The following is a 72,089-nucleotide window of genomic DNA, read 5'->3' on the forward strand; positions in this document are numbered from 1 at the left end:
CTCCAGCTGCAGTGAGGGGGGATCTGACACTTTGCGATGGTGTGCTGGGCATCAGAGATGGTGAAGTACACTATTGTGTGGTCACTCAAGGTGAGTTCTATGGTGTGGCTGAATTAGATTTTTTCACTGGAGGTAAAAATTGGTTCGAGTGTGTGTCCAGCTTTTTGCATGGGTTCGGCGACCAGTTCGGTGAGGTCAAAGTTGTTCCAGTTCTCCAGGTGGGTGATGAAGTTGGCATTGTTGATGTGGAAGTTGAGGTCGCCGAGTAGGATTTAGGGGTGAGAGCCAATTGGTAGGGGGGTGATGAGGTTGGAGTTGGAGTTACAGAATGTTGGTATGAAATTATTCCAAAACGTAAGCATGTTGTTTGTTAAATTGTGGGTCAATCTTTATGTTGCCATGACACAACGTAGGGAGATGCCAATTCTGGGCGGGGAGATTCATGCACATGTATTCATTTTTATGTCAATGTTTATGCATCTCGAATTAATGACAGGGCACTACACCATTGATGTATTACCTTCACATGCTTTTATTTCTTGTTTTTAATATGTGGCCTCTATGTGACATTGTGATGGACTAGGCATTATTTCTCTAAGTGACTATACATCCTTATGTTTTCAGTATATATTTTCTCTATTAAAAATATCAGCAGCTATGAAGGACACACATTACTTCTATTATGGTCACTATTTGAGTGAATTTGAAACAAATTTTGTTTGGCATAATAAAATTATAAAGTATTTTCCCACAACCAAGGCATCACTTCACTCAGCCAGTATCATGTTATAAAACTTGCATGTCAGTTGAACAGCTTTCCCTGTTAAAAGTGCACAAATATATCACACCACAGATGTTCCCAATTGAATCCCTGTTATAGCAGTTGTACATGTACATTACACAGCTTATCCATGTCAAAGGCTGGGACTTGTTGCCCTCTACAACATTCTTCTGTTCTTGTTACTTACCCAATTTAAGTTGTGGGTTTAGGTGATTTTAAAATAATTGGCTGTACAATATGTATAATTCCTCATTTATGGTACAGGATTATATTAATTTCAACAAATAGAGTTAATATTTTCCAAAAATGCTTAAAAAAAGCACCAAAAAATATACACACATACATAGGTATAATTGCATTTTAAAACATGTATTAGTCCCCCCAGCCGAGTTACAATACCACTGCTGTATAGGTGGTTAGAAATATGCCTTTTGCCATAGAGGCTTGTGCTGTGGCCCATAAAATTGATGCTTAATAACCGTAAACAATGATCCTTAGAATGACAATTTAGAGGAAAAAATAAGATATATACCTAAATGAGAACTATATATGTCCTATGTCCAGCCGAACAAGGAATTTTAATAAGAAAAAGTATTTAGAGGTGGCAAGTAATATACAGAAGAACAAAATAACGGGACAAAATCCTGCACCCGATACAAAGGACAGGGAGCAAACAAAACAAACAATGAAGGGTTAAACAAAACAAGTTACAGGCAAAAAAACTGGAGCTGTGGAAGCTTGTAATAATCATATAATACAACAAGCTAAACCAAATAGTAACCACAATAATTATACACTTTGGACCATCTGGTACTATTTTGCATTGTCGACGACGTTTCGATCCCAAGCTTATTAGTTAAAGGGATCATCATCAGGACTAATTAATTAAGATTGTCTGGTATATACTGAAATGCCGGTCTAATAAGCCAGAATGCGGCGTGGAGTTGGGAATAACCTCTCCGTGGGGCAGTTGAATCTAGAAACTGTAGGTACGCACGGTCTGATTAGGCCGAGTGCGGCGTGGAGTTGGAAGGGATTAACCTCTCTGTGGGGCAGTTGATTCTAGAAACTGATGGTGCGCACTTTCTATTTGTAATTCAGAGCGGAGTAAGGGTTAAAAAAGAGCGGATCTCCTACTCGTTAACATCCAGCTTGGGAAGTTTGGCCTTGATGTTACAGAGGGTGTTGATGGTAGGCGTGTGCTTTAAATGAATTCGGCAACGGTGTGCGCTGTCGAACTCACAGCACACCGTTGCGGGCTTCATTTTTTAAGTTTTATTTTTGTAGTAGAAATGTTATTTGCCTATCATTTTCTGTGCAGAGTCTCACCTCGAGTGCAGAGTTTTTACAATTGTAAAATGAATAAAAGTAAAATTAACCTCTTAGTTTGTGAATATAAAAATACTTGTAAACTTGGACAAACTGTAAGTTTACCATTGGGAATCAAGCCCCAAGTAGTTACGTTGAAGGAAGTGACCCAATTAGGGCCACCCGGGTCACTCGCTACCACCTCTCAGCCTTCCATACAAATAAAGAGTTGGTCAGACAGTAGAGAACACAAACCAATTATATGTTTATTCAGATACACTCAAGTGGAGCCCCATCTGCCCCGTTGCTTAGGGGTGCTCTAGAGAGAACTGACTTCAGCAAACATAGCGATACATTATGTACATTTCAGAACCAAGGAAGACCCGCTCATACTGGAATTTTCCAAGCAGTTGCAGCTAACACAAAGAAGTACAGTAGGATGGGTTTCGATTCTGAGGCCGGGCACACAGTATCTTCCACCCAAGGGCACTCTGTCCGTGCCTCCCGCTAGACTGGTGGCAGAAGACCTCTATCTAATGGGAAAGTTATGCGCTAACAATAACAGTATATTCATTAGCAGATCAAGGCCTAACCTTGGAGAAATGAAACTTTCCACAACCTACTTCGTGAGGAGACAATAAACACATAATGGCATGATTCAAAGTGGCAGCAAAACAGAGAATGTTGCCGCAAATGCTAACTTATATAAAAAAATTGCACAAACAGAATAGCAAAAACATGTTCATTTCATTATAGTACTGAGCAGAAAAGCTTAACCCAAGGAAATATGTTAAATATGTATGGCGTACCAAAACAGTAATAACTTCTAAATCATTGACAATAAAAAATATACCCAATTATATAAAAATAGCTTAAATACTAATGAACACAATGAAACCAAATTTAACAAAATCCGATAATTTTATTGGAGATATGAATAGTTAAAGTTATAAATAAATATTGCACTAAAAAGGGGTATGTGACAGTTAGACTAGGACCTAGGTCCAATTTGAGACTGGCCACAACAGAGCCTGAGTCAGATAGTTGAAGCGCATTGGCTCTGGTAAAGCTCTGATATTTTTGAGGGTTTTGATGAAAAGGAATTTTCAGTTTTTTTCTGTGGTCCACGGAACTTTGAGCAGGACAATCTGATATTCAATCCAATGCTGTAGAACTGCAGGTCGCATAGTTTTGGAGGAGGTCCCCATGAAGCTTTTGAGGATTTAAATTGTGAAATCTCTTCAGAGTCTACATTGGGACTAATATTTTTTTGATATGTTTGACTTTTAGACTTTCACCAGCCCCCATCCACTTGTTTTATTTGGCCAGGTCTGTATTGCGGTTGGCTTCAGGTATCGCCTTCATTCCGGTATATGTATTCTACTGACAGCCATTGGTGCTATGGACATTTTGGCACTTTTCTACTTACATTTAATATATATATATATATATATATATATATATATATATATATATATATATATATATATATATATATATATATATATATATATATATATATATATATATATATATATATATATATATATATATATATATATATATCAGGTTCCCCTTATTGGATTTTTAAAATGTTGGTGTAATTTTGCCTATTATGTATTTCTTTATATTCAAAATTGTACTAGGGTTTTTACTGTAGTGTGTTTTTGACTTTTTTTACTGTTTTGTTACTTTTAAATGCTTTACGCATTCCTTTTAGTTAAGCCTGCCTGTTCGATGCCATAGTTACCAGAGACGAAGCTCTGGTTTAAACTATAGAAAACAAGACTTCACCTTCAGGTTAATTACTTTATTAATTCTGGTGGATTACCATCCACCACAAATACTAGTTCACTTTCATACAGTGAATATTTACAGTATGTATTTAGAAGTGTTAAACCTCGGGTTTGAAAGTTGGTTGTCTTAACATGTTCAAATAAGTGGAGAATTTTAAGTAAGAGAATAGGGGTTCCAGATTGGAGCGAGCATGAATGGGTTAGTGTTAGAGAAGAATTATTTGTGCATACTAGTCTCCACTCTGCCAGGAATTAGCATAATGTTTTCAGTGTAGGGACAACAACATCTTCTGATTCCTGAACATGCCCTCCCCTATAGATCATTTCAGCACTTGTGGATATGAGTGGCATGTGTTGGAGACAGCATTCACCATATTATCTATTCTGTGCTACATTTACATTCCCCAATTCTTGGTTGTTGTCTGGACCAAGCCTCAAAACATCTCTGGCTTTAACACATTTTCCTTAAAATCTAGGTTCTCTTTTGCTAACAGAATGTTGATAGCAAACACATAAATGTTACCAAGAGTGTAAATAGTTTGTGTGGTTAGTGTGGTAGCTTTTGTAGTGTCAGGTGCAGGTGTGATTGATAAGTTTATATACAGCAGCTGTATGCATTGATGGATGACCCCCATCAATATCACCAGGGTTTTCATTCGTCTAACAATACCTCCAACATTGTTGTCCCATATCATGATGTCCCCATCCCACTGTGATTAGGGACAACTATAAATATGGTTGAGGGATGCATGACATATCATCTTTGATGGAGTTGTTTCTGTGGACACTGGGCTGGAAACACAACAACGGACTACTGAGGATCAACTGAAAGACCTTATTCTGTCATGATGGATGGTGGTGCTGTAGCACACATTATAAGATACAGTAGACAATATTCTGTCCACCTAATGTACAAATCAGTTCCTCTTTGAAGGATCAGTGATGATTGGTCACATGATCTCCCTTCATTCTCTGTGACTGAAGGCAGTTTTTGGCAGGACGGCCAACATGGTGGTGTTAAAAGACCGTGCTGCTATGATTGGAGCAGGGAAGTAGTGCGATGTTCCACATAGGGTCTATGGTGTACAGTGTTATGGGGTAGTTGATTCCCCTCCTGCGGCTCTCCGCGGCCAGCCTGGATGATGTTGCAGTACCGGCATGCCAGATTTGACGGACACCGCTGCCGCAGCTTGCACAGGAGGCGTCGCACATGGATTTGCAACTTCGTGGATGGCCGCCGGCTTCCTCATGGACACAACGGTGCTCTGCTGACGGACACGTGAGGGGCTTGTCCACACCCAAGCAGTTCCAGAAAGCAGTCTGTTACACTGTGAGCTACAGTTAACAGGAGCAGCAAGCGCACCTTGGATCAAGAACACACTCCTATCAGGTCAGACAAGCAGTTTGCTGGCATAATACCCACACTCCTATTAAATGTGTTACTTGCATTCATTTTGACACTCAGAACTTTGAAATCAGCAGATATTTGCTTTTCGAGTACCTGATGTAGTGCTGGGCATGTTAACATTCACATCTACTTTGAGCCACTGTTACTGGCAGTTATCTGTGTTAAGTGCAGTTGGAGATAGAGCCGTGGCGGGCAGGCAATGTGCCTCCTTGTTCAGCCCAGGACAAAGGGGTAGGCGTGGAAGAAGCCTGTCTAGGTATAGTGTGGCTTGCACCCCCTAGCACGGTATTCACATAGTTCCATTCAGTGCCATCGTGAAGAGGATTTCTAGGGATATCTCTGCTAAAAGCTGACCAGCAACTAACTCTACCCATAGTGTAAAGCATCACAACAAGGAAGCTGAGCTTAATCTATTAAGTGGCGAACCCAGACGTTGCTCTCCGGTTGAGGTGCCTGGGTAATTGGGCCACTGGAACTCTTTTCAATCAAGGATAAGATGGATGTACAACATGTGAACAAAGCACAAATATCTGGCTGGGGCTTTTTGTCACATATGGAAGTCAGTAACATCATAGAACTGCCCTCCCCCCCTATGATGCTGCAAGCCCTTCTTCTTCACAAATCAAGGATATGAGTATATCAGTAATAAGTGAAGCACCACCAGTGGGGGATCCTTCTGGAGACAAGCAGCTGTCACCATATCCCTTATTTGCAGGCTTGAGGAAACCTTACGTTCTGAGAGGCAGGGAGAACTTGATCTCAGAGAGATGGCCACAGTTGCAGCAGTGGATCCCTCTTTATTTATTACTGCTCTGGATGTCACAATTGAGGTCTCTACAAAGGTTGAAGAACCAGGCAGGGTGTCTTTACTACCACAGATCGTATCTCAAATTAAAAATGTGGGGAAGGATGACTGTACAAATTCACTGTTACAACAGATCTTGATGGAGTTACAAAATATGAAAATATTGGAAGAAGATGCGCACAAGAAAATGGAGTCACAGCTGTGTTTGATCCAATCTTATATTCAAGGGCTTACATCACGTATCATCGACACAGAACAGCAGATTTCATATCTCGAAGACAGCTTGACATGTCAAGCAGTTCAGGTGACTAAACTACAAACAGAGCTGGCTTAGCTCCAAATTATGGTAGATGATGCGGAAAATCGGTCACAAAGATATAATTTTCGCATTACAGCAGTGCCTGAAGGGCGTGAAAATGGCTAATCAGTAGCTGTTGTAGTATCAGAACTTATCTTCAAATATCTATGTCATGGAGCAGCAGCCCAGAAGATCGATCTCACAATTACACAGGCTCATCGTGTCCAAGCAGTTTAGCTTCCCAACGCCAAGTACCCTCAATCTATCATTGTAAACTTTGGTGACTTTAGAGTTAATGAATGTATTTTGGCATGTGCTATTCGAGACAAGATATATCACACTCCTGACAATTTTTATTTTATTATTTTTCAGTTATTTTCAGATCTGCCTTCATTTTCACTGCAACACCACAAGGAATTCAGAGGCATGATTAATTGTTTTCAGCACCCTGGTGCCCCAATGGGTATTATCCAACAATCAAAGCTAAAACTTTTATATAAAGGGAGGGCACACATTTTCCAGTCAATTGAATTGGCCAGGGAGTTCCTTCAGTCTCAACAGCAAGGGGGAAAGCAGTGTCAAATAAGACTCCATGTTCCCTGTGTTGTTCTCTTTTTCTTCTCCCTTTTGCGCCATGAGTAATGCTGATCAGGTAAAGGATGTCTTGCTAGTAAGGTCAATTAGCCCTATGGCTGTCAGCTGCCCTTTAACTGCCTTGGGTACCAAGTCACAGCACCCCTATCCAGAGTTGGGGGATAGGGTTGGAATGGGACTTGAGTGGGAGGGGGAGTGCTCTAGGATGTAGGGATGAGTACCTTCCCTGGAACCCCAGGTGGGGAGGGTTTTCTTGTTAAAGAAGGGTGAAGGAGGGGTTACGGGGTGTGGATAAGGGGAGGAGGTACGTATTGGTTGGGGGGGATCTAAAATTGGGGCCATCTAGTGTCAAGCAGGATGGGTAAGATCTTGGGAATTGATGGATTTCTTACCTAGTATATGTCAGGGAGTGACATGCAAATTAGGGCTTATATCAAAGCATTTTGCAATGGAATAAATTTGCATAGTTTCATGTAATACTAATGGCATTAATATTCAGAACAATTTTGATCAATTGTAGCATAGCTGAAAGAATCGAGGGCACAGGTAATCCTACTTGATAGCTTCTGTCAAACTTCAGCGGATGTCACAAGATATACCTCATGCTTTTTTTCCATTAGCTAGTGCCGCAGTTCAGGGGGTTGCAATTTTATTTACTAATGAATTTGAGGGGGAAGTTATACAGGTCAAGAGGGATCCTGAAGCTAGATGGATCAGGGTTAGCTTGTAGCTTTATGACGAGGTTATTCATTTTATCAGCTTGTATGGGCCGAATGAAAATGATGCAACATATAACATGCTGGTACCCCTTACGGGATTTATTCTTATTGAAGGAGAAGCCAAAATTAGCTCATGTTTTGACTAATAATAATGTACAATATCTTGCACTAATTGATCCCTGTAGAGCGGACTACCCTACCAGATGGAAATACACCTGTTTCTACAAATGTTTTAACTCTGCTTCAAGTATTGACAATATTTGTATATCATCTAATTGGCAAAAGGTAGGTCTGGTATTTTGTCAAAACCCTTTTCGGATTACTTTTTCCCATACATTAATCTTAAAATATGTGACTCCTCCATGATAATGCCACTCTGGTCTTTCAACAAATCTCTACTGACTCAAGAGGGCTGAATTGCGACAATGCGCACTGGATTGGTGGAGTTTTGGCAGCGGAATGTTATCACCGCAGCTATTTAGTCTATTTTGGGAGCTTGCAAATCAGTTATTGGGGAAGGTCATAACTTACACTGCTCAGAGAAATAGAGCTAGGGGAGAGAAAAATCTGGCTCTGCAATTTGAGATTAAACAGGCAAGGTGGTTGGAGGACAGGCTATATACAAAGGCATCTAAGTATAAATTAGCCTAGGCCAGCCAGTGGCTTCGTGAATATGTCCTCTCTCTGGATATAGTGAACCAGTGCACCTGTTTTAAAAAAGCACTACGCAGAGAATGAGCATTCTGGCCGCCTCCTGGCATTGTCGTTAAAAAAGAATCGGAATTTGAGAACCATTAAATCAATCTGGAATGGAACTTTGAATTGTATAGTTTCTGATTCCGACCAGATAGGAAAGGTGTATGTGGAGCATTATGACAAGCTTTCTACCTCAGATTGCAACCATTCTCCTCATGCAATTGAGACCGTTCTTCAATCCATTGCAATCCATTATCCTGAAAATGATATACAGGTAATGATTTAAGCCCCCATTCCATGGGAGGAAATTTATAAGCAATAAAGCTGATTCAAAGTGCTAAACATGGCGACAGCAATGGTATACCATCCGAGTTTTATAAAATCTTTGCTCAACAGAACGTACATTTTTTTGTAGCGCTAGTTAATAATTTTTTAAATGGGGGTAAGATCTCTGTGAAATTTACGAAGGCGGTGATTGTTAGCTTTCTCAAGAAAGGTAGGCATTCAGAACAACCTGGGTCTTATCATCCAATAAGTCTTTTGAATTCTGATTACAACTTGTTTACCAAGACCAAAACTTTTTTTTGCCAGGTAAAACTTTATCAACCAATACAAACCTTTGAATACAAGCAATATTATTCGATGTTGAAGCAGCCATAATTATGTTAGACATTTGACTGTGTGCATTGGGATATCCTATTCACAATCCTCTGGCATGTTGGTATTCCCTCCAAAGTAGTCAAACTTTTGAGGACTCTCTCTTCGAAGGCTAAAGCAAAGATAATGGTAAATTCACAGCCGGTAGGAGTTATATCCATCTCTCAGGACACAAGGAAAGGGTGCCCAATGTCACCCATACTGTTTGCTCTTGTCCAAACTTTAGAGGTGGCCTTTGGCCAGGATCTGGAGATTCAGCCACCACTGCCAGATGCCCCCAAGCTGAAGTTGTATGCCAATTACATCATTCTGTATTTGGCTGGAAATAGCTATAACATAGACAATTCCATTCATTGAATCCAATTGTTTTCAGAGATCGCGGGGTATAAGAAGATCAGAAGTCACACAATTAATGGACGGAATGCAGAACAAATCAAAACATTCACCCCCAGTCAAGAGATCTGGATTAAATACATCACTCTTTTGTTCACCGTGCCACCCCAGTTTAGACCTGGCAAAATGCAAATCAGTCTTGACCCTGTGCCTCATGGGAACAGTCCAGCCCGAACTGCCAAGCCAGGTCCTCCCTGTCAGGATAGCTTGATTCCAGTGGCACAGTGAGAAGAAAAATTAGGCCAAGTCAGAGGTTCTTCTTTTTCAGTGCCCTCCTATTATTCTCCTATAGAAGTGAAGCAAAATGTCTCTGCGTCCGGCCCTGTAAGATATCCAGGTATCCTTGTGTCTAACGATATTGCTGATTTATGTACATTGGATTATTCTACGACTCTTGAATAAGTGGTAGAATTTGCTGATGTCTATTATGAAGCAAATGGCCATTATTAAAATGTCTATTCTCCCTCTATTTATTTTTCTCTTTTCGTATGTTATTTTGGTTAAAGTTGCATTTTTTCTTGAGATAGATCAGATGTTGCACAGGTTTTTATAGCAGGGAAAAAAACTCAGACGAAATTGCAGACACTAGATGTCTGTTGTCAATGGAGGGCTAGCACTTCCTTGTATTCAGAACTATTATAAAGTGGCTTTTTGAGTAGCTTAATGATGCAGCAGGTGGCTCCCTCGTGAGTTGCTTTACCTGCAGTGTATGCTGAGTTAACAATGAAGAAAAATACTTATTTTTCTAAAAATCCCCAAGCACTCACTGTATAAACTTTTACATATAGTGCCAAGGAGATTTTCACAATTGCAGGCTGAATATAGTTTCCCTTTAACCCATATTTCTATACCTTTATCCAAAATAGGAATAGTAGGCCTATCCCTTCAGGATAGGATTATTAGGAAATCTGATAAGGACGGGTATCAGGTTCTTGGTCATTTTTTATTGGGAGGGCAAATCAAAACATGGGCACAGATAGTAGAGCATAAGGAAAATGTCACAACTGATTTTAGATTTTCCTTCCTTCAAATCCATGAACACATTCGGACCTACATTCAGACATCTAATACCGTCAAAGATCATATTAGTAGAGCGCATTTTGGAATCAATCTAGTGGGGGTAGGCATTTGGTACCAAATATTATATTTGTATGTTCACAAGTCTACTGCTGTGTCAATTCTCTCCTCAATTTCACAACTTTTTGAAGGGAGGATGGACCATGTAAGTTGGCAGCAGTACAACCTAATGGCTCATAAAGCCATACATGGAGCCAATTTCAAACACAAGATTTTTTTTGGGACTTATATTATACCCCAAATCACATTACCTTCATGTATTCATCCGTGTTAGCTGATTTGCAAAAGGGGACTATATGGGATCCCTCCCATTGATTGTTTTTTAACACTACATCAACAACATCTTTTTTTACAGCTGGTCACTAATTGCCAAATCATTGATTCTGCAGAGATGGAAATCAGTGGACCCACCATAGTTTGATCTCTGGGTAGACAAATTGAATTGGGCAAAAATTCATGAGGAACCTCATGCTCAAAGGGTTGACAGAATTAAAAAAAACTGAAGGAATTTGGACTCATTTCTAAGGGAGAGGAAGTAAGGGAGGGCAACAATTGATGTGGGGCAGCGCATATATTTCAGTTTTTTTCCGAGTTTGTACACCTTTGGCTAATCATGTATCAGAATTGAAGAACTTTTTTTTAAATTCTACTTGCAAGACTGTATTGTTGGTATCCTGATTATCAAAATAATTTTTTTTAAAGTAAAACTGAGAAATAAAAAAAAAGGTGGAGCAGAGACAAATTCTATATCTGGTTCTATGTTTTCTATATAATTTTGAGTGTTGAAGCACCTCACAAAGAGAGTTGCCCTTCAGTTTCTCCATGCACTAGTCAGGTTGCCATGTCTATCAACTTTTATTCAGCAGCTTTCAAAGCTAGCTTCAAAAAGACACTAGGCAAATAAGCCATGGAAATATGTTTCCACATATAGAAGAACTTTGGAATGTAAGCAGAAAGTTTGTGTTGCTATATTTTAGGAACTTGCCTAAGGCATGAAAAAGGCAAGACCACCTGTGCCTGTACCTGCGATGACAGGGCACAATCAATGCCTTGCTGCCACACTTATTGTTGAACTGTCCGATAGGGAACCAACTTCTTGCACCATGTACTGAAGCTCGCTGCTCCTACATTAGAAGTTTCCCATTAACACTCATTGATGTTCATGTTTATTATCTTTGGCCATTCATAATAAGACATACAAGACATGCCACACTCACACCAGTGTCCCTCTACCCTCTAATGATATTGTCTTTAGCAGCCTAATGAAGATCTGCTCTTTATCTGATAAGTAACACAAAATCTATGATCACCTTTCTGATAATAGCTGTGCCTTCTTCCTAAGAAGTGGGCCCTGGCTCACTGACCAGTCCTCTCCAAATATGATCTTGGCAATCACTTATCGCTTTGAATTGCATTCTAAAGAAAGAACTGGTCGACATGGGGGTTAGCTTTTGTCTGCAAAGCACACTTTAAGTCATTATTTTAGATCCACCTACTTTCAGGAAAGTAGAAGTTCTTCGCCCAATGTCCAAATGTTAAAATGACACATTACTTTTTGCCGCATGTACCGCCCTCCTGGTTCTGGTACTAGCTGTGATAACAACATTATCAAAGTTATATTTACTTAACTACTGGAAGCTTTCAGTTTCAATATTAAAGCTAGTATTCCTGGCAATCCTGCCACCATCAACTTTATTGAATCTTGCGCCCCTACATGTTTAACTCAATTGATAGATGATCCAAAGTATCATGCAGGCTACACAATCCATCCAACCTTCACCTAAAAACAAGCCTTTAATTCTATTAGCACAGTGTCACACAATTGGACAGGTGTGGCCTTGGTCAGATTCAATTCTAATAGCCTGACCCAGGTAGGTAAAGACACAATTGTTTCACTCTTTCTCTTAGTGAATCTCCAAGACACATTTCAGGTTCAGTTGTCAATTGCAGCAACCCCTTAATAGTGAAAAATGCAATGTCTGCTTTCATTCTCCTAAACTCCGTTGTTCTATTAACCAAAATCTGTGCAATCAATTCTAGGTCCCCTCTAAACCCCTCACCTCACTAAGATTTTTCAAATATTCTAAGATAACTGTGTACCCACTGATTCATTTACTTTTCTGACAATGTTTCTAATCCCCTATTTCTCAAAGCTTACAGGTTCAACAGTTAATGATCATACTTCCTAAAACATGATAGGCATCAAGCTGAAGCACAAGCAGCTTCAGACCTAATATTGGAGTCATATCTGTTGTCCTTGGTGCATTTGATGACCTTCACAGTCTGCTTAACAGAGGAAAGTAAATTGTTCTCCTCACCTTCTCTGCAGCTTTCAATACAGATTTCACCCGTAGCTCCTGAATGCCCCCATGAAGGTGTGAGAGACATATCTCTGAAATGACTTTCTTCCTTTCCTCAAGAGCATGTACAAGCCTTTCATAATATCAATCGCCTTCAGTTGGACTCAGCCTTTAGCCTTACCATGAGATCAACTTAGCCTCACTTGCACATTAAAAGTCATTTACTGACATACTGAAAACACACGCATTTCTTTTGGTATTGTTCCCAATATGTAACTTTCAACTGACCTCTTTAACACCCATTCTTGGATGGGCACCTATCAACTTAATACTAGTATAACAGAAGTTGCAAGTACCTAATATTGAGACATCCTGGTCTTCCTTTATGAATGGTGTCACTATTCCAGTTTCTAATATTCATAATGTAGGAATAATCTGTGATCAGCATATTTTCTTCCTCCACCATCAAAATGTTATCTAGGTATGGGAAACAACCTTTACAAAGCAACTTTTACAACGCACTACCATTACAACAAAACTTTTACAATGCAACATCCATTACAACGCATGCCAATACAACGCGACCATTACAAAGCATACCATTACAACACATACCATCACAACGCATAGTAACCTTACACTATCCAACACTTACCCTACTGTTGCCCCCCCTGGAGTTAGAATAGTAATTTTTACCCCTACACTATACAACACTTAACCTACTGTTGCACTCCCTGGAGTTAGAACAGTAATTTTTACCCCTACACTATCCAATACTTACCATACATGCAATGTTATGGTATGCGTTGTAATGGTATGCATTGTAAAGGTAGTATGCGTTGTAATGGAATGCGTTGTTAAGGTAGTTTTTAAAAATTTGTTGTAATGGCATGCATTGTAATGGAATGTGTTGTAATGGATGTTGCGTCATAAAAAATGTGTTGTAAAGGTATGCGTTGTAAAAGTATGCGTTGTAACGTCAAACATTCCTAGGTATATCCTTAAAGAGCCCATTGTTAGTAAATTCCTATTCAATTCAATTCAATGATCTTTATTTCGTTGCAATTGCATCATAAAAGATATACAAAAAAAACACAATATATTTAAAAATGCATATAAAAATACATAATACACATAATATACATGGCCACAGTATCATCAACAAATATACAGGATATATAATTCAGAAAGTGCTAGTGCATGACCAAATGCTATCCCTAACCTTCTTAGTTAAATCACGGGGATGAGCTTAGAACAGTCAACTATAAATATAATTAAAAAGGAGTTTAAAATATTTACATGGTTAAAAAAAACATTAAATTGATTTATAACAGCCAGACACTTAAAATGCCAGTGATGATTTTTGCCTAATGAATTTTACTGCCAAAAGGAATCTACTGATACCAAACACTATTACTTGACTAGTGTCCGTAAGTAATATTCTTCCTGCTTCCTTATACGAAGTTGTTCCAATATTACGGCACAATGGCACTATCCATTTTTTTCTAGTTTCTGCGTAGCTTGGACAGAAAAACAAAATATGGAAAATGTCTTCTCTTGCATTATTTGTACATAAGGTACATTTGTCATTACTGGTTTTCCCCCATTTTGACTCGGTTTCCCGAGTTCTTAGTATACCGTACCTATACTTTATATACAAGGTTTTCGCTAAAGGGGGTTGAATCTCATCAAGAAACATTTCAAACTGGGCTACATTTTTCACCAATAAAAATCTTTCGGTTAAGGGGCCATGTGCCCCAACATATACAGCATCATGGCTCGCTAAAGCCCAAAAAGAAAGTTTGACTATTTTCTTTGAGGACACAGTCAGTAATTCCGGTTGACTCCAAAAATGGGATAAGCCCAATTTTGTTAACCAGCTTTTAACATGTTTGAACCAAAGAATCTTATTACACGTGTCCAATTCCCGAACTTCAACCAACCCTTTTTTATATTCAGACAGCTCTGGGGTAATCCACAACCTGACTCATAACAATAATGGTCTTAATATTGCATGTAGGTCAGTACGTCGTATGTTCATATCAAGGAGTACGGGTAATAGTGGAGTACTACTAGGAACCTTTAATAGTCCCCTTAAAAACCTGTTCTCCATGATTTCAAAAGTCTTTCTACACACGGGTCCCCAGAGTTCAGCCCCATAAAGAACCGCTGACTGAACCTTGCATTTGAACAATTCTAACGCTGGGGTAACTGCTTTGTTAGCACAATTATTATGCCTTTTCAGTATTGGTAGACAATTTTGTTTGAAGACAATTTTAGATTTTTCTAATTGGGGTCTCCAACTTAAGGATGAATCTAATAGTACCCCCAAATAAGTAAAACTTAGTTCGTAATCAAGTTTTTCTCCATTCAATGTTAAATTTTTCCTGAAACTTTTGTGGGGATTAAGTGCCATATATTTAGTCTTTTTTACATTAACTTCTAACCCTTTTGTAATACAATACTGCTGGAACCTATCTAATAAAGTCTGTAGGCCCCGAGGAGTTTGAGAAATGAGAATCGTGTCATCCGCGAAGAGGAGGGCCGAAACTCGATCCCCCCCCAGGCGAGGTGAGTCATTGTCACAATTCTCCATATGAACTGCAATATCGTTAACATAAAGGGAAAAAAGTGTAGGTGCCAGCACGCACCCTTGGCGTACTCCCCTCTTAATAGGGATTTCACCTGTTAGTTCACCATTAGGACCCCATCTTACCCTGGCATAGTTATTCTGGTGTAACCTAATCACTAGTTTCAAAAGATCATTTGGGAACCCCTGCTTTTTCAATGATTTCCACAATAGGTCACGGGGGATAAGGTCAAAAGCTGCTCGTAAATCTACAAAGGTAACATATAAATTGCCTCTGCGAATAATAACATATTTCCAGTACAAGCAGCATAGTCTTAATACCTGGTCGATAGTCCCAGTCTTTTCCCTAAACCCTGCCTGATACTTGGATAAAATTAGGTTTTCCTCTAGCCACGTGTTTACGCGGTTTAGAATATGTCTGGCGTAAATTTTCTGCGTTATGTCTAAAAGACTAATGGGGCGATAGTTCGCTGGGTCCCCTCTATCCCCCTTTTTAAAAATGGTGATGATTTCAGCCCCATCCCATGTGTCAGGGATTTGGTCACCTGCTGCGATGACATTAAATAAATGATTTAGATAAGGTGCCCAGATCTCCACATTATGTTTATAAAGATCACCAGGGATCTTATCCAGGCCCGGAGCCTTCCCTTGCTTCACAGAAGCAATTGCTGTTTCGGTCTCTTGTAAGTCAAAAATTACCAATGAGTTTTCAACATCCTCTCTCTGGGTTACTATTTCATTTGAATTTACCATAAGCTTTTCCTCTGTGATTTGGGCTGCATATAATGATGTAAAGTGATCAACCCATGTAGCTTCATTTAGGAATACCTCCCTTGAGCCTTTATCTGGCTTATTCCCTTTGGCTACTAACTCCCAGAACTGCCTGTGATCTTTAACTTTTGCAGCTGATAACATGCTGGACCATAGGTCCTCGTCCCAGGATGATTTTGCGGTAGCTATTGTTTTGTTATAAATTTTCCTTTTTACTTTAAGTTCTTCGGGGTTTTTTGTTTTTACCGCATTGATCAGGTCGGTCTTGGCTACTCGGCATTCCCTGTTAAACCATGGTTTGCCTACTAATTTAGTATTTGCCAACCCATTCCCGTTCCTTGGTTTTTTGGTAATGAGATCAATCAATTTTTTACAAAAGGATTTATGTAGACCAATAAATTCACCAGGTTTACAATCGTCCATGTTATAGAACTCAAATGAGTTCACAAATGCGGAATAAATATTAGCCAACAGGTCCTTTCTTTCTAGAATATATGCCCATTTAATAGCCCTTCAATTATTACTTAGTACAACATTATCACAGATTAGTGGTAATTCTGGGCTATGAATACCCTCAGTAACACCAGGTTCTTTCATGATACTTGACAAGAAACTCATTTCTAACGGGAAGTGATCACTCTCAAAGCGCTCTCTAACATTTAAATCATATGTATATGGCCACAAATTAAAAGAAACAGAAACATAATCTATCTTGCTACTACAGTTCCCCCTGCTAAAGGTAAATGCTCTCGGAGAGTCTGATGGCATGCGCCCATTACAAGCTCTTAGACCATAACTTGTGAACAACCTTGAGATCTGGAGGGCTAGTGTAGTTCCACGAACGGTTCCATTGTTAAGAACTGGTATCCCATGAGCGACATCCTCATCCTCATACAATTTAGTCATCCCCACAATCGGCTCAAAATTGCAATTTAGATCACCACATAAAATGATACTTTCATCATGGTCTATAGTGTCCATGAGCATTTCCAATTTCTCTATACATGGAGATTCCCTGTTAGCGGGACATGGTCTATTGTACACATTTATGAGATTTATTATCCTCTTGTCGCTTGTAGTCAGTTTCAATCCAAGTATATCTAAGGAATCGGTGTTTAACATTTTTATCCCCACATCGATAGTTGTACTGATCCATATTACCAACCCTCCCGAGGCTCTCCCTCTTACTGAGGGGACAGCCGCCACTTGGTAGGTCCTATATCCTATTATATGGATCTGGTCCGTGGCCCATGTTTCTTGTAGCACACAGATATCAAATGAGTTAATATAACTATTCCAATCAGGATCACACATTTTTACACCTACACCTGCAATATTCCAAGAAACTAAGTTTAACAATGAGGATCTCTCTTTTGCACAATGTGTACTAGATTTAACAGTGGGAAGTAAATTATTATCAGTATTGGTACAGGTGTTTAAGTGCCTATCCACCGATGACCCACTGTTATCACTATCTCCTACCATTATATCACGGGGTCTTGTACATACTTCATGGTCATACTCTATCAAATTATTACTGTTGCAAAATTTTTCACAGCCTATCTCCTGATGATTAGATGGTGTATTCACTACCCCATTTCCCCTAGGAGATATAACATTAAGTATGGGGATCACATTATTTAATGGAGAGGGTTCTTCTAATATAGTAGTCATTGATGATGCCTGTAGTCAATCAACTGACTCTAGGCAATCAAATTGGTTATAGGAGAGGAAGTTGTGGGGATGATGGATTTGTCCTAGCCAGCTTGCTCCTTGATGTCTATTTCCGCGGTGTCTTACCGTGGTCCACCCCTCCGTTCTGGAATGAAAGTGACTGGGTGGGTAAAAATGTGTTAACTTAAATGGATGTATGGTAGTGGCTGGATCTGGATTAGGATACTTCCAATTGCAGATATAGTTCACTATTCTTGGGTTGTCAAAATTGATAACTATGCTGTCCCCCTGTATATCTTTCTTCATGCGCCCCACCCATGATACTCGCCTAATACTCAAGATGTTACCCCTCAGGCCAGGGGGTAATGGCCTATTGGTATTTAACCATTGGGTCACACTTTTCCAGAGGTAGGATGTACTTTCCAATTCTTGTTCACCTAGCTCTGGGACTCCTGTCAAGATAACCACAAATGGACAAACCTCTGGAGGAAGATTAAGTGCATCCTTTACGTGATCTTTACTTGATTTGTTTACCTCTATTACCTCCTTACTACCTTTTAGGTTTGGAGTACTTGGCTTTTGAGACTGGCCGTTGGGTACATCACTAGGTGTCATAGGTCCACCCTCATTTGATTTGGGTACTACTTTTTCCTTTTGCGCGTCTCTAGCATCTAGGGTTTTTACAGGAATAGCTGTTATCAATGTTGGTTGCGAGTCAGTACAGGACTTTCTCAATTGAATATCTATTTTCTCCTTTATGTCCCTCTCTATACGTTTCAAAAATACCTCTATTTTAGTTAATCTCTCCTCTAATGGGTGGAGCATGTAACGTAATGCTTCAAGTATAACAGTGGAGGCAGAGTCCACCCCCTCTGCGCCAATCCCTGTTAGATCCTTGTTTGTACCACCAGCCCCTTCCAGGCTAGTGTTAGGTGAGACAGGATGCTTAGTGCCCTTCCTTCTCTTGCCACTAATATTGTTCGCAGGCCCTTGTTTATTCTTTGGTATGGCCCCTGCGTTCACCCCCTTTTGCTGTCTGGTATTGTGAACTTTGGCTTGTTCAACAACTACCGGTGCAGCACGAACAGTAGGTAGATTATTAGGAGATTGTAAAATAGAGTCGGAGACAGTTAGAGAACTACTCTCTGTGACATTTAGTATATCATTAGCAATAGTTATATCCACATTAATGCCATTACTTTGAGGACCATTAGAACTCCCAACTATTTCTGTTCTGTCTTTAGTAATAGGTGTTTGTACATGTGCCAATGGCCCAAGAGAGGATCTTCTCGCAATGTCCAATTCCTGCGAGACCCTCCTTTCCATAATGTTTATGCTTTCATCCACCACACAGTTCATTCTTTTAAGAAATTGGTCCATTGCTCCCGTAAAGGCAACAGTATCACTCTTCCCTTTGCTTTCCTTTGGCGGCATTATACCAATGTCAGTGGGGTTCGTGTAAGCAAGTAACAGGTTAAAAACTAATTAAATTCAAACAGTACTCACGAAATAAAGTATGGAAGAAGCAAGGGGGGTGGCCCGCCCGACCACTGCTGTCCACTGATGGCCCCGCCCTTGTCCCGGGCTTCTCCCGCGCGCGACTCGCGGGGCGAGAGGGGGTGTCAGCCTTTTAACAGGCGCCTCCGGGCGCTCTCAGGCCGTCAGCGTCGTCGTGCCCCGCCCCAGGGGCTGCTGGGGATTGTAGTGCGCGTGATCGCGGTCGCGCTATCTCCCGGTGGTCCGTGGCGCTGCTCCGCCGTTCCCCTCACGGCTCCTGGACAGACAGGTAAGTTCTGGCGCTTTTGGTGTTCCCCCACTGGGCTCCCGGGGGGTCAGCCTTTTAACAGGCGCCTCCGGGCGCTCTCAGGCCGTCAGCGTCGTCGTGCCCCGCCCCAGGGGCTGCTGGGGATTGTAGTGCGCGTGATCGCGGTCGCGCTATCTCCCGGTGGTCCGTGGCGCTGCTCCGCCGTTCCCCTCACGGCTCCTGGACAGACAGGTAAGTTCTGGCGCTTTTGGTGTTCCCCCACTGGGCTCCCGGGGGGTCAGCCTTTTAACAGGCGCCTCCGGGCGCTCTCAGGCCGTCAGCGTCGTCGTGCCCCGCCCCAGGGGCTGCTGGGGATTGTAGTGCGCGTGATCGCGGTCGCGCTATCTCCCGGTGGTCCGTGGCGCTGCTCCGCCGTTCCCCTCACGGCTCCTGGACAGACAGGTAAGTTCTGGCGCTTTTGGTGTTCCCCCCCTATTCAGTTCTACCATACTCTTGAATCCTGAAATCAATGATGCTGAGTTATAAGGCTCTTTGCTGACTCCTCTCAGAGACTCTTGGAGACTAGGGGATTCTCTTGAGCCCTACTTGGAGTTTCTGTCTTTAGCCTGGCAGTCCTCTCTCCAAAAGGCCCTCTTTGCACGAACCCTCACTTTCACTTAATCCTCGGGCCCCAGCCTAGTGTTGCATGTGGATGATGAGACATTCGCCAATACATGAAATGTGGGTAATATTAATGGTCCAACATAACAGCCTATAAGCAGAGCAAGAAGAGTAAGCACATCCAATCCAAACCCTTCGCTGCCAAACCTTCTGTAATATGTTCTTCAATAATCCTGCTGAGTAAAAAAAAAGTTCTTCAATAATTCTAAGTGTCAAGCTAACTCAAGCCCTATTATGCTACGGGTGACTCAGTTCTAACGTTGAATATATTGATGACTTACTCTACTACACTCCATGATGGGCATCAACTGAAATTCCCCATAGTATTTATCTTACTTTAAATAATTATTCTTTCTTAGCTCTTTCAGCCCATTTTGGATCCCAGAGAACATTGTCACCTGAAGTCAAGTGTATGATTTTTCATTGAAATGATGGACCAACTTGCCAGACATTGTGCTAGTAAACTCTTAGAAAAATGTTCCATAGTTACACTCAAGGATAAAAGCCTTAGACCCACCGTAAGCAAAGGCACATGCCACCCCAGGAGTAGAATCAAGTAGTCTGTGTTGTCTTCTGCTTGGACTGTGATCATAGAAAGACATTGATTATACCTAAAAAGTTGCCAGGATCATTTTCTTTGTATAACTATGCACCCTAGTCATGCTTTAGGGCATGTTCAAACAAGTTGCTGCTTCTGCAGAGACAGTAAATGTCCCCACTCTCAGAGGTTGGCATGGAGAGCTGAAATACTGCTAGGAGATGCCAATTCTATCCTACCTGACAAGCTAATAAAATTCATCCTCATGTGCTTTCATTCCAAAATAGCTGATATGAATGATGCCTTACACTACAGTTCACTTGGAGAGTATCTTTTTGGTGAGCCCTTTCTGGAGGATAGCTCCATATTTGTCACTATATTTTCTTCATTAAGTTAAGCACAGTCTATCATAGAAAGAGCCTTCTCCAAGAGACATGCTTTTTATTTGTTGGTTGACAGATGGAGGCACCTCACTGGCCATTGAAGCCAACCCTCACCTCTTCTTCCCACGCAGATGTACCTGCCAAAACCCTCAGTTCTATGGTGGAAGAGTCCAAAGCAGAAGGGAGGATATTGCAGTAGAGACTGTGAATGAAATGCCCTCAAAGCCACCTAAGTTCTGATCACCTCTACGTCAGTTTAACACATATTCTTCTTTCCCCTTTTCACCACTCCTTTTACTGCTGGTGGTAAGGCACATTGGCTACTACCCAAAGGGAAAACCAATACAATATATTCTTGGTTCGACAGATCATCCATTGCTTCCTTATTGATGTTTTAGAGCCTTAGTTCAATCTGTATTACCCTTCTCCTTATTCATTCATACTTGAAAATGGTTCCTTGGTGGATCCAGAACTGCAAGAGTTCCATTACAAAAGCTTGGTGAAGTTGTATTACCTCCTTCATTCTTATTCTCAAAAAGCTCAAAGAGAAGAACTCTGAAGTATACAAACAAGTGACAATGGCGACGGCAGAATCGAAAACGCCGAGCGAGAGAGAGGAGTCACCTTGCCCTGCTTAAGGCTTCCACAAAATTCGTTGACACAAAGGATCGTAAAGAAAACACTGTTATGTGCAAGTCACTGACTTTATTATGAAGCTCTGACAGTTGCCCAGTAAAATCGTATTTTTCAGACTACATGAGAAGACAAGTATTTTGAGAAAACAAGGACTAACTTCCCTGAGGTCCTGAGGAGAATCCCCATATTGAAGGGGCTTCGAAACGCGTCGACCTTCTTTCTTTTCTTTTTTTGCTTTCAAGGCCAATCTTTGTAATAAATGTTATTGTAAATTAGTTGGTTTTTACATATAGGTTAGATGGCCTGCTAAACAATGAGTTTAAATGTCATGTGAGAATAACATCAAGTACCCCACCATTTTGAATAACTCGTTCACATGAACTTTGGTGAGGTTACTTATTCTTTGTAAAAATGTTCTAGCATTGCTCAAAAAATCGTTTTCTCATTTTTATTAAATTCTTTCACCACCCACCATTTCTGACCCCCCTTTTTCTGTTTATCCTTTCTTGTGCGGTAGAATTGTTGTATGAGAGTCTGCATAGAGCAAATGATGGATGTCTAATGAAAGTGTATGAGTGTTACCTCCCCAACCTTCCAATTGTCCTTCACTTGTTTTTCTAGTTCACACTTCTTTGAAAAAAAATTAATAGCCAATTCACTCCCCTCCCATATTCAAAAATAGTTAAAACTTCAAAAAATTCTGTGAAATAGTTTTCGATATTGTAAAAGAAATAAAAGGACTAATCAAAACACACTATACATGGTGGTCATGCTACAATTGTTTAACGTCATTGTGCATTGAAAGTTGATTTACTTATTTCTGCAGTACTGGCATTTCGTTATGTTTATATTGATATGTAGCGCAGCCTTACTGCGTTTTGAGCCAACCCCTTTTGGTGTTTCTTATTGAATTATTCTCAGCCAGTGGTATTCAGGGTCACATCCAGTCTATTATTATTTTGTACACCATGCCACATCAGTTTGGACCCGCCATATGCAAATCAGTCCTGACCCTGCTCCAAAGGGAACAGTTTATCCCGAAAGGGAGAATGCCTTCACTCTCTAGCACCAGCTCAACATCTCCTTCAGGACATCATTTTATTTGGTGACTGCCTGACTCATCAGTATCCAAAAGATGCTTAGTCCTTCATTTCAATCAACCCCTTCCACTGTCAATTTCTCAAGTTTCAATGGAACTGACACCATTCAGTCCATCCTAATGTTCTTTGGTGTTTCGCCAAGTTTGTCCGGACAGTTGTCTACTTCCTCAAGACAGAGGGTATTGCCTCTTATATTCTAAGGCAACATCATGGTGATGTCCCAATGCCCAGAGATTCACCGTCTTCACCTTATCTCACCAATAATTTTCCTACACCCTCTACAATTCACAGTAAACCTCAAGAATGATTAGTGCTCCCAATCCCTAAAAACTGATTTTATTTGCTTTGTAGTGGACATGTTCCTGCCTGCTAAAAGTCCCCAGGGACCAGTTTCATCCTTTACAGAGGGTGCATATTCAAACCTGGTCATGGCCCTCTTTGTTCTCGATGCAGCTCTCCAGACTTATAAGCCTCCTCTTCTACATCATACAAGTGACATTTTTGGGGATCCTACATTGCAGGTCCTCCAGAGGTGTCCATAAATATCTCCCCTATTTCACTCAGACTACAGAAAGGAAACTTTTTTTAATGGCTCGTGAACATGGAAAGTGGAATCTTAGAAAGGAAATACCATATTCAGCTGTGCTCCAGATCTTGTTATTAACACCGATGGGTACAAACTTGGTTGAAGTGCCAACTCCAGAATCAGTCTACTGAGGGCTGATGGTTCCCTGAGGAGATCTTCCTCCACATCAACTCTAAGGAACATCTTTTCAAGAACCTTCACATTTAAGAGCTTTCACTTGCACATGTCCAACTGCTGTTTCCTTCTCCAAATGGATCCTGTTACATTAGTTTGTAATGTAAACGAGCTAGGAAGGACCAGAGTAACAATACTATATTCCTTATACGTGGATCTAAGGCATTTTTGCCTCAAGAAGATTCTTTTGATCAAGTTGTAATTTTATCTGGACAATTCCAATTCAGTAGTTGATTGGTTACATTACCACCTTCAAGACTCTAGTAACTGGACACTGGATTACCAAGGTAAGTTTATTTGAGTTTATTCTCTATCCTGAGTCAAAGCCCCGAGTTCTATAATGGAAGAGTTTCAAGCTGTTGTTTATTGCACCTCTCAGTTCAACAGAGAGCTACAGAATTTGATAGTTGGAGTCTGGACCTGGATTCCTGGCTACTATATGCTTTTCTCCAGTATTAGAGCTACTTCATGGGCCTTCTAATAGATGTCTGGTATTCTCTTAAAACTACACCACTATTGGACCCATTTTGGGCTCATGACATTATTCTTACCATCTTAGGCCAGGTTTTGGTGTGCAACATGGACTTTTCTTGCCTCCTTTTATTCATTCAAAACCTTCCAGCATACCCAAAATGAAACTGAATAATCTGAACAGTCATCTTTTCCTTCTGGCTTAGCTCATTTTAAGAATTTGAAGCCACTTTTCGTGTGTGGCTTTGTGCCTTTTGGCAAACTCATAGGTCCCTTAAAACGGGAAGGCCAATTGCTCAATCTGAGCTGCCTTGGCTTGTTAGTGCATGGAAGGAAACATGAATCTACTTCATGTCCCAATTAAATTAATTCCCTTTTTTTTAAAGGGGCATTTCTTATACAATCATTATAGTTTTCCATTAAACAGCTTCTGGTTGATATCCTCATTTTATTCCTTCCCATTGGACTAGAGCTCCTTTTTAATAGTCTTATGATAGATATTTGTCTTTCCTTTCTCCCTTTTCGTTGTTACTCCTCGAAGTGGATAAGAACAGAGTCCTTTTGGGACTCTCTCTCTGCTTTTAACCCAGACTTGCTTTTCAAGTATCGTTCAGCTAAGCTAACCATTCTGATCTGATTGAACTCCATCAAATTATGGGGCCGATTATGATCGCGGACGGACTTGCGTCCGTCTGCGATCACTGAGGAGGAGGGAACATACGCATGGGCTGTGGCGTTCCCTCCTGTGCGATTAGTATGTGACCGCCACCCTGGCGGTCACATCCTCTATTTTTAACATTGTGGCGGGTGCGGCTTCAAGCAGCACCCGCAGCAATGTTAAAAATGCAGCCATTGCATTTGTATGCAGAAAGAGGCAGGCACTGTGCGGTGCCTGCCACTTTCTGCATACAAATGCAGGGGGGTACCATAGGTACCCCCCATGTGCACCCCCCACCCCCCCTTCACCTAGGGGGCCCGCAACAGGCCCCCACAGTGAAGATCTGTATGCTTTTCCACGGCGGAAAACCTGCAGTGGAAAAGCATTTCTTTTGGGGCATCCTAATATGTCTGGCGGTGTCTGAGAGGCACCGCCACCATATTAGGGCTTTTCCGCCGCAGTTGTAAGCCAACCACGGAGGAAAAGCTGCGGACGGAAACCAGGACCCACCAGCCATCCTAATGTGGCGGTGGATCTTTGGTGGGTCCACTGCGGTTTTTCCGCATCCTCTGGGCCGGCGGTGGCTTCCGCCGGCAAGGAGGATGCAGAAAAACCACAATCGTAATAGGCCCCAAGGTCTGAGGTCAAGGCTCTTATTAGTATTAGAGCTATACAACCTCCCTTGGACTTTGCATTAGTGCTCAGCTTCTCATCTCATTTAGAGAACCCGACTACACAGTGAGCACCCCCATTATCACCAGATAGGTTTGCTGGCTGTTACCCAAAATGGCAATTATTTTTTCAGTTTTGATGCTCATTTTGCCCTTGGAGCCATGACCTCTAAAGCTGCTTTCTGTTCTTGTTGCATTTTAGATGATATCCAGAAAGCAGCAAATTGGTCCAATGCATCCAGCTTTTTCAGATCAACTGAACATGCAGTGAATTCTGTGCTAAATTGGCTTTGAACATATCATATGAGGTTGTTTCCTTGTCCTTGACATAAAATATGGATGTTCCTAGCTTGTTAGATGAAAATCTAAATTGTTATTACTTGCATGCACATTAGTATCCAAGATGGCGGCGCGGTTACCAGAGGGACCCCCGGAGATGCAGCCGACAAGGTAAGTGCTGTTTATTCCTTTTAAAAACATTATTTAAGTATTTAGGGAGGGCGGAAGGGAGGGCCGGTAGTATTTAGTGAGCACGGGAGGGAGGCGGGTGGCGCGTAGTGGGGCTACACGAAGTGCGCGGGTGGACGTAGTTTCTGTCCCACTTCTCGCAGCTTCGCGTAGCCCCACTACGCCTACTACGCCCAGGCTTAATCAACACCCTTTGTCTTAAAATTGCAATTGTATATCATTTAATTTGTAGATTTTTTTTCATATTCTGTCATGTTGTGTATATACTTCAGTCTTTTTTTGTAGAATGGGATATTGTTTGGTTCGCCAGTGTCTTAGAATGCCCAACTTTGCTATTGCAAAAGATATACTTTTTACACTGTGATAGTGCAACTAGACTAGTTTCGCAATTAGCAATTGGTATACATTGATTTCCTATATCTAAGTCCAACATGTGGCCAGCAGTATATGAATATATGTATGATCCATTTTCTACCAGCTTTTGTATAAATGTGTATTTGTAAAAAAGGGGGTTACGTCCCATATTTATGGTCAGAAAGGACGTTGTAAATATTTGTAAAAATATAGAGAATCCGACCACCTTATTTGTTTGCTGCTTTTTGTTTTAGCAGAATGAGGACCAATATAGACCTATTTTCATTGGTCCTGGCTATTATTCGCCAAACCTTTATCTATCACTGAATTATTTATCTTATTTCATACTGTTTGTCTGGAAAGTGATACACACAAATCAAATTACATGAAAACAGTCATAAAAACAATGCAACTTGTGGCAATTACTAGAAAAAGAAATAACAAGTGCAAAAAATTAGCGACTGCTAATAATGTTACACCAACGGTTCGTCAAACCAAAAATTATTTGGAACTCTATCCAACAACTATTTTCCATCCTTTCGTAGAGTTCCTATAGCTATAGGGTTGAGCTCAAAGCCTTATGGGATTTACGGTTCAACTGTTTTCCCTGTGATGCTATTTTGGCTGTATTCATCACCCTCAGGGAATATTTTTAGAAAGTGCCAATGCATCTGTAATCGCAGTAGAAATCTAGGGATTGTCTTCAGGGCAGGTGGGGTGGTGTAATCTAAAAGAAAAGAAAAGAAAACACTTTTTTTGTAAGCCCTTCAAAAATAGTTCAAGTGAAGTTGTTAGAGAGAATTAATTAATGTTTTCTGGTACCTGAACTATTGTGTATTTATTAGAGCTCATTATTTTCTCAAAAATGATTTTATATGCTGAAAAAGAGACAGATTTATTATAGAATTTGCCAGACTGATATGTAAAAAAGTGTGATCAGTTTTGTAAGAAAAGAGTGCTTACTCTGGTCTTGCGTTTCCATAAAAGCATCCTTGAGTTAGAGAAACAACATTTTACACCCTACTAAAAGTTGCTCTTCTTTTGTAAAGAAAGTAAATGAGAAAACGCGGGGGAAAGAAAAATCAAATCCAACAATCAAATCATATTTATCAATCCTTGAAGTGTGACCTGGACTTTGTCTCGGTGCATTATGTGTTTTACTTGTCATTTTCTCTCTAAGTGGCCTCTTTTGCATTACACATTACAGTGTATATTTTTTGTCATGTTCCTCGGGATTAGTATTGGCTTATATATTCTGCAACATTTTTAAAGTTTACATGTTTATTTCCATAGATAACATTATGCAACTACTTTATTTATACTTACTTGTATGTTCACACTGTTTTGCAGCTTTTCCGCTGGGGATGTTGTAATGTGGGGCACATGCATTCTAGAAAAAGGTGTCTGTTTTATCTGAAATGTTTACTTGTAGAAGTGGAGGTCTTTAGGTTTATTTTTACTCATTTTTGGGTAGAGTTTATATGTTTTAATAATTTATGTATACTTTGTTATATCCTTTTTCTGGTTTGTGGTTGTGTTTTTTCTAGCAGGTTATCACTTTTCTAAGTCGTAGTATTTTCTTTTAGGATGTATATGTAAAGAGAGTGTTTTGTTAATTATTTGCTATTTTCAAGTTTAATTTACTTACTTTATTAGGTGTTTGTCGAGATGTATACATTTTTTAGGGGTCTAGACAGAGAATATTTCCTCATTTTTTAAGTATTTAGTTGATAAAATTAATCTGCCTTTTATATTTTCAATGTCTTTGCTTAAGGTTGTTTATAGTTTGATTTTATTAGTTAGTTTGGTTTAGTTTGATTTTTTTATCAGTTATGTCCTTCTATGGTAAATGCTAATTTAGGAATTATTTATAACATTTGATGATATATAGTTAGACAAATTTTGAATATAATATTAGAGATGCGAATAGTTTACACATAACTGTTGCATGTTATTCAATGGCCATTGTGCCTAGTTATTCCCTGCTATGAGTCACAAGAACAGATGTAGTTAGGAAGAACACACCTGCCAGATTTAGCAATTTGGGATGATAAAATATGGTGATGACCTGAATTTAGTAATAGCTTATAACGGTCTTTAGAAAATACAAAGTGTCATACGTGACCAGGGGCGCTAAATAAGGAGGTGGAATATCACTTTTCTATTCAAGGAAAATTGTGTAATGAATAGGGCAAATTACCTTAAGTTGTAACAATAAGAATCTCTGCATTGGTACACTTTTATTTTGAGTCCCAACACAAGTAGTAGTGAGCACTGAAATAATGTTTTCATTTTCTGCTAGTGGAATAGCAAGAAGGATTTGCCCAAGAGTAAGAGGTGAACAAGTTGAGAGCTTTTGCTAGTGTTAATATCTTGGGGCCTTAATATTTATTCAAAGCATGAACCAGTATTTTTTATAATCATTTGGTGAACAGCACTGTCCAGAAGAAGAAAGCAGATATTTGTTTTAATTAGCCAAAACAGGTGATAACACAGTGGCATAGCAAGCATTCTTATGGACTGGGTGCAAAACAGGGCAAATGGACCCAATTACGTCTGGATGCTTAGAAGAATACAACAATTAACAGGGCTGAACAGGCTGCTCAAAATCTATGGGCCCCTTCGCACTGCATCTGTTACCTCATTGGTAGCTACCCCCCTATGTCAACGACTTGCCTCTGAATTTAGGAAGATGGATACATCCTACCAGTGGTGATACTATCTACTAAATACCCATCAGAAAGCGTAATTCTCACAGGTGACTACAATCAGCTGAGGGACCCGTTTATTGACAGAAATTCTAAAACTCCTTTTCATTCGAATGCATCACATAAAGCCTTCATTCAAACTATTCAACAAAAGAATCTATTGCACTCATGGCGACTATATAACCCATCCGCGAGAGAATATGAATTTTTTTCACCTCCACATCACACACAATCTCGAATAGACCATATTTTTATTTCACAAACATTTCCCAATCTCTTCATTCTGCTGATATAGGCCCCATTCTTATTTCAGATCAGCCACCTGTTTTGATTCATTTGGACATTTTGAACCTCTCCACATCACCAAAAAAATAGCTTTTCAACAACTCCTTACTTCTCGATCCTAGTTTTAACTGGTCCATTGGATCTTTTTCTTAGTAGTTTTTTCCCATTAGTCTCACACATTATGTATCTTTTCACACAGTATGGGACGCTTTTAAGGCGACTGCCCGAGATTTCATCCCAAGATTTGTGTCTAATAAATGTAAAGCTTTTCGTTTATCACACAACACTATTCTAGCTAAAGTTAAACAACTTGAACACTCTTTTCACACATCCAATTCGAAAGAATCCCTCAAGGATCCTATTAATGCAAAACTTGCCTTTAATGAATACACTACTGAACAAGCCTCCCTATATCTGCTTAAATCCTCAGCGAAATACAATGGTGGCCAAAACAAATCAGGCAAACTTTTAGCCAACTACCTAAAGATTAAACAACATAAACTCCATGCTGATTCCATTGTAGATGACAACCAAACACCGCAGCTCAAAGACTTTGAAATATTTCAAGAATTTGTACACTTCTACAAATCATTTTACACACTAGAAAACACACCCTCAGATATAGACCTCTCCAATTATTTTTCCACAATTCAGCAGCACATCAATCCCCAGCTAGATTTATCTCCTTTAGAGGTTGATATTTCGCAAACAGAACTGTTGAATGCTTTAAAGATACTCAAAAAAGAATAGGCTCCTGGACCTGACCGATTTACAGAAGAATTTTATTTACATTTCGCTCACCTTCTAATACCACACTTACATAATCTTATTTCTTCCTTCATCACTTCTAATTCCACTGGCTCTTTTTCCAAAGCCTTGATTTGAATAATTCCAAAGGCAGGAAAGGACCCACGATTCTGTAAGAACTATAGGCCTATATCCTTAGTAAAGGTAGATTATAAAAAAATTCAAAAGCCTTATCCCTAAGATTAGAACCACACCCCCCCCCCTGCTGCTTGACAAAGAGCAATCCGGTTTCGTTAAAGGTTGAAACATCACTGATAACATACGCCACTTCTCCAACATTTTATCCAAATCATCACACTATCCAGACTCTTTAGCAGCTATGGCATTAGATGCGGAAAAAGCCTTTAACAGAGTGTATTGGGCATTTATTTTCCATGCTCTCAAATGGTTTGGCTTTGGGCCAAGAATAACTTCTTTAATTGCCCTACTTGACTCGGAACACAAAGCTGCAATATCCGCCAACGGTCTTATTTCCCCTTATTTCAGGCTCAATCGAGGAGTTCTTTAGAGTTGCCCCATATCCCCTTTTCTTTTTATTCTAGCCTTGGAACCCTTTCTGTCAAGAATTCGTCAGAACCACTTAATCACAGGCTTTATCTCAGACCCTCACCAAATTAAATTAGCAGCACATGCTGACAACATTTTAGTTCTTCTCTCCCAGCCACAAACCTCACTCACAGCTTTCCTGGATGAAGTGGAGGCCTATGGACTGGTATCTGGATACAAACTGAATACAGGAAAATGGGAGATACTTATCCTAACCAAATAAACCTTCATGGATGATTTTAGGATTTCTAATTTCAATTGGAATTCTAAACATATAAAATTCTTGGCATTTGCTTCTCTCCCTCTATAAACCCTTTTTATAGCCCTAAATATGGATAAATGTTCTTCCAAACTTAAACGGCTAGCTGCAAGCTGACATCCACTTCATCTCTCCTGGTGGGGCCGCCTTGACACAATTAGAATGATGTTAACTCATAATTTTGTATATCCTTTCTAATATACCAATATCATTCCATCTAACTTCTTTCAAAAAATAAACACCATTTTAATTTCCTTTTTATGGAATGCTAAAAAATCACAATTGGCGTTACAAAAGTTAGCAAGACCAAAATCTGAAGGTGGTGTCAATTTCTTCAATTATCGAATTAGACCACACACCAGAGCGAGGATAAACCTCTTTGGGTAGATCTCGAAATCTCTTTTTTAAGTCCCTTCTCATGTCAGGAATATCTCTCTTTTACTCATAAACCCCAAACAAACTCTACTCCCATTATTAAAACCTCCTGTAAATTATTTTCCACAACACCCCATCTCGTTACACACAATTTAGACACTTTTCTCAATTCCACAATCTGGCATAATAAAAAAATCCTTATTATTAACAGGAAACCGATATAGTGGAAGACTTGGAGAAAAAAAGGCCTGTTCTGGGTTCATAAATTTTTCTAGCAGGATTCGCCCATCCAATTTACACAATTTAGACAATTACAAACTCTTTATCATTTGCCTTCTTCCTTTAAACCTACATTTTTAGTTTTGGAAAGCTCAATACTTTATGTATACACTAAACACAAAACCTCACCTTTCAAACCTTCCCAACCCCTTTTCCTATGCAAACTCTTTTGTCCATAAACCCCAGGGCTTCTCCCATATATAATCGTCTACTGACACCTTAAGCGGACCATGACAAAACTAAAATAGAACTCTCATGGGAATTGGAACTAGGGACAGATGGCCTATTTCTTTTTGCAACACAATTTGGACAACACTTTGGAAATCTTCCAGAGCGGCCAGCACAACACATACACTTTTTTTTTTATTTACAATCAATTGTTTTTCAACTCCACCCGCCTACATAGGATTCAAAACACAAATCTCAACACTTGCTGGACATGCTCCCAGATTGATGCTAATTTTAAACATATGCTTTTTACTTGTACACATGTTTTCTCAATTTTGGAAACTGGTTTGGTGCCAAATCACCAATATTTTTCATACTACAGCTCCCCTTTCTTTTACAAATATTTTCTTAGGAAGCTTATCACCGGACTGGAACAAAAAACAGTCCCAGCTATCACTCATTGATTTGTTACTAGCGGTAGATTTTCAACAGATCTAAAAAAAATTAAAGATTTCTCTAAACTGTCTTATTTAGCATGGTGGTATGTGTGTGTCATAATCATCGCCTTAATACAGCACTCATCCGCTCTATCTATCTTGCTATGAACGACTCCACCTTTGGTGCCCCTCACACAATTTCTAAATGATTCTGTGCAGAAAACTTTTTTACCTGCTCCTTCATTACAAGAAGTTCCCAAGCCTCCCTGACTTCCGTTTGTTCTCCTAAAACACTGCTTAGCTTATCAAATTCGTAGTATCTTTTACATTATGTGTTTTCTCTCTGTATTTTGATATATACATGTACTGATATGTGAGATTCTTTTGAACCATTGCCCATATCTGTACCATTTTTTATATGTTATCTTTTCATCACTTCAACGGTTATTGTATAATATTATCATTCTTCATTACTTTTTCTTGTTCTTATACATTGGTTAATGACTGTTTATACGAAGTATTGTTTTTATGACTATATAATTATGTTCAATAAACCTTTTCTTGAACTTAAAAAAAACTGCAATTGTACTTTATGCAATAAAGATTTTCCACGGCCCAAGTCTTCATTTTTAATTCTTACAAGACAACCCATGGAAGGCCCTAAATGCCCATAAGGTCGGATGCATTGTATTTAAAACAAAGGACGTGTATATTTAATGTTTTAAATGTCCTGGAAGTGAACAAATTTCAAAGTTATTTGTTCACTGTGGCAAGGCTGGCCTTCTACAGACTAACATTGGTTTACCTTACTACTGTATTGCAAGTGCAAAATCCAGTTTAGGAACAGCTGAAAAACTAGTTCTTCTAATCCTTTTAATCGCAATTTAAAATCCTCTTCAATGGAACATTTGGATTTTAAATGACTATTTTGGAAATGCCACCTATATAAATCTGACATTGCCCTAAGGCTTCTGGGGCCTTTATGTGAGTGACCAGCGGCCATGGCCTGTTAAAAGGTTTCCCAACTGGGAAGTGTGTACTGGAACCAGACAGTGTAGAAAGGGACAAAGGCACTAGGTGTAGGGCAGAGTGGATCTCCCAGACAGGATGGCTGGGAAGGAGCTGTGCCCTGCCCTGATAACACCTAAAACGGATCTGCCCCAGCACACACGTAGACTGGACACCAGTCCTGGCCCTGCCTTTTGTTTCACTATCTAAGTTGGACCCAAACCCAGGGAAGAGGGGAAAACTAACCAGAACTTGTTTTGGGGGTGGACAAAGGAGTGTCTCCCACCCTCAGGCTGGCACTGGCCATACTAGTGGAAACCCCTGAAATCAGAATGCATGAAGTCATGCGCACTGAAGCTGCCTCCAACCTGACCTGCGTTGAAGTCATCAAGCACAGGCTCCCAGTCTCGCTGGGAAGACAAATTCGGAGCCCTCAGGCCAATCATGAATTAAGGCAGCATCATGATTGGCAGCAGTGGAGTCTGGGAACCTGTTCCTGGCAGAGGAGAGGAGCAAAAGAGCACTACGCAGCCATCTGCAGGTAAGTTTTTCTTTTGCTTTTCTTTTTTATTGTGTCATGTGTTGTGCGTCATCAAGAACCCCTTCCCCCTACCTCACCACTCTTCAACACCACCAGCAACTACTGCTTGAAGTAGGCTCTCACCTCCTTCAACAAATAACCCAATTTCGTCTAGTAGTGATGTGTTCTTTTTTGAGCTGTTGTCTTTTGTGCTGCGTTATAGCTTTAGTGTTTTTGACTGGCTTGTTTTCTTGTGCCCTATTTATTTTATTGTGTTGTTATTTTGCTTTTTTCATAGTGTTGGGTTGTGCTTTGCAATAACCTTGGCGACGTCAACATACGATGTGACATTTCTGCACAAACAAATTGCATTCCTTTAAGGTTCCAGTGATAAACTGCCATTTACCACAGCATGAGGTGGCAAAGTAGCACTGCACCAGCTCTTCAGTTATTTAATTCACCAGTCAGCCCAAAAAGACAGCACTGACAGTGTTTTGAAAGACTTTATGTGATATACCAAACATGGGTTATGTCCCACTTGTCCGGAAGTTGATGTTTCAGTATAGAATTCATGCAACTGGTCTGTCACATGCAGCAGACCATAGGTGAAACGGTGAGCCTTTTCGAGCGAATGATGGGCCAGCTGAAAGGTGCAGCAAGATTTTCTGATTGTTCTGATTATGTATGCACTGTGCCTGCTTCTTCGTGTCCTCGATGCACTGCAAATTCACAAAGTCTTCATGCTAGCCATTTTAATCCAGTGACTTTGTGAAAAGGAAGAGCATTATTGTCTTTCTGCCTTACTTCTTTGGTGCTGTTGTTGCTCCTTGTGCGATTTGAGCTTAGCATGTACTTTCTTGTAAATCATGTTGCCACATGACGTATAAGCTTTTTTTAAAATATTTAATTATACATTTTATTTTAACAAAGGCTTAATGGACATCTGTGGTCGTTTACATTCATAATGAGTCCATAGCTAAAATTCTAAAATGGATTCCTGGTGTTATAATGACATTTTAGACTTAGCTACCTGTGTCTAAAAACATTCATAATGCCTACGGGTGTACAGGACATTTAACATGTAACATTGTAAAATTAGTTTGCTTTTCTTTAGTGAGGCTGGTTGATAACATGTTTCTTTGTTCTTTTTTTGTTTTTGTAAGAAGTTGAGTCGCATTTACCGAAATCCCACGGTTTTGAAGTTTCAGAAAACCTACACAATTGAGCGCTTTGAAAGCTTACACAGCTGGTGGCTACCTATTTTGTGAAATGATTGTCTGTGTTTGTTCTGAGCTATACTGGGACAGAGGTCACTTTTCCCACAAGCATTTCATGGCTCTCTGTGGTACCTAACTGCCCGATTAGCTCATCACGCAGACTGCCAAATTGTCTTTGTCAAACTATACCTTTCAAAGACTTGTGCCTCCAAGGTCTTGAATAGAAAAGCTAACTGTCGTTTTTTTTTGGTGGATAAATTCAAGAGTTCTTTCTTTTACTTGTCGTGAGCTTTCCGAATGCTTTGAGCTGGCTGGGTAAACAAATGCCACAGAAAATAATAATATTACAATCTACATCTAACCCCACAATGGTGATTAAGAAATTGTCAATTCAACTCATAAAGTAATTGCAATGTTAGCATTCTATTTTCAATTTGCAATAATCCTAGAAGTAGTGTAACAAACCAGCACCACACAGCCTAAAGAGAGAGGGAACTTACCACTAAGTATGAGCGGAAAATCCGTTCCGCTCGCGGATTTTGTGAATTTTCGGTAAATTCGCGATCCGCGAACTCCCGCGAATTTACCGAGAATTCGCAAATCCGCGAGTGGCGGATTATTCCGGGGCAAAAGTTGAACCTGTTGTAACTATTTTAGGATGGCGCCGGCAAGCTGCCAGCGCCATCCTAAAATAGTTACTAAGTTAGCTTCAACAGGAAGCTATAATAGATCAAATCGAGCAGGTGCTCGATTTTATCTATTAGAGCTTCCTGTTGAAGCTAATTTAGTAAGTATTTTAGGATGGCGCTGGCAGCTTGCCGGCGCCATCCTAAAATAGTTACAACATGCCCTTCCTGTAGCGTCGTCGAGGCAGGTGTGCCTTCTTCACAAATCAACCGTGGAAAATCAGCTGTGATGCTGGATAGAGGCTTTTGCATCCTTGACTTTCACGAGCACAATAGCCGTGCTGTTCTTGTGACCAGGGGTTTCTTTCTCTTCATCTGCTGAACTGATCTTTCTCTGACCTTTTATACACACAAGAAGCATGTTGACCGCGCATGGTAGCCCTAGCCCGTTTGGCCCCGCCCACACACTCGCGGTTTGTACCGTCTGCCCGCTATTCACCCACTATGATGGACAGCTCACTCAAGGGACCCCTGCGCCCATTGGGGCGATTGCATAGTAACACACACATGGTCGCTCGAACTAGTTGATGCTCAAATTCAGTGACTCATTCATTAGCCCAAAAACAATTGTGAGCGTCGTCGAGGCTGGACAGGTGTGCCTTCTTCCCAACTCTACCGTGGAAAATCAGCTGTGATGTTGGATAGAGGCCTTTGCATCCTTGACTTTCACGAGCACAATACCCTTGCTGTTCTTGTGACCAGGGGTTTCTTTCTCTTCATCTGCTGAACTGATCTTTCTCTGACCTTTTATACACACAAGAAGCATGTTGACCGCACATGGTAGCCCTGCCCGTTTGGCCCCGCCCACACACACGCGGTTTGCACCGTCTGCCCGCCATTCACCCACTATGATGGACAGCTCACTCAAGGGACCCCTGCGCCCGTCGGGGCGATTGCATAGTAACACACACATGGTCGCTCGAACTAGTTGATGCTCAAATTCAGTGACTCATTCATTAGCCCAAAAACAATCGTGAGCGTCGTCGAGGCTGGACAGGTGTGCCTTCTTCCCAACTCTACCGTGGAAAATAAGCTGTGATGCTGGATAGAGGCCTCACAAGAGGCATGTGCACTCACATGGAAGCCCCGCCCCCACCCCAAATCCGCGGATCCGCAAATCTGCAAAATCCACGGATTTTGCGGATCCACGATCCGCAAATCGACAAAATCCGCGGATTGTGGATCCGCAAAATCCGCCCATGCTTACTTACCACATCTCTTATCTTCTGAATTGCCGGACACCACACCTCTTAGCGTTTTTATACCTTTTAAAAAGAGACACTTCTCTGTTATTTTAAATATTTGCGCCTACTACATTATGAACCTTTCCGCCTAATTTCACTTTGCACATTGTTAATTGAATTTGAATCGGATTTTATTTGTTCACCTTTTAATCTGTGTATGATCTGTGCTTTGAGCTTAAGAAAACCTACTTTAGGCAGCACTTGCACTTTTCCTCAGGGTGGGTAACTGTGACTATGGTGATCGCAGCACTTCCAGTAGTCCCGGAAATACCAGGAGGGAAGGGGAGGGTCGGCGGTCTAGATACCGAGCATCGAAGGAGGTAAAAGCACAGCTGTGCAGTGGACGTGCCACTGGCGAGCCAAAGACAAGCCTGTCTGCAGCCGTCCGTGCTTGGCCCATGTCTAGGGCCAGCCACTCTGCCAGTTAAGTGTTGTCGGGAACCTGACCTAAGTTCTAACCCATTCGTTGTATCTATTCACTGCCCTGACTGCAACCTTCATATCTGCCCCACTAAACCAAAAGTGCTATCATCCAGCTCAGCCCCCGTCTCGAGAGGGCCATGCAGGACCAGATCAGTCTTCTGTACCCTAATCAATGCACGCTCTCTATGTAAGCACTCTTCTGAATGTGCCATTTTTCGGGACGCTTAAGCTGTTGACTTAGCTTTTATCACTGAGACGTGGGCAGATGCCTCCTCAGGCCCAATCTTAGCTATTGCTGTTCCAACTGGGTATACCGTTTTTAAACAAGATCAGATTGGATTAAAGGGCAACGGGCTGGCCATAATATAATGAAGTAGCTGGACAGGGACATTCACTACCCAAAATAATTTGTCCACCCTGGAATAGATAACCGTTAATCTTTCAATGGACTATTAATTTTTGGGTCATTCTTTGGATGTGATATCTCAGTCGTCTGATTGCACATTTCTGGGTGACTTCAATTTACACCTTGAGGACCCTCTTGACTGGGATGCAGTACATTTTATAGATATCATGAATAGCCTAGGACTTACTCAGCAGGTAATTGGTAGCACCCTCTCTGCAGGGCACCTGCTGGATGGAGGTTTCTCCAATAATCATTTTCTAAAATATCTCCTGTCCCTCCCGCTTCCTTGGTCTGATCACAAAGCTGTCATTTTCTCCCTTTCTCTTCATCAATCCGGATTAGAGAATTTGAGAAATAAACATCCCAGATGGTTCAGACCTTGGAACAAAATTTCAACGAAACCCTAGAAAGCTCCCCGGCCCAGAATCGCCTTAAGATTAACAATGACCCTACAACAGCTGCAGTCGCCTTTGAGAAGTGGTTCCGCAGATCAATTGATCATGTTTACCAGAAAAGTCCACTTCCAATCGTAGCTCAAGATGCTCTGAACCCTGGTATACTGAACATCTAAACTTAAAAAATAAAACTGTTGCTGTCTTGAAAGGAGATGGAGATATTGCTATGATATCAGATTAGCCTATAATCAATCTCTGCTAGACTACAGAAAAGTAATCCATGATGAGAAAACCTGCTATTTCACCACAGCTATAGCAACAGCAAAATAATTCATCTGAAGAACTCTGCCACAGTAAAAAAAAAGCTAGCCAAACCCCCTGAAATAGCAAATAAACCGGTGAGCCAGGCTTTTTGTAACTCCTTGGTCACCTTCTTTCAGGACAAAGTTAAATCAGTCTACAGTGTTTGTTCTATGTCTCTGTCTCAAAGGTCTATCCCCTCCCAATGTACGGCAGCAACTCCTGACATGCCCAAGGAGGTCTCCTCAGTCACCACAAAATCTAGCAATCCTCCAGAACTACTTCACTTTCCCTCATTGACCCCTGATCAAGTCACCAAACTGCTTCTGTCTACCAAATCTGACTCCCCATTGGACCCCCCCTGCCCTCCAAGATCTTTCATCTTCCTCCAGAAGAATGTGCTACTCATTTGTCTCCCACCTTCAACCAAATATTCTCCTCAGGCAGCTTTCCCACCAACTGGATATAAGCAGCAGTCCTCCCTCTTCTAAAGAAAGCTAACCTATACGGGTGGAGCCTAAGAATTATCGTCTGATCTCAAGACTCCCCCTGCCTGCTAAAATGGTCGAGAAGGCCATGAATGTAGTAATATCTGACTATATCGAGAAACATGCATTTCTGGATGCCACCAAGTTCCACTTCAGGAAGGACAATAGCACAGAACTGGCACTGATCTCGGCATCCGAACAGATCAGGCAGACGGTCAATGCAGGGGGCAATGCAGAACATGTGTTGCTTGACCTCTCCGCTGCATTCAGCACTGTTAATCACAAAAAGCTACTGGAATGCCTTGAAAAGATAGGCATAAAATGAAAAGCTCTCACCTTACCTATATCATTTCTGTCTGGTCGAGAACAGTTTATTGCTCTTTCCGAATTCAAATCACCCAATTTTACAATGCCTTGTGGAGTTCCCCAGGGCTCATCATTGAGCCCCACCCTTTTTAACACCTACGTTGTCCCCTTGGCCCAGTTGATTAAATCTCTGGGTTTCTCAGCATTTTCCTATGCTGACGATACACAAATGATTGTGTCAGTGACAAGCTCGCCTTTGGAAACAGTATCACAGTTCTATACCTGCCTCCGCCAAGTTGGTGATTGGATGGCCATCAACTGTCTGAAGTTAAATTCCAATAAAACTGAGGTTCTACTCTTTGGCAGCAACACCAATTTTTGATCTCCAACTTTCCGTGCATCGCCATTGGGTTATTTGCCCATCCCTACAAATAAAGTAAAACACTTTGGAGTCACCTTTTATTCAAAGCTCACATTTGAAGGCCATGTGAACAAGGTCACCTCTGTATCCTTCTACACATTAAAATATAAATCATAGCACATAACTTGCTGATGGGTGGTTATTTAGGGATTTCCTATATTGTGATATTGAAATATCTGTTATTTTGAACACTTCCACTAGTCGTGCAGCAAGTCTGATTCCATAGTACATTAACACTAAACCTTCATGGACATTATTTGTCCTCAGAGGGGGAAAAGTTGGCCTCCCCTGAGGCCAGTGGTTACTACGGAAGTGCCAGGAATAGCAGGGAGCAAAAGAGAGGCCTCCGCTGTGACCGCTGACTACCTCCAAATGACGTCCTTGCCTTTATGGACACTGCCCTTGTATCAGTTTTTTCCTTATATTTATTTGCTCATCTCTCTTCTAAGACAAAGGGGCTTGTTTACAAGGAGTTTGTGACCACAATGTATCAAACTTTTTGACACATTGGCAGTGCAATAACTAGTCCATATTTACAAGGTGACGTATATTTGAGGATGCGTCCCTTTTTGAAGTCCTGCGTCCAATAGGAACCTGCATTGGAACCGCCTGCATCACGTAAATGTTAATATAAGCAAGATAGGCTTTCTGTCGCAATTTCCACCCCAAAACTGTTGAATGGATAATTCCAACATTTTAGCGAAGTGACACTGTAGCAGATTGAGTGGAGGAGAGGACCCATAACGTCAAAAGTACTACACCTATAAAATCTACGCTTAGGTAATGATGCATTGTTATTGCCATATAAAGAGAAGCTGGACACGACACTTTTTAATAGTAAACGTGACTCTTTGGTATGGAATGGCATGCATTACCACTAAACGTGACTTTTGACTAGGAAAGATGACTCTACAGTATGAAAGGTGACTTTTCTGTAGTAAACGTGACTCTTTACTATGGAAAGTGAAGCTTTACCACTAAACATAACTTTTGAGTAGGAAAGGTGACTCTACAGCATGAAAGGGGACTTTTCTGTAGTAAACATGATGCTTTGGTATGGAAAGTCATGCATTACGACTAAACGTGACTTTTGAGTAGTAATGGGGATTTTTCTGTAGTAAACCCGACTCTTTGGTATGGAAAGTGAAGCTATTTCTCTTAACCTGACTTTTGAGTAGGAAAGGTGACTCTACTTTCATATTATAGGTGACGCTTTTGTAAGAAAATTGCCGCTTTACCACTAAATGTGTCACTTGAAAGAGGGTCGGGAACTAGCAATGCATCAAGGCCAAACCATCAAAAACAATGCTTTGGCCGTAGTGTAACTCTTAACTTGACGCATACATCGGAAACGGGATGCATTCACACAGGAAATAATTCAATGGCTCAGCCATGCTGCAAACTAGGAAGTGTGAAGTTTCTTTCATTTACTGACCGTTTTGTCTGTGCTGGATGGTGGAGGTGTATGTTGATTGCTGGGGAGTTTGGTGCTGTTTTGGGGTCTTGTTGGTGTTTGTGCTGTCTGTGTCATGTCCCTAAATTTCAAATTTGTCCTGTAATTGTATTTTGTGTTGGTTTGTGTAGTGTATTGTGGGGTGATTGCTTCAATAGAGAATATAGGTAATAGTTATAGGGGTGGGTAAAGGGATTTTTTGTAGTTGAGGTAAGGGTGGCTGGTGGGTGTAGGGAGATGTCGGGCAAGGGCAGGGCCAAGAACGTGATGGAAAAACAGTTTGGGGGCCTGCTTTGGCTGTTTGTAAAATACTTGCCCAACATGTTTGGAAGTGGAGGCTGGGTAATCCAGGGCTACCAAACCCAAATGAGGCAGCACCTGTGGGTGAAGGTGCTCTTTCAGATGAGCTCAATTTTTGGTGTGGTGCAGAGCAGAACGTGCACCAAATCAAGCACCAGTGGGCTGATATCATCAGCCGAGAGCAAGATCTCCTAGATCACCTGGGTATCGAAGTTGGTAGGGTTGGTAAGTTCCTATATACCATGAGCTTTTAGCTATTTGGCTGTAGCATACTTCTCTTAATGGTTTTGTTATTGGAAATGCCAGATATGTATATAGGGCACTATAGCATGACGCTGGCTAACTCATTTACATAAACTGAACATCAGACAGGGGCCTTACAATAGCCAAAACAGACCATGCAGTGCGGTGGAGGCCCATATGTGATGTGAGACTCATCCCTCACGATGTATGTATGTAGATTTACTACAGAAGAAAGACAAAGTTGCATCTGCAAACAGCGGTAACAAATTGCCATTTTGATTGATTAGCAGGACCACATTATGGATGCCTCCTAATATGCTGTGCCATTTTTATGTCCGCTATGTCTACCTGCCCCAAAACCTACTCATGGTAATTAGTTATAATGTTTCCCACCCATACTATGGACCATATTGGCCAACATTTTACAACAAATATGTGACACTTATTGCATGGTATAGGCTGTGAACTCTCTGACACAGTATGTTTGCCCAAGGCATATTTTTTGCAGGACACAGGTGTGGATGGGGTGTAGCACATATCCCAGTCAAACTTCCAATAGTCAACAGCACATATAATGTTTTCAAGGAAGTCACTTAAGGGATTTTCTACCCTGATTGGTCACTCTAAGTGGTACTCTTACTGTGAATGGATAAATCAGATATTATTCATATGTAGCAATGTTTGTGAACTTGATGCTGCGTGTATTGTGTGTATGATAGCATAAAACCATTGCGACTAATCTAGGATGTGATTGGTGCCCTACTAATGGCAGTTACTTACACACTCTCCCTAGCACCATTTAGTATTTGCTTCCTTGTTGGTTGCTGGCTACTATCCATAGAAGTATCACCAACAAGTGTAATACAACCTTCAGTCTTACTGTTGACTGATTGACAATTGTTGCACTTCATGCATGTGTCCTTGGGTGGAATTTGCTAGTTTAGTAGCAGATAGGCATCACCTAAACTATTTAGCATGCACTGTGCATATTTAGCCTTGTGTGGCACAAACACATTTCCCTTTAGATGGTATTTAGTGTCCTAGGAGTCTGCACATCCACCATGGTCTAATTACTGGAATCATGACCAGGAATACAATATGCTGATTCTCGAAAGTAGTTTTATTCACACATCAACAAAGGAGCAAGTGGCAGTCTTTGGGACAATAGTCCCAACATAGTTAGTGAGCAATTAGAAATCCAGACAGAGTCCATAGTGTACCGTGGACCGAGCCTGGTAATGAGATTTATATGTTTTAGGGCGCCTTTAAACCAGAGTGCATGCTCCTGGTAAGTTAGTGGAATTTCAATATCCTTGAAAGGAATGTATTCCGCTGGTGGTTCATCTTCTTTGTAGAAGTGAAACTAATGTGTTCTTGGATCTGCTTCAGGGAAGACTATCCATGAGTAGAATACCTCTGTCTGCTGATATTCATGAGCCTCTACCACAAAAACTACCTACCACATGATTATAGTATCATCGTCAGTTTCTTGTAAACCTGTTATGTTAAAAGCTGTTGGATTAGCTGTAGCTCCACTGTTCTCGGTGTCGCTATCCTGCATTATGTTGATTGAAAGTTTGCAGAGCAAGTTTCAAGGAAACAAAGATAAGGTGCACAATATTTTGGAACACTGTATCCTTCAATGTTGAACAAAGCAAAAAGCTAATACATAGGATTTTTCGTCCTACTCAGCTATGGCGGATATTATCCCTTTACCCACTCCAGACGTTTATTGGAGTATTACGAAAAAAGGGGTCTGTGAGGAAAGCACGACTGAGTTACTTTAGTATCTAGCACCAAATTAGTGCCTTACTAAACATTGGGCGCCATGTAGTATAGTTCATATATCCACAATAGGCTCTGCGCATTGGAATAATATATCCTATAGATATGACATAGGATTTAGGTCAGGAGGTCTTTATCGAATATACTAAACTTAATTGTGAGTGCCAGCTAGCTCAGAAGTCACTAGAAACTTTCTCAAATTCACAAGAAGGGATTAATTTCTGACAACTGCATAAACAGGACAACTTTGTTTCCCTAGGACTGGAATAACTATTTTCAGAGTCATGGAAACAATGGATAAGTATTTTACTCAATCGGGCATGTTTTGTTTCTACAGAGTTGCAGAGAAATAGTTTGACAGGTATTTTCAATAAAAGGTTTATTGAACAGTCTTCATTCTCATGCAAGAGAGGTGAACTGCTATAATTGTTAGTCAGAATGCAAAGTGTAATGCGTACAGCGTAAACAGTAATATGAAATAGTACTGTAAGAGCATTGTACGGTTTCTAAGCCATATAAAAATGCATACATAAATAACAGACTAAAAAACTCAACTGGTTCTTCTAAAATACACCTACCCCAATGTACCTAATCTATGTCTAGTACGAGGGAAGAAGTAAGTGTTTGTCTTTTAGCATAGGTGTAGTTCTGCAAAGAATTGCCAAAGGTTTCTCTAGGTTCTAATCAGCTCCATACCTTAGAATGAAGGAGGTCTGGTATCTCTGTCTCAGGACTCGATTTCCCAACACCCCACAAGGGGAGTCAGAAACACTGGAACTGGATTTCTTGGTAGAGGAGGGCAGCTTCCTGATCAGTGCGTCAGCTGGAGAGTAGACTTCCTTTGGCACTTGCTGTAGCGAGCTGCGTCGGGCAAGTAGGTCGTTGAACTGCACCGAACCACCGTACTTTGCCATAGCAAGTGCAGGTATATTTATACCTTGAAGGTGTTTAGGAATGCCATGTTTGATGTAGAGTCGGGCATATGAACGTCATGAATGAACCCCTGGGGAATAGTTGTTCATTGTAAAGTATCTGAGTTCTTGGAGAAATCAATATTCAAGCAGGGGGAAGTCCCTAGCGGCTTAAGCTGGTTTTCCAAATAATCGTTGTGGTGTTTAACGAATGGATGGAAGTAGCCATGCCTGTATTTGGGTTGCATGGGCTATGCTTATATAAGGGCTTGATTTCGTGCCTATATGAGGGCAACGTGGATTGTCCCTACATAAGGGCATGAATCGGGAAAATCCATTTGAAATCTAAAACACCATACAACACCCACTCCACTTTCTTATGTACGACATTACTAAGTTCTAAACACATTAAACATATCTAAACATGATGTGTTAAAACCCACCCAAAACACACTAAAATGTAATGGTACTGGTTGTACACAAAAGTGCATTGCTGCTGTATGCATTAAAAGCAATGTTTCATTCTAAGCATATAGGTGACAGTTGAAAATGCTATCTTGAATGAATCACAAAAATACATTTATGAAACGGCTTATAAATACAGAAAAAAGGTGCCTAAACCGTTTCATGTCATATTACATATAACTGTTGGTATGAGGACAAGGTCAAATATTGTCTTTGGAAGTTTTGTTTTTTCAAAGAGATCTTGTTCTCTATGAATAGTTCTACTTTAAGCAGATTACTTTGTGCCAAAAATGGTAGAAATACAAATTTGGAAAGAATTTTTTTTTTTATCATCGGACAAAGAGTCCCAAAGTTAGAACTTTGTTTTTGAAAACATGATACAAAATTCAAAGTCTCTCAGAACATTGTGTGCCAAATCAAATGTCAGTGTTATTGTCTGGAGAAAACCTCAAATCTTCCAAGTCTGTAAAAAATGTGTCTACCATTGTAGGTGAAAGTTGGATTACCTCGTTAGGAAGATTAACCGCACATAGATGTGAAGTATCGCCATCAGCATTGGTCGCATTAGCAATGTTCGCAGTGGATGGTACCTGTGTGCCTGTTATTTCTCGTACCTCACGTCAACATTTTGTGTCTGTGAGACCTCAATAAATGCCATCATCAGAATTGGTAGCCGCTGGGGACAACACTGCGCATGGGCCTTTACCAGGTCCAGCAAAGTATCAACATCCGCTGGCATGACTAATGGGTGCGTGAGACATGTGTCTAACACGCATTTTTCTCCGCACAGCAGGCAGCGTAGAACAGGTGCGATGCAATCTTGCCAAATTGGTCTGAATGATAGAAACCATGTGGTATTCAATTCTCCTAGACGAGGATGTCCCAAAATTTGGACGATGCACTCATGACACTTCATCTCCAATAGAGCACTCTGTATGGTGCTTGGAGTGGCGCTGGTGATTTGGCCTGCCATATTGTAGCAGAAGGAGCAGAAATAGTATCCCCGCAACGAGTCCCAAAAGGAGAGGCAGTCCGCCAAACACAGAGTGCACGAAGTTTGGAAAAATTCCTAGGACTGCTTCAAAAGGTGCCAACAGTCCAGAAAATACTGTCTTAAAGACATGTAGAATAATGCTCGTATCAGACATGTTTAAGATACGACTTAACATTTTCAAGAAATGTAGAGGGCAATTTGTAGTTAAGAGGGCATGTATCTCTGCTGAAGTCCTTGCGGCATGCAGATCATATGTTTCTTTGGCCGAGGTCAGTGGCACAGTTTTTTGCAAAAGAATGGCTTTCATTCTGCTTAAAGAATCAACTCTTATAGAAGAGATGTTCAGTGAAGGCCATAAAGGTGACTCCCGGTCTGTCTTCATTTTAGGAAACAATACTTGCATACAGCAAGTGACCCTGGCTGACATAGTTACTATATATGCAATTCCTGGCAACATGCCACAGCAGCTGTGATCGTTCAACATAATGTAACTTCCATTTGAAAGTTGTCCAAAAAGTGATCAATCAACGCAGACGGAGAACCTAGCAGGTGGCAGGATAAGTTGTGAGAGGAACTATAGCAGACCTGGTGTAGGTTAATACCCTGACAAAGGAGGGAACCGCTTAGTGCGTTTTCACAGTTTTTACCACTAAGAAACACCTCACGACCCCCACTCCCACATCTGTAAGTGTATGGTAATTCCCAGGATGTCTTCTTGATGTATTCTTTACCCAACCTTTCAGATGTGCCTGCTGGTATATGTTTTAGGTAATACTGAAAATGGAAAATTGTAACAGGCAGTGTGATTGTTTCATGTATAATCCATTCAGTGGCTGGCTTTTCAGCGACTGTAAATGGCAATCTTTCCAGTTTTTCAATGCTAAGCACCATATAGTCTGCTCCCCTTTGTGCCAATTCGATCTGCTTATCAGTGAGATTGAATTCTGAAAATAGAAGCGTAGTATTGATTAAACGCCAAGGCACACAGCCTGAATGAAGGTTTTGCGATGTCCAGCCTAATAGCATGATAGAACGTAATTGTGACTGACCATGTTGGAACGTGACCAAATCCTTTTCCATGATGTCTATGGCAGAAGACACTATGCTGTCCAAAGAATATATCCTGGACGACAGAGTAGTTAACCCATTGTCAACCACAGAGACAGTTTTCTCTAAATTAATATGATCAATTTCTCGTATTCTTTCAGCAGTCTCTGCTTGAGTAATCTTCCATGCTTCATTATAAACAGCATAGATACCTGCATATATATAAAACTTTATGGCGTGGTGTTCTTGGTCCTAACAACAATTCCCTAAGATCAGCGCCAACTTTAAGTAAAGATAAGTGGTGTCTCACATCTTTAAGTGGAGATCTATGTAGCCAATCAAGGCACAGCTTCCCTACACTGTATGTTGTTACTATTCTTGGATGCTGCCTCTGAACATATCTCGGATTTGGCCTAGTGAATGTGAAACCCTGTGTGTTATTTAGGAATCTATCTTAACAGTTGTTTGTGTCTGTAGGCCAGGTTAACCATTTTTTCCAATCTGGATCTGTTCTGTTGTGATGCAAAATAGTATGTACGTCGACCTTCCCCTTTGAAGTGTTACTATCAGGTGTAGACGTAGGTATGGACGGGTTGTTCATGTCTTTAATCTTTGCTAACCCAAGGCAAGATGTCTGTTGGACAGTGTCATTCAAACACATAATTTGCTCAGGGATGATACAGGCTCTAAACATAGCTTCTATCCCCTGTACCTGCCAATCTTTTGTGCCCCAGACATTTTTAGTGTCAATGTTGTCTTTCCAAAAGTCGAAATCTAGTGTAGACAATTGAGCATAACAGGCTGCAGAATAAATTTGTTTGGTATTTGTCAACATACTTTTCATGCCTGTTTTGTTTACATTTCTAAAGTAAAAAGATTCAGCATTGGATACATTGAACCCTGAAAAATACTGGAATTTTCTTGCAAATGTTTTTGAACTACCCTTTGGTGGTGTAGGACAATGTTCCCATTGGTTATACATTAATACATTTCTAGGCAATGTTGATTTATTCAAGATATGGTGACCATAATGATTATAACAATACATTTGTTCTTTATCTGATGAACCTTCTAAGTATTCATGATTTGTAAAAACAGCAGACCTTTCTATTTCTGACATCATGTTAGTAACAGTCTCGAAGTCCCAATCATCAGAAAAGGTACTACATGATACAAAGTAATTCAAGGAAATCTTGAACTGGTGTAGAATCTTCAATAGCTCCACAGGACCAACAATGTCATAGTCAGTTCTGTCCCAAGCTACACCACCAGGTATAGGAACGGTTGTGATGTTCACTGATGACAAGTCTCTTTGTTCACCATAAGATGATTTGTGTGGTTTGAGGAGTAAGTTGGTGCTCTTACTTGTTGTGTCCATTTTTGCATATCTTCTATTTATCAGCATACCCAAAGTTATTACCAGAGTCAGCCAAATTGAAAGGAAAAAGTACACCCAAAACAATCTAAAGTTCAAACCATGGTGAAACCAGATAAGTCTTTTCCAGTTGATGAAAAAGGTCTGTTGCTTGTTCTTTGAAAGTTCTTTTAGCTGGAGTCGTTTCAGACACGCTGGGATCCTCAGAAAACTTATCAAAGTTAATGAAATAGGCAGTTCTGTCAATTGTAGGGATTGCATCAGAATCCGTTGAAATCGCTGGAACCTCACGATCACTTGTTACATTTGTGTAGTCAGATGCTACTTCGTTGTAGACAGGCGTTTCTTGACAAACTGTTATTTGGGTTTCAAGAGGTACAAGTTCCATAGCTTTGTTGCTTAATCCTTCCTTTGGCACTGCAGATTCTACAAATGTGATGAGTCTCTCAGTTTGAACCTCTTGGATAGTAGCTAGATTAGGGCGTCTGCTACATCGGTGGAGTCCACTTGGCCTACTGCTTTTGATCGGCCACATGATGTGGTTTGACCAGGTCGATGGACACAAACCTGTTCTCCTTTTTACCAGCAAGGTGCGGCAGCAATACTGTTCTTGATCTGTGGATTGCTAGGACAGGTACTGGTTGTCTGTAAGAAGGCAAGACGGCCCAAATTCCTTCTTCTTCGCGATCTTCTCTCTGACTAGATCCCCAAGCTTAGGAATCCAGACAGGCCTTGCTGGGATGGTCGGTTTTTCTTCAGTGGTGGTTGGCTTCAGGTACTCGTTACTTTGTTTCATTCTTATTTCATTTAAGTCCAGTAAAACAGCCAAAACAGTCTTTTATATCAAAGGTTTTTATGGTCTACCACTGAAGTGTGACAATCGAGGTCCGATACTAACATTCTGGTCCCAAAAAGGACTTCATATGGAGTGATACCCCCTAAAGAACTTCTTGGCAGATTGTTAAGAGTACTTTGGACACCTGTTAGATGTTTGACACACCCGTCACCCTAGTCTAATACCCTAGCTGTTATAGATTGCTTTATGTCCCATTTTTATCTCTCCACTACCGAATTTCCTTCAGGATGGAATGGACTTGAGTACCGAAATGCAACTCCCAATTTGACCATGGCCTCTTTGTAAGTTCGACAGCTAAATGCAAGACCATGGTCAGAATATAGCATGCCGACTGCTTGTGCCGATATAAACTCGCAAATCTTTTATAACAGTTGGAGCGTCAGCCAAGAGCTGAGGCCACATCCAAATGAATCCTAAACACGAATCCACTGCGACCATAATATATTTATAGTTACCATCCCTTTGTAAGGGCCACAGTGATCCAGGTAAACGCAAGCTAACGGTTTATCTGAAATTAACAGGTGCGTCTGTGCAGGACGTTTCACTGTAGAGACCTTCATCTTTTGGCATATTTCACAATCCAAAACCTAGTTTCTGGTTTGTTTCCTCATGCGTGGCCACCAGTATTTTGGTTTTAATATTGACACTGTGGCAGAAACACCTGCATGTGCAGAGGCAAACCTTTCATGTGCTGCTAAGATTAGTCGTAATCTATGTGCCATGTTTTGAATTAACCTATCCCCCACTCCAGGGATTCGAGCAAAAGGAACATTATTTGCATCAGTTATGTAGGAGTATTTGAGTGGAAACCCTTTAGGTAATGTTTTACCACTGTCTTTGCTTGAAACATTAACAGCTTGCATTATTTCGCCGTCTATTTTCATTTTCGAATGAGTGATTTCAGTTACGGAAGTCGTTTGCACAGCTGCCTTTATGGCTTCATCAGCCAATGAATTCCCTACAACATGAATGCAATCACGTTGAAGACTCAGCGTATGTATCACATGAGTGTTTTGTAGTCCTTGTCGTAACTGAACCACTTGTTCCCAAAGCATTTTATGCTTGAATGTGCCACCTTTTGCATCTTTGTAACAGTTTTGAATCCAGTTTTGCAAGTATTCAATGTAAGATTGAACACAATAATACGAATTGCACACTATGAGTGTGGGGAATTCGCGGTCCGTATTTTCAAGTGCCATCTTGAATGCTTGTAGTTCAGCTCACTGAGCTGTACAATCTCCTAGAGATTGAGTTTTAGTGACCATTGGTCGGAATTTGCCATCACGCCAGCGACATTTAATGATCGCGCACGACGCACTATAGGCTTGTTTACCCCCGTAGCGGGTTGAGCTGACCCGTCAGTATAAATTATACATTCATACTGCTCTAGAGGCAGAATTTCAGTAGGCAAAGGTCATTCTTGTTCGTATTGTAGAAATGCTTGTGTCTTCAAATAAGGGTCAAAAACGTATTCAATGTCTGTTGCAGCAAGAGAATTAACCCATTGTATCCATCTTGGATGTAAAGCTTTAGCATTTGGAATGCTCGCTTTTGTTACTGCCTTTAAGGCAGGTACAGGTGTAACAACCATAATGCGCTTACCCTGTGCGAGGGCTCTCTCTTTTGCTACTGCAGTTTGAACAGCTGTCAGAATTTTTTCTGTTGAAGTGCATTTCATTTCTACTTGTGTGTACAAGTGTGATTTGTAAGCTATCAGTACTTTTTCAACTTCATTAAAAGTTAAGTAGGTGAATCCGCATTGACCCGGAATGATTTGGATCACTAAGTTGAGTACCTTTACGCATGTTTCCAAATGTTTCGTTGCTAACATGTCTGTTTGCAATGAACGCAATATTTCTGTGCGTTTTTGTGTCCAATTAACTGTTTTGAAATCAAGTTTGATTAATTCGTAGAGAGGTGTAACCCTTTCTCCGCAATTTAGAATGTAAGTCCTTCCGAAATTCAGGAAACCTAGAATCGACTAAGTTTTTCAGCATTTTTGGAGGTTGGAGCAGTGCACATTTATCTAGAAACTTTGCTGCCAGGCTTTTGCCTTCACTTGAAAGTTCATATCCTAGAAAGAGGACGTTTAAATGGGCAATTCTAGTTTTTTTTAAATTGAATTCGTACCCTTCAGAGCCGAACCCCAGTATAATAATGTTCACCCTGTTCAAGTGCCTATCCAAGTCATTGTCTATCAGATAGATGTCATCCACATATGATAATGCTTCATCATCATACGTTTGTAGTAACTCTGTTACCCTTGCTGAAAATAACCCTGGACTATTCTTGAATCCCTGCGTGAGATGGCAGAAGTGACGTTGTGTCCCCATAATTGAGAAAGCGGTCAAATACCTACTTTCTGGTGCAATGTTTTGACAGAAGAAACCGTTAGAAATATCCAATGTGATTTTATATTTTCTACGCACATTGTTATTCATTAATGGTGCACTGTGTGCATTTTGTACTGCAAATGTTTTGCAACAATAGTTTAAATGTCTGTAGTCCAGAAATAGACGATATGTATTGTCTGGTTTGGAGACAGGAAACAAAGGATTGTCCATTGACGAGGTGGATGTTTCAATCACCCCTTGGTATTCAAGTTGATCTAAGATCTCCCTGACCTGTTTTTTAGCTTCTGGCTTAACTGGATACTGCCTTTGTGCAGATGGTTGATTTTTTTAATTGGATTTTATGGTGAGAAGAATCCTCATCCCATCCTACAGGTTTTTTGTTTAATGCAGGAGCCTGGGCAACTGCCCATTTCCTGGCATAGGTATATTTTAAATGAATTTGAATGTGGTTGGAGAAGGCTGGCATAATAATTTCTTCACCATGTGGGCACTCCCTGACATATTCTGGTGGCCAGTCTTTTCAGCTAGAAAATGACATAACATTCAGAAAGTCGCTCTCAAAAGAGGGCTCGCACTTTTCTTGGTATGTCTCCATCCATACGGAGTTTTACTTGATATAACTTATGTGGAGAACTAACCCTGGTGTCTGTAGTTTCAACTTGAATGAATTCATTTAAATCCACTGTTCCAGATGATCCCTCAAGTTCTTGCGAGCTATGGTGACTTCTGCTGCACTATCCATTATTGTCTGAGCCCATTCTCCGTTCTTGAGTTGTGTCCTCAAGATCCTGGGCATGTCTGATTTTTAGACCTGCTACCTTCTTTTTGGTGAGTTGAGTTTCCTTGTTTTTATGAACGTGTTGATCGTCTTTGGACTTCACGCGTTCCTCCTTGTGTTCTGACCGTCCTCTTCTTTTGGATTTCTGTGACGAAGTCTGAAAGGTACGAGAGGAATGTGTATCAGTATCTTGATATCCATCAGGTTTTCTTAAATTATGCCTAATCCTGAGGTTATTCCTCCTTTCAGAGGGCTCCTTTCGAGGAGACCTACCTCTGGAATGAGAACGCTTCTCTTTAGAAGTTTGTTTAGTGTTTTCCCACTTCTTTTTAGTTTTGAGTAAAGACCTTTTCAGGACTTTCAGACAGTTGTGGTTTTACTGGTTTCCATCCCAGACTGTCTTTGCCTAATTCTTCATAGGATTTTCAATAATTCTGGCCAGTTCTTGTGGTTGCTCAGTTACATCAAATACCCTTAATTTTTTGCGGATCGCCATGGATGCTGCTTCACATTTAATATTGGATAATATTATTGTTGAGACCTTTTTGAAATCTTTCAGTAATTTCATACCTAGACTTAAAGCAGACTCTGCCCCGTATTCATTTTGAATCTCTTTCATGACATCTGGTATTATAGACGGAACACCGTGTGTTTTAGGGTAGATTGCAGCAAAGACTGTACCCCAAGTGTCGCAGTCCTCCAGATGTGGTGCGATCCCCATTGGTAAACAGATTGTTAAAATTCTGTGTTTCTCATGAGGGGCAGTATTTGGAAATACTGCTTCATTTTGAGTAATTTCTTGAGCTATCCAGAATGGAATTTTTCCCGTTTTGTGGGTAATTTACCAACTACTGAATGTAAAGTCTGTGTTGTAATTTTTTTTGTATTCCCCTGGTGAGGGGGGTGTTGTAGAATCATTATTGCCGGTTGGACTGTAAGAATCCGCATGACATATTGAACCAATTGTCTATAGATTTTTATTAGCTCTTTCAGTTGAGCTAGTAGTGCCACATCTGTCATTTCATTAATTTCAGGATGTGATACATAGCTGGCTAAGACCGGCCATGTTACTCCTGGTCTACCTAGTGGACCGAGCCTGGTAATGTGATTTATATGTTTTAGGGCGTCTTTAAACAAAAGCGCATGCTCCTGGTAAGTTAGTGGAATTTCAATATCCTCGAAAGGAATTTATTCCGCTGGTGGTTCATCTTCTTTGTAGAAGTGAAATTCATGTGTTCTTGGATCTGCTTCAGGGAAGATTATCCATGAGTAGAATACCTGTCTGGTGATATTCATGTGCCTCTACAACAAAAACTGCCCTACCACCTCTTGATGTTAGGCCATTTCTCATAAGTTTTATAGTGATGGCTCTACTTAAATTTGGAGCAATGATTATAGCATCATCGTCAGTTTCTTGTAAACCTGTTCTGTTAAAAGCTGCTGGATTAGCTACAGCTCCACCGTTCTCGGTGTCACTATCCAGCATTTTGTTGATTGAAAGTTCAAGGAAACAAAGATAAGGTGCACAATATTTTGGAACACTGTATCCTTCAACGATGAACAAAGCAAAATGCTAATACATAGGATTTTTCGTCCTACTCAGCTATGGCGGATATTATCCTTTATCCACTCCAGAGGTCTATTGGAGGATTATGGAAAAATGGGTCTCTGAGAAAAGCATAGCTGAGTTACTTTAGTATCTAGCGTTAAATTAGTGCCTTACCAAACGTTGGGCGCCATGTAGTGTAGTTCCTAAATTCCCAATAGGCTCTGCGCATTGGAATAATATATCCTATAGATATGACGTAGAACTTAGGTCAGTAGGTCTCTATAGAATATACTAAACCTAATTGTGAGTGCCAGCTAGCTCAGAGGTCACTAGAAACTTTCTCGAATTCAAAAGAAGGGATTAGTTTCTGACAACCACATAAACATGACAACTTTGTTTCCATAGGGCTTGAATAACTATCTTCAGAGTCGTGGAAACAATAGATACGTAGTTCACTCAGTCATTCGTGCATGATTAGTTTCTACAGAGTTGCAGAGACATAGTGAGACAGGTATTTTCAATAAAAGGTTTATTGAACAGTCTTCATTCTCATGCAACTCACGTGAACTGCTACAATCGTTAGGCAGAATGCAAAGTATAATGCGTACAGCGTAAACAGTAATATGAAATGATGCTGTAAGAGCATTGTATGGTTTCTAAGCCATATAAAAATACATACATAAATAACAGACTAAAAACCTCAACTGGTGCTTCTAAAATACGCCTACCCCAATGTACCTAACCTAGGTCTAGTACGAGGGAAGAAGTAAGTGTTTGTCTTTCAGCATAGGTGTAGTTCTGCCAAGAATTGCCAAAGGTTTATCTAGGTTCTAATCAGCTCCATACCTTAGAATGAAGGAGGTCTTGTATCTCTGTCTCGGGACTCGATTTCTCAACACCCCGCTAGGGGAGTCAGAAACACTGGAGCTGGATTTTTAGGCAGAGGAGGGCAGCTTCCTGATCAGTGAGTCAGCTGGAGTCTCGGCTCCCTTCGGCACTTGCTGCAGCGAGGTGCATCGGGCAAGTAGATCGTCGAACTGCACCAAACAACCGTACTTTGCTATAGCAGCAAGTGAAGGTATATTTATACCTTGAAGGTGTTTAGGAATGCCATGTTTGACGTAGACTCAGGCATATGACCGTCATGAATAAACCCCTGGGGAATAGTTGCTCATTGTAAAGTAACAGAGTTCTTGGAGAAATCAATATTCAAGCAAGGGGAAGATCCTAACAGCTTAAGCTGGTTTTCCAAGAAATCGTTGTGACATTTGGAGAATGGATAGTAGTAGCCTTGCCTGTATTTGGGTTGCATGGGCTATACCTAAATAAGGGCTTGATTTCTATGCCTATATCAGGGCAACGTGGATTGTACCTATATAAGGGTATGAATCAGGAAAATCCATTCATAATCTAAAACGCCATACAACAATAGGGGATACATGTCATGAGTCATGTTGAGGAGAGGAGTGCTCCAGTGAGGAGGAGGATCAAATTGCCATTTGAAAAGAAAGTCCACATAAACAGTTCACACATGGATGAGATTAACAGCAATGCAAGCAAATGGGGACACTACCTGTTGAGAGGTACACTGGCATGGGCATAAGCACAGGCGTTGGCGAATCTATCCATGTGGCATTGAAATATGCTATCAATCAGATTTCCTTTGCAAAGAGCTGCAGTTGATATCTTCATGTGTGTGGTGCCTCACATGAGGGTGGTGTTGAAGGTTTTGGAGCCGACGGAGGCCCACACACATCAGGGGCTCAAGATGTGGACCCCCGGTTGCCAGCAGTATTTTCCTGCACCAACCAGTAAGGCAGAAAAGTACTGAGAAGGACCTGCTGCTGGAAACCCAAGAGTTTAGACCTAGAGATCAAATCTTGGTTACATTAGATATGGTATCTTTACACACCCAGACACCTCTGGAAGATGGACTATGTGCAATTGAAACTTTTTTGGAGCAAAGACCAAAACCAGTGAGTCCCTAGTGATTTTTTAATGCAATTGGCCAGCTTTGCACTTAAGAAAAACGACTTCAGATTCAGCAATGACTACTATTTACAGACAATGGGGACCGCCATGGGCTGTCCCTTTAAGCTGGAGTTAGCATGGCAAAGTTCGAGGAGAGATTTGACAACAATAACCTGTTTTTTCCACACATTTCAAATTGGATATGTTACATCAACGATGAGGTTCTAATATGTAATGGTGATGTAAGCGACTTATTGCAGTTTCTCGTTTGGTTGAATGAACGCACACCAGACATCAAATTTAGCTTAAATTTCAATTCAAGCAGGATGCCATTCTTAGATGTAGATGCTTCTGATGGAATAGTAATTACAACATTGAATACAAACCGACAGACTGAAAAAAGCTTTGCACTATACAAGTCACCACCCACGAAGTCTCTGTGATAACCTCCCTTTCGGACAGTTTCTTAGGCTCAAACACAACTGCACATTAAAAACTGGATATATGTATAATGCGACCAACCTGCTTGAGAAACTAGAAAATCATGGTTACCCGAAGAGACTACTAAAGCATCCCATGAAACGAGCTTGTGGATGCCAAGAGTAGCCCTTTTACAGACGAAATAAAAAAGCAACACAGAACATCTTGTGTGCATGACTAAGTTTTGTCCACGCACCAACTTCTTAAAGAAAGTGATTACCCAAAGTTGGCACTTAGTCCAGAGCATACACACATCTTTCACTAGACCACTTTTTGCCCTTTAAAAAGTCGAGCAGCATTGATAACCAAATTATTTGCGCAGCATTACCAATGTCATCCAATAAGAGCACACTAAGGGAACAACTCACTTTACCACTAATTGTGGGACATCACAAATCTGGTACTTGCATGTGCTGCCCTCAAACGATTGAAGGATCACTGTTTTCCTTTGAAAACACCAAATAGAAATACAACGTATTCTCTAACTTCAAGACAAAAAAAAGTAGATTACGGCATTTTGTATCCATGCCCTAAACTTTATATAGAAAACTGATGCAAAGAGAATGTTTATTGTGAAATTCAATACTGCTGTTGATGGCTTAAATGAGCTATCAGAAATCTATAATTTATGACAAATTCCGCTCTGCCTACAGATCCCAGGCTGCATCACAAATTCCTGAGGCTAAATGTCCGGAAATTAATTTTCACCACTCACGCCAAAGTTACAGCTCATTGGCATCCTCATTTTCGAAACTCAATGCTGGCACGACAAGTTTTTTGCGCACAAAAAGCTCTTTTAATAGATGCATTTGGTCTTCGATTTAATGGTTAAACAAATTGGCTGTACAGATCAAATAGGAAAACGTTGCGAGGTGCAGATGCTGCACGCGCACGTTTGTTGTCAAATTATGTCTCGTCACCCAATCCGGAAGCAGCAGCATCAACTTGGGAGGAGACGCGGGCGGTGACCCAAGACAATAACAAAGGTATGTTCTCTGACAGCATTTTCTGCATACGCGGCACGAGCACCATTTCACAGGGGTAATTTCCGAGTCACCTGTAATGACACAGTTTGGGGACCGACTGAAGATTTTGCCATAGAATCTCTGGCTTGGCACGGATAGTTCACAATAACTAAAGAGGGGACATGTCTCTTGGTGTAAACATGGCTCATATGAAGACATTAATGTAAGGATTCGGTAGCAGTTTCCGCAGGAGTGCCAGGAGCCGATGAGAAACCCAACCCTTCCCCCCTACACCGCCTGTGTCTATCAAACACTAGAACACAAGGGTGATATGGAGGGAAAAGAGGGAACAAAGCAAGGAAAGTTGGGGAGACGAAACACTGGACTCTTCGGACACTTCTCGTCTTGAAGTGGAAGATGAAGCTAAAAGGAATAGTAGGTTAATACAACAACAGCCAACTCACAAGCCCCCAATGTAGAGACATAAACCACCTTTACCTGATAATACAGTGGTGTGACAATGAAAGCAACTAGGATATCCTCTGGAAATATAAGTGTGTTCGTGGAGTATATTGGTATCCAGTATGACCTAGTTTGAGGGGTATGAAATGTTACCTCTGAGTATATCACAAGTAAGTATTTAAGTGAGGGTATATCGTATCGCTTCTTACCCAACCAGAACCACAGCCACGCTAAGGTGTTTGTATAGTAAAAGGTCTGGATCACAGGCGTAGCTGCATGGAAGGTAATAAATGCATACATAAACATAAAATAATCCTGACAAGAACACAATGTAAATGTAGTGCGCTACAAGAGCTTTACCGGTTCTTCGTGACCCTGTACTGTGACGAATGCCAGCATCAGGGAAGTCCAGTGAACAAACACAAAATAAGGAAAATAAAGGGAAGAAGGAAACTCGCCAGGCGGACCACAAATCCCACAATGCCACGTAAACCACCCGCACCACTGCCCCAGCAAATACCGGCCGTTCGACGGGACCGTAGTCCGGCCCAATGACGGGTCCGCTAGAAGCAGGGTCAGAAAGTCTCTTATGGCACAGAGGTAAGATAGCCGGCACTGAGCGAGGGGAGGTCGGGAAGGTAGCATCCACGTAAAATAAGATATGTGGATCTACCGGGCTAATGGAGATCTCTTCCGTAATACCAAGGAGAAACACCAGAGAAACAATGACTCAGTGCGAGGTATTCTGTAAATGAAGAGCCACGGAAAGAAATCAAGAAATGAAAGCGGCTTCAGGAAATAGGAAGAGCCGCTATGGTTTTCAGGCGAGAGATAAGGTCTTCGAAACCTTAAAGCCATGACTGGAACAAACAAACAAACGAACGGCACTTGGAATATGAATGCCGTATCTCAGATTACGGAATGAATTCCCATAACAAACATGTTCAAGAAACAGGAAAAGGCCAAGTGGGAGTAACTAGTCAGTCAAGATATCTTTATTCGACTCAATTAAAAGTCATACAAAGAAATTAAAAACATTTCATACAAGGAATTAGGAACATTACATACATGTTAAGATTTGACAATATAATCAATTACATTAAAACAAATCTAGGCCTACAAAAGTTAAAAAGGAATAACAATGGATCTAATGCGGGAGGAGCCAAGATGGCGATCGGGACGGTCGTGTAGGCTCCCGGCTCCGCAAGCCTTCGAATCCCGCACCGACATCCTGACCTCCATCCTGTGATTGTGCTGCAGCGGGACGGCGATACAAACGCGCTGTTACTGTTCGCGTTCCTCTGAGGTCTCTGCCTGCCGGATAACTGGAGATATTGTCGAAATTGTTTGGCGACTTCCGAAACCCCGGCTCCGGGACTCGTGTTGCTCTGCGCCGCCGGATGCTGCTGGATCGGCATCGGACAGTCGAGCTGGGGCAGAGCTGGCACTCGGGGACACACTGCCTGCCGTAAAGGGAAACGGACGAGATCCTTTCCGCTGTGAGGGGATTTTCTGCCACATACAGACTGCACGCACTGGCGAGATGTGAGCCCTTTGAGACTACTTCTCCCTTGTTAAACGCTGGTGGCGGGTTGTACCGACCCCATCTTGGAGCTTGCACGTTACTGGCGGATCACCTTCGACTTGGCCCCAGTCTTGAGCTGAAGGAGGAATGGCTCTTGCTGAGGATCGCTCCCTGGCAGTTTGTCATGTTCTTATCAGAGGCCCGGACTGCAGCCTCCCGGTGCCGATTTCGCCCCCCTTCCATTGTGGTTCCCTTGACGAGGTAGAAATGGCTGCTGGCTCCCTGACTGGGAAGACGAGTGCTACCTCGCTTCGAGGCTGCTTCACCCTGCCTGGTTTTGAGCTGTGTGTTGGACCGCTTGTACCGCTTTGTGGTGAGGAGCTGTTGGAACTACAGCCTGCACTGACCTGCGGTGCCGTTCTGGCCGCTCTTGCTGATTTGCAAACTGCATGGCGTGCAGGCTCCCTTGAGCTGGGTCAGAAGCTTGAAGATGTCGCACTCACGCTGGGGCGGGCGCGACCGGCCAGCTCCCAGCGCTGTGTTGATCTACCTTTGCCTGTTCCTGTGGCAGCTACCATGTTGCCACACGTGTACAGAGAGGAGCGGACTATCCCTGGCCACATTAGTGTCTGCTCGTCCACCAGCTTCGACTGCGCTACAGTGTTTCTCTCCCCGCTGAGGGTTGCGACTCTACCCATGATGTCGCTACTGTTGACTCAAACGCCATTTTCACAGCTATTGGCCCCCCTTGCTGCCTTCGCCTCGCAAGCCTTTTTCTTCCTACAGTGGAATGAGTGTCATTGTGCGACCTTGGGGGTGCTCATCTTTTGGGACTATGGATTTAATGGTAACTGGCGACGTCCATTTTGTTTTCACACGCCTCTTCTTTGCCGAGTGTGGCCATCTTGTCCCTTTGTTCTGCTTGGGGCGGGCTCTTTTCGGGGGCCATGTTTGAAGGGATTTTTACGAACAGGCCAGGGCTGATAGTTTACTTTTCGCTATTTCTGACTGCTTGGCTGGCGGAGACCCGGGTTGGAAAGCTTTTCTTATACACTTGGCTGTGCGATAAGTGATGTCTCTCCCCATTTAATGCTGTAACGGACATTAGTTGTTGTTGACTCTTGTTTATGGGGTGGAGGTCTTATGCAGGGCTGGGGAGTCCGGGAGCAATTGGATTTGGCCCTCCTCCGGTTTTATATGATTCCCTTTTTCTTTTCTTCCTTTCTTTCTGTGTCTATATTTCGGGTACTCTTTTTTGGGCGACAGGCACACTGCTAGGGGGGGGTAGGCCGTAGCCTCTGCATGCGTGTAGGGTGGGGGATAGGGGGGGGGTTTACTTTGTTAGTTTTAGTTTCTATGGGCCTTAATTTTTTTCTCCTTTCTAACTTCTTTTCTCTTCTTATTTCTGTCTTTGGGTCCGTGGGTTGCTTGATACGTGATGGGTAGCGGCCGACATGAAACATGAGGTGTGCTTGAATATCCTGTTGTAAAAATCCTTATGCCGCTACTCTGACCACAGTTTTTCTTAGTCTGATTTCGTTGTTGAAAGTTGCCCACTCATGTCGTAGGTGGATGGACTGGACTCTGCTGTTTCTTATTTTTTATATTTAAAAATGCTTAAAAATATTAAAAATTAACCTTCACTTATCCTATCTCTCGGTAGTACGATGATACTCAGTGTAACTCTGATTGCTTGTCAATTTGCTGCTACCAAGAAATTGGCTATACAAGAGGTAATATGTATATTGGGCAATGATTGTAAAAAGAGCAGAGCCGGTCTCACTTGTGTGAAGCCAGCCTCCTTCAAAGCTGGTACTAGATATTTTTTCCTTGGCTCTAAATAAAACTCACAAAACATAACAAAATGCATGGTGTCCTGGGGTGAGAAATGATCGCAACTGCAGGGTGAAGCTAATTCCGGTTTTTCCCATGTTTTAAAAGTGCCTAAATAAAAATGTAACAAATTAAACCTAAACTTAGTTAAAAGAAGCCTATGGAATGGGATTGTAACCAAACCAAGATAAGGTGCCAAACAAAATGAATTAACAAGTAAGTAATGGCCCCTTACTGATGGTTTCACCAATTCCCTTTCTTCACGGAGTGCTCTTGTCCTCCCCATAAAGTGCTTTTTGACAAGATCAATGTCTTGGACCTTGATATCTCGGGGGGAAGTAAAGAGCTCTGGTCGTCCTAAGTCAGAAAATGCCTTCAGTAGGTAGGCTAGCCAAGGGATCTTTTTACAATGGTCTAGGGACAAGACGTCGGACATGATCTTATGGTTCAGTGGAAGGTCTTCATTAAGCCACGTCTTTAACCAAAAGATCAGGGGAGCCATATTCAACCCATCAGTGAGGAAATCTAAGCCCACCTCCATGTGTATCGAGTAAGTTGGTGTTGACTGCGGCACAGAGAGGAGTGTCCGTATAAATCTATTCTCCGCTCTCTGGATTGGTTCCACGTTTACAGAGCCCCAGAGTGGTGAACCATATAACGCAAGGGGGACGGGTTTACTCTTGTAAATTTTTAACAACACTTCCATAGGCCTGGCGCCTAACCTGCCCGCAAAGCCCATGAGTGCAGACGATGATCTAGTAACCGCCAGCCTCTTCGCCATCACTTGGGGACCCCAGGTTCCTCTCTGGTAAAAAAGGACCCCCAAATAGGGAAAAGTGTAAACTCTAGAAACCATATCCCCTCTACACGTGAAGGTTTTTGTTCTCCTCTTACTGCTTTCTCGGCCCACCACCATGGTATGCGATTTGCTAGCATTTATTTTTAAATCAAGCTGATCCATGAATATGCCAAAGGCATTTAAAAGGCGTTGAAGGCCGACACCTGTGCGCGCAATTAGCATGGCGTCGTCCGCGTACAGGAGAGCTGGGATCTTAACTGCTCCTGCACACGGGACGTCGACTTCCTTCTCCTCCAAATGTGCACCCAAACCGTTAATATAGATTGTGAAAAGCAGAGGGGCCAATATGCAGCCCTGCCTTACCCCCTTCAGGGATTTGAAAAGGGACGTGCACCTACCCTCATTTGTGACTCGTACGGCCGCAAAAAGCTCCTGGTGTAGGGAAGCCATAAATCTTACCAATGCCTCGTCGATCCCCATCTTCAGCAAGGTCATCCATAACTTAGCCCTGTTCACCAAGTCGAAGGTCGAGGAGAGGTCCATGAATGCTAGAAACAAGGACCCCTCCTTGGCCACCGTGTACTTTGATATGAGCAGGTGTAGGTTGGAGCATTGTTCGATTGTGCCTTTCCTCTCTCTAAACCCATACTGGATCTCTGACAACCCTCCACAACTCTCAACATCATCCCTCAACCTGGACAAAAGGACTCTGCCTAAGATCTTCACCGACGAGTCCAAGAGGGATATGGGCCTATAACACCCGGGGTCGTCCCGCTGGCCCTTTTTAAAGATGGGGACGATGGTGGAAATGTCCCAGGATGTAGGGTTGGTATTAACGGCAGTAAAAACATTGGCCAATACCTCTGCCCACAGCTTTGGGGAATATTTGAAAAAATCAGCTGGCACCCCGTCGGGCCCGGGGCCTTATGCTTGGTTGTGGCCAAGATAGCTTTCTCCACTTCTGTGCTATAAAAATGTATAGAAGTGGCGTCTAAAGTGGCCAGCGACACATCCTGGGTTGCCTGATCGTTATCCCCATACACATTTTTGAAATGAGTCAACCACTTGTCATCTGGGATGACACAATCCATGGCCTCGTTGTTTTGGTCAGAAAAAAATGGTTGTTTGACTATTTCCCAAAATTTACGACTGTCCTTCAGGACAGCCACGGATAGGAGATTTTCCCAAGCTTCCCGTTTGATACTTTCTTGTCTGGTTTTTATAGCTGTCTTATAGATTTTCCTCAATCTAACAATCTCGCCCCTTACCCTAGTTATTTTTTTCAAAGCTACCGTCAGAGACCTGTGTGCTTTTAAACATGTGGTGTCGAACCAGCGCTTCTTATTCGGTGCTCCTTTCTTTGGCTTTGCCAGGAGATCATGCGACACCTGCCCACAGATCGACTCAAAGGCCCCTATAGTTTCACAACCCGGAGCACGAGGATTCTGGCAAACCTCAACCTGTTCCTTAATTTTCGGGAAAACCTCCGCGTAGAAGTTTTCTGGGACCACCTTAGCCCACTTAACTCTCCTACCCTGATCAGAGGTACACAAAGTATGGTCCGACCTCACTTTCCCCGGATTTGGCCCCATGTAATCTCCCCAAGACACTTCACGTAAAACAGGGTTGTGATCACTGTGGTGAGATAACACAGTGCGGTAGGAAATCACCTGGTTTAGAATACCTTGTGTGGTGAAGATATAATCAATTATGGTTCCAGGATTGGTGCCAGTAAAGGTAGCTATTCTTGGGCCCCCCTCTGGTTCGTACAAGTTGAAATCCGCCATGAAATCCTCTAGCTCCTCACCTTCTGTGGTATGTTCAAAATGAGGACCCTCGGGACCATCGCCCCATTCCTTGTTACTTAAACTGCATGCTAATGTGCAGGGATGAATGTTAAAATCACTTAATAAGATATACTCTGTTTCAAGGTGAGTGTTCTGACTGCCTGACCTTAATATAGCGTCTAAAGTGGCGATATTGCTACCGATATTGTCCCTGTTCCCTGAGTTATAAAAATTGATGTATAAGGACCTCCTAATGGGGTTATTCTCTCTCTCTACAATAAGTATGTTGTACGAGTCAGTGCTAATCTGTTTTAGGGAGCCCTTCAGTTCTAGAGAAAATAACAATAACAGGACTCCCTTACCTCTGCCAATGCGGCTAGGAATAGCTGCCTTGGCGAAGCTAATGAACCCATCCCACCAAAAGTTGGCAGTTGTATCCCAGGTTTCCTGGAGGGCAATTATATTATGTCTTACAACAAAGCTTGACCACTCCTTATCATTGCGTTTGGAATTGAGACCTGCTACATTCCAACATAGTATCTTGCATGTTTCTACAGTTCTCTTCGCCACAAAATCAGTCAAGGGAACCCCATCTTCTGTTCGTAGGTGGTGGATTCCGTTAGCCGATAAGTTGCCCACTATCTCTACTGCATTTAACTGATCATGAGAAATATCAATATCATTCTCATTCTCATTCTCATTAAGGGAGCCACCAACAATCTCACCCCCAATTTGGTCAGGAGCAGTTTCTCTTTCTGGAGCAACTTGCGCTTTGCGGCCTTCCAGGCTGATTGTCTCAAGCATATTTATACCATCTATAAGACCTCTGCCCTTCTCTTTGGGGTGGCTTATTACACATGGGACCCTTGATCCATTTCTTGACGTATTTGGACCCCCCATACGTCAATCGCAATCATTTAAGTTTGCCAAAACCCCATACCTATTCACTGTGCCAAACCCCCAATCATAGGGTGGGGCCTCCAATCCCCATCCATTTGTTGCTACATTCCACCTTGGTAGTGGGGTATTGGGATGCATCCGAAACTGCTCTTCATCCAGCCAGGCTCCAAACCCGTTTCCACAGCTCCCACGGTCAATTGGGTCATTTACCGGGACTCTCACCCCCCACCTGTTCATTATATTCCAATTTTATCTAGGGGTCTTAGAAAATGACATATTCTTATGATCACCTGGCCCTGTAACAAATCTATTTACTGGGCCAATACCATGGTCATTATGAATAGGCCTAAGGTCCCCGCCCCATCTGTTACTTCTTGTGGTTCACCCTGGTCTTGGGATATTTGGATGGATCGCGTTTTGCTGCTCACTATAGAAGAATTTTAGGGTAAGAGGGATTATGGTTCCACTTCTTCATTGGGGGGGAAATATATTTGACAGGACATTTGGGAGCACGTCTGCGTTTGAAAAATTTAACACTACACAGTCCCCCTTGAACTTTTTTTCCCTGTCCCCAATCCATGTCATCCTCCTCGCCATTACAATTTCCCCTGCCAACTGCTCTTTCCCATAATGTGCCATCTGCATGTTGCTTGACAGCCAGTGTAACGCCTTGCTTGTCAGGGATGAAGTGGATTCTGCCTGGCCAGGGGGTAAGATGGGCACATTCGCTAGTACCAGTACCAATGGTGAGGCTTCCACTGTAAATTGTGTGGGGTCGTCCCCTAGGGATGGTGTTGTTGGTGCTGTAGATCAGGGTATAGGGGCCTCTCTTGCTGCTTCCGGACTAAGTACAGCTAGTGGAGCCTGACCAGGCGGGATGGTCTCTAGTGAGCCTTCATCTGCTACTGTATCACCCCCATTATTTCCCTTCACAGTGTCTGCTGGTTTGGTAACAATGGTTACTACATTCTCAATTTCTTCTACTAACTTACATTGCAGCCCTCCCATCCTTTTCACCTCTGGGGTAAGCTTATCAATTTTCCCTATCAATGGCTTAATGATGATCTTTATCTTTAGATCTATCATATCCACTATCCTGTTGAATAGATCATCATCTATAATTTGTCTAAGGTTATCTTCCTCATACTCTTGTTTTTTTTCCTTGGACTTTGGTGGGGAAGCAACCCTTTTCCTCCCTGTCCGTGGTCCCCCGCGTTTGGGCTGGGTTTTTCTGCAGGTTCTCACCGCCCTAGTAACAGGCAGAGAGGGTGAGGATTCCTCTGCTATAAGTTCCACCTGAGACTCTGGGTCAGACTCTGCATTTGTCTCTAGGTCAATCAACAGTTCTGCGCTTTGATCGTGGCTTCCGGGTTGAGGGAGGTTGGTATCAGGGATGTTCGTGCTGGGGTCTTGCGATGGTGTATCAGTCATTTGTGCACTGGTGGAGGGGCTTGCTGAGTGAAGGTTAGGGGATTGACTCAAGCCTAGCGATTGCCTTCTTTCACTGTTTATTTTATTCACCACCTGGACCAGATAGTTATCTATGGTGTTAAGCGTGTCTGAAGCTCCAGAGACGACTTTCTTAGGCATATTTTCTATTGGTAGTAAACACTGCTATGCAACACAAACAAATGACAACAGGATAAGTGCACACTAGCTATGATCACAGGAAAACTGCTTTGATAAAATAGGTGGTATAGTCTTACTTCAGCCGGCTGACTTTAGTGGTTGCACGGACAAAGTGGCGGGCCCAGTCCAGTCCCGGCCAGTCTAGGACTGTCTAAGACTGTCCCGCCCTTGTCCCGGGCTTCTCCTGGCCTGCGTCCCGCGTGCGTCCCGCACAGCGGATCGGAGGCTTCTAATGAAGAGTATGTGACGTGCAGGGGGCGGCGCTTGCAGGGAGAGCGGGCCAGGTGGTGTTAATTGGCAACCGGGGACTCCTGGGATATGGAGTCCCGGTCTGAACGCTCGCAGCCCAGCAGCAGCCCTGTCCTCCCCAGCTGACACTGTCCTTAATGCTACCAATCCCCGCAGACTTCAGGGTGAGGTGTGGGCGGCAGAAAGATAAGAGCTCCGGCAGGAAAATCCAATGGCAGAAATCAGAGGTCCGTGATACAATCCACAGAGGGTCCCAGAGAGCAAGGTGCAGGGTGTGTTCTTAACCCCTCCTGTGTGCAGGGGGCGGCGCTTGCAGGGAGAGCGGGCCAGGTGGTGTTAATTGGCCAACCGGGGACTCCTGGGATATGGAGTCCCGGTCTGAACGCTCGCAGCCCAGCAGCAGCCCTGTCCTCCCCAGCTGACACTGTCCTTAATGCTACCAATCCCCGCAGGCTTCAGGGCGAGGTGTGGGCGGCAGAAAGACAAGAGCTCCGGCAGGAAAATCCAATGGCAGAAATCAGAGGTCCGTGATAAAATCCACAGAGGGAGTAACTAGCCAAAGAGCGAGAAACTAGAGTGCAAAGCGCTGAGAGCCGGGGAGATCGAGCTTAAGTTCCGGCTCGAAACCCTCGCGCATGCGCATTATGGCGAGACCATCTTGGATTGGTCTCGTCAGTTCGGCGTTCTGTTCCACGGATGATTGGCAGGCGTGACAATTAAAAGGCTCATTCCTTCTATTACAGGAAGAAAACACAAGCGGCTTCAATTCCTCCTTTTGAAACCCCGTTGATGGAGCAAGGATTTGCACGTAATGTGACTTGCTTGTATTCAGTCCTCTCGACATAACGTTAATGTACTAATCAACATGTTTTGTCCTATTTATATTGCATTACATGACATCTAGGTGAAGCTTGCATATGTGCTTTTACTAACGATAATCCGCTTGCATTAATATGGCCGCTGCTACGCGAGATTTCTTACTGCGTATGCATCTGTCACACTCATGTGACATGACGTACTTTCTGCTTTAGAGGGAAACTTTTGCTTCTGTGCACTAGAACTAAGATGGCTCCTCTGTGTTACAGCATGCATGAAGCTTGCACTGCTGCCTTTGCTAAGCTGTTCGTTCTGCTTAACTCTAACTCAATAGTTAAATATAAAGTAATGGGAATAGAGTAGAGATAAGTGGTATACAGTGCATTCATTTATTCTTTGTTCTAATACTGTTTCTTTTCTGCTTTACTATCAGCTCGTGTTTGGGCCTGAAATGTATCTGTCAATCCATTTGGAAACCCTTACCACGCATGTGCAAATTTTGCAAGAAAACTCAAACTGTGGGATTGATCCCATGCCGGCTACTGTCCTACCTGTTGATGCTCATGAGATCGTGAACTTTCAACACCACAAGAAGAAGCTGGACTGTACAAGCATAAATACATTGTTTGATATTGTTACATTCATTGCTGGGTGGAATAAAAGTGCATGGGAAAATAAATTGATGGGCGGGAACGCAAACATTAATTTTCATTCTAAAAGTTTCATTTTTGTATGGTGCGATGAACTCTCCTCATCCTTTTGCCCAATCAAAATTAGGGATCCTTACACTTGCAACATTGAGGGGTGGTACACTGACCTGGAAAATAGTATCACTAGGGTAGGCTTAGCTAGTTAATTAGTCCGACTTGTCCGAATAGCTGACCTGTCACTGTTCCAACGCACTCAATATGTGATCAGGAGCAGAGGTGCTGGCGGAGCCCTCTGTCAGAAGGTTCGAAACCCAGATCGGGGTTTGAGAGCTGAAGTGCTGGCGAAGCACTTTGTCGGAGAGAGAGATAACTCTTACCGGGTTCGGGCTGTTAGCTGCAGAGAGGGAGTAACGCAGGCGTTGCAACTTTAACTGCGGGTGCCGGTCTTAGCCTGTGGTGGTCCTGCACAGATCCAATTTGGCTTTACCTGTCTTGATTCTGATCTGCACCTGCTTGCCTTTATAGTGCCTGCACTTTCGGGGTTCTGTCCTTTAAACTGACCCGTGGCTAGGGTTAGTTGTTCACGCCATATTAGGTATATTCAATTTGGGTATGTCATTGTATTGTTTCCTTCTCTCTTCCCACCCTAATGTCAAATGCGTAAAGTTTGCTTTATAAGATCTCTGCATATTTTCATTCTAATCATTATTTTCTTGATTGAAAGATTTCTGATGTGTAATATTTGGATTAAGACATTTAAGAAATTTAGATCAAGAGTTTAAACCTTTCCCGAGTTTGTGGTTATTATATGAGTGCAAATGTTATTATTCTACCTATTATTCTAAACTCCTCTGATCCCTTAGGACTTTAGGTACCGATGATGAGGATTAGTAAGTCAATGGTATAGGTCGTAATTGAAATGCATAAATCACTGATGAGAGTAAGTGCACAGGTTACCTGATGAAACTCAAGATAAGTTGTGTTGTTTTATGGGCCCAGGTGAGTATGGTAAACTAAGTCGGGTGACCTGCGCACTCTATCAGTATATTCTTTTGGTAGCAGCAATGTGGATAGGATTTAGTTAAGATAGGTAGTTAGTTAGTTAGGTACTGATTATTGATCGATCAAATCTGATTTTACATTGATTATATTGATGCTGTATTGAATTTATGCATTAACCAAAATATTTTGTTCGTACCTGTTTAATGTTTTGTCTGGAATCCCCGGGGGCAGAATAGCAGGTGGTAAATGGAAGCCACACTGCAGTGAGGTCACTTACCTGTAGGAAATAAGTGCATGGTTAGGTAAAACCGAAAGCACTATTTAGGGATTTCCTGTATAAATGTGTGAATAATTGATAGCAAAGAGTTCGCTAGCAAAACATTTTGTGTGCTATCACCTAGAAAGGGTCACACCGAAGGAGTAGCAGGTTCATCTGAGCTTGATTGATAGCAAAGGGGTTCGCTGGTGAAACTTTGGCCTTAGTATATCCCAGAAGGGATAAGTCTGAAGGAGTAGCAGGTTCTCTAATGCATGCATGAAGGGTAGACGGAAGGGATCTACTCGTAGTATATGAAGAGTAAGAGGAAGGGATTTACTCGTAGTGAGTGAAATTTATCTTTCCTTTAAATTAGTCACTCATGTACAGTGGCAAATGTCTTCACATTGTTGAATAATAAAATCTGCATTAAAAGTGAAAGAAATTAAGTTTCGTATTACCTTACAAAGGAGAGAGTCAGTCGCGGAGCTGCGCTGACTTCACTCAGAGCCGCGCTGGTATTGGTTGAGACAGCGGGTGTGTAGCTGAGATAGTAATTGCAAAGGAGGGGTGAGTACAGGAGCGTGAGAAATAGTGTCACGAGAAAAGCCGCACAACTATTGGTGGAATTTATTTGAATTTTAAATTTTGATTGATCACTGGAAAAATAAAAGACGTGCTTGTATTGGAAGTAATTTTGTAAACAAATTGAGTTATCCTAAAAAGATTTGTGTTTAAATTATATGTGGCACATAGGTCCAATTGTAGGAGGTAGACCCGATAGGAAATATCTAGGGTTTGCGCAAGAACAGTATATAAGAGGAAGACCTTATATCATGTACGGAGAGAAAAGAAAAATGTCATTCATTAAAAATTATTTCAAGAAAGATAAAGCAATTAAAACAAGAAAAGGGATTATTATTCTACCACCAAATACGCCCACATCATACATGGTGGTAGAGAGGGGCTATCAAACTTGTGCGTGGATGGAGTACACAAAAGATGATAGTGTTTTAGCATTTCCAGAAAATGGTATGTTTAATGGAAGAGTTTTGTACAATTTGAGAACTCGCATGAATTAATTAGATCCCAGACCTAGATTAACGGAGTATGAGGCATTGGAGGAATGGGAAACGGAGGCTTTTGAGCGAGATAGACCTAGGAGTAACAGGAATAGGAGTAAGTTTTATCCTCAATTTCCAAAAAAGAGACAAGAGACCAACAAATGAAAACAATGGAGACAGTCCATGTTAGTGGAAGGATGTTATCCTATAATAACTGGAAGAACCTACAGGAAGTAAAAATACTGAGAAAACCAAACATTTAATGACTAGTGGGGAGTCAGATGATGATTATTTAGAGGATTTATTGATGGAAATTCCACCACATTATAATGAGGAGCCAAGCACAGTTAATCCAAATGCTCCGTTCCTGAAACCACCTCTGATTCTGCAAGTGGTATGTGAGACTTTGTTAGAAAAAGTACTACAAGACAGGGAAAGAGAAGCATTAAAGAAACAAAGAAGTGAGTTGATTCAGAAAATTTCCCAATTAAATACAAGTCCTGAAGCCCTAACAAATCCGGTAACTATTGGCCCAGTTGTTCCTTTGTACAGAGATAAGCAGGCTAGTCCTCAAACTCCCGTTCTGACTACACCTATAGTTTAGCCAAGAAAAGAACCTTTAATAATTGATGATCAAGTGAGTTAATGTGAGTCAGTGATTACCCTGATGGATTTGCCAATAAGAGAACCAGTGAGTGACTCGGTCAGGAAAACCACACCTATAAATTCTAGGGAAGTACAAATGGAGACATCCTCGGGTACAAGAAGTGCCACAGAAGTAACCCCAGAAGAAATAGAGAGATGGACATGAAAAATAGAGAAACCAAAGTCACAGCCAAAAGTATTGGATATATTCAAATTAGGAGTTGAATTAGAGGAAATGATGGCTGGAAATGTGGGATTGGACAGATTAAATACATTCAGTGAAGATGAATTGTTGTTCATATGCAAGAGTATTACTAGAAATACAAGAGTGTTTCATGAAAAGTTAATGGATATGGCAGCTAATATGGGAATTGACATTGGCAAATCTAAAGTGTTACAAAAACCATATCGAGCTGAATTTTTTGACAAATATTTGCAAAACATGAATGTGTCAGGTAGAAAAGTACAAATTAGGGAACTTATGGCAATTTTTGCAGAAATGGGGTGACATAGAAAAATGGAAAATAGGTGGGCAAAGAAAAAAGAAGAAGCCAGATCAAAACAAACTACATCCGAATATGTGTTAAAAGAAGCAGAAAAGGTGGAAAGGTTATGTACCATGAAAGAGGTACTAGGTGAAGGTTATGTACATGTCCCATGGTCCTGACAGGATATTTTGTCATTTACAAATGATTTCCCAAAACTTAGAGAAAAACCTGTAGAATGGTACAGACAAGTCGAGAGATTTGTGAAGGTTTCGAAATGTCTTTTGAAAGATTTAGATGGATTATTTGACATTGTTGTTCCTGTAGATTTGTTGACAGAATGTAAAATTGCTATTGATTGGCCTAGTGATGAGTACCCTAGAGACCCAAAGACAGGAGCACCTTCTGATGAAGTCATGAAGAAATACAACTAGGTAATACTCTACCTCAAAGAGAAGGTGCCTGCAAAAGAAACTGATTGGACTAGAATAGATAGAACCACTCAGAATAAAGATGAATCTGTGCATGCATATTGTGAACACCTGTTACAAGTATTCAAACAGTATAGTGGTTTGGATAATATTGACATGAAAGACATGACGCATGTCATCTATCGGTTTGTGTCAGGATTAGGACCAGAAATTTCACAATGGATTAAAGATCATCAAATTTGCTGGCAGGCCAAGCCGATTGATGAAATTCTTAAATATGCAAAGTATTGTGAAGATGAACTTGACAATAAAAGAAAAGAATTAAAAGAAAAGGTAATGTGGGCACAAGTGAAATTAGCAGAGCAACAGGAGCTTCAATTGAGCCAAATAAACAATAACCAGACTCAAGGTGATGGTAATG

The sequence above is a fragment of the Lissotriton vulgaris genome, chromosome 6 (assembly GCF_964263255.1).
Source record: "Lissotriton vulgaris chromosome 6, aLisVul1.2, whole genome shotgun sequence".
NCBI classification, from domain to species: domain Eukaryota; kingdom Metazoa; phylum Chordata; class Amphibia; order Caudata; family Salamandridae; genus Lissotriton; species Lissotriton vulgaris.